General features: G+C 40.2%; 1 long non-coding RNA gene across 1 annotated transcript; it reads right to left on the bottom strand.

The window, feature by feature from the left end:
• Window positions 1–56,379: 56,379 nt before the first annotated feature.
• Window positions 56,380–63,876, bottom strand: LOC146304287 (uncharacterized). Its single transcript, XR_014769459.1, has 3 exons — window positions 63,604–63,876; window positions 59,355–59,439; window positions 56,380–56,603 (listed from the first exon to the last, which is right to left on the bottom strand). It is a non-coding gene; the product is annotated as an uncharacterized LOC146304287 (long non-coding RNA).
• Between the last annotated feature and the right edge of the window lie 8,213 nt (window positions 63,877–72,089).

The following is a 72,089-nucleotide window of genomic DNA, read 5'->3' as shown; positions in this document are numbered from 1 at the left end:
GGGACCAAATCAGAGTGGTCACTCATGCTAAAAAGTGAAAAATCTGCCAAAACAGGGCATAAACAGACACAAAACCACCTTTTCCATCAAGAAGATGATGATTGCAGCCACTTGGCTGTGAAAAGTGTGCTTTTTGAGCTTTTTACGCTCTGAAAACGCTTATTTCACCATATGCAGTCACATACCGGGACCAAATCAGAGTGGTCACTGATGCTAAAAAGTGAAAAATCTGCCAAAACAGGGCATAAAAAGACACAAAACCACCTTTTCCATCAAGAAGATGATGATTGCAGCCACTTGGCTGTGAAAAGTGTGCTTTTTGAGCTTTTTACGCTCTGAAAACGCTTATTTCACCATATGCAGTCACATACCGGGACCAAATCACAGTGGTCACTCATGCTAAAAAGTGAAAAATCTGCCAATTTAGGGCATAAAAAGACACAAAACCACCTTTTCCATCAAGAAGATGATGATTGCAGCCACTTGGCTGTGAAAAGTGTGCTTTTTGAGCTTTTTACGCTCTGAAAACGCTTATTTCACCATATGCAGTCACATACCGGGACCAAATCACAGTGGTCACTCATGCTAAAAAGTGAAAAATCTGCCAATTTAGGGCATAAAAAGACACAAAACCACCTTTTCCATCAAGAAGATGATGATTGCAGCCACTTGGCTGTGAAAAGTGTGCTTTTTGAGCTTTTTACGCTCTGAAAACGCTTATTTCACCATATGCAGTCACATACCGGGACCAAATCACAGTGGTCACTGATGCTAAAAAGAGAAAAATCTGCCCAAACAGGGCATAAAAAGACACCTTACCACCTTTTCCATCAAGAAGATGATGATTGCAGCCACTTGGCTGTGAAAAGTGTGCTTTTTGAGCTTTTTACGCTCTGAAAACGCTTATTTCACCATATGCAGTCACATACCGGGACCAAATCACAGTGGTCACTGATGCTAAAAAGAGAAAAATCTGCCCAAACAGGGCATAAAAAGACACCTTACCACCTTTTCCATTAAGAAGATGATGATTGCAGCCACTTGGCTGTGAAAAGTGTGCTTTTTGAGCTTTTTACGCTCTGAAAACGCTTATTTCACCATATGCAGTCACATACCGGGACCAAATCACAGTGGTCACTCATGCTAAAAAGTGAAAAATCTGCCAATTTAGGGCATAAAAAGACACAAAACCACCTTTTCCATCAAGAAGATGATGATTGCAGCCACTTGGCTGTGAAAAGTGTGCTTTTTGAGCTTTTTACGCTCTGAAAACGCTTATTTCACCATATGCAGTCACATACCGGGACCAAATCACAGTGGTCACTGATGCTAAAAAGTGAAAAATCTGCCAAAACAGGGCATAAAAAGACACAAAACCACCTTTTCCATCAAGAAGATGATGATTGCAGCCACTTGGCTGTGAAAAGTGTGCTTTTTGAGCTTTTTACGCTCTGAAAACGCTTATTTCACCATATGCAGTCACATACCGGGACCAAATCACAGTGGTCACTGATGCTAAAAAGAGAAAAATCTGCCCAAACAGGGCATAAAAAGACACCTTACCACCTTTTCCATTAAGAAGATGATGATTGCAGCCACTTGGCTGTGAAAAGTGTGCTTTTTGAGCTTTTTACGCTCTGAAAACGCTTATTTCACCATATGCAGTCACATACCGGGACCAAATCACAGTGGTCACTCATGCTAAAAAGTGAAAAATCTGCCAATTTAGGGCATAAAAAGACACAAAACCACCTTTTCCATCAAGAAGATGATGATTGCAGCCACTTGGCTGTGAAAAGTGTGCTTTTTGAGCTTTTTACGCTCTGAAAACGCTTATTTCACCATATGCAGTCACATACCGGGACCAAATCACAGTGGTCACTGATGCTAAAAAGAGAAAAATCTGCCCAAACAGGGCATAAAAAGACACCTTACCACCTTTTCCATCAAGAAGATGATGATTGCAGCCACTTGGCTGTGAAAAGTGTGCTTTTTGAGCTTTTTACGCTCTGAAAACGCTTATTTCACCATATGCAGTCACATACCGGGACCAAATCAGAGTGGTCACTGATGCTAAAAACTGAAAAATCTGCCAATTTAGGGCACAAAAAGACACAAAACCACCGTTTCCATCAAGAAGATGATGATTGCAGCCACTTGGCTGTGAAAAGTGTGCTTTTTGAGCTTTTTACACTCTGAAAACGCTTATTTCACCATATGCAGTCACATACCGGGACCAAATCACAGTGGTCACTCATGCTAAAAAGTGAAAAATCTGGCAAAACAGGGCATAAAAAGACACAAAACCACCTTTTCCATCAAGAAGATGATGATTGCAGCCACTTGGCTGTGAAAAGTGTGCTTTTTGAGCTTTTTACGCTCTGAAAACGCTTATTTCACCATATGCAGTCACATACCGGGACCAAATCACAGTGGTCACTGATGCTAAAAAGTGAAAAATCTGGCAAAACAGGGCATAAAAAGACACAAAACCACCTTTTCCATCAAGAAGATGATGATTGCAGCCACTTGGCTGTGAAAAGTGTGCTTTTTGAGCTTTTTACGCTGTGAAAACGCTTATTTCACCATATGCAGTCACATACCGGGACCAAATCAGAGTGGTCACTGATGCTAAAAAGTGAAAAATCTGGCAAAACAGGGCATAAAAAGACACAAAACCACCTTTTCCATCAAGAAGATGATGATTTCAGCCACTTGGCTGTGAAAAGTGTGCTTTTTGAGCTTTTTACGCTCTGAAAACGCTTATTTCACCATATGCAGTCACATACCGGGACCAAATCACAGTGGTCACTGATGCTAAAAAGTGAAAAATCTGGCAAAACAGGGCATAAAAAGACACAAAACCACCTTTTCCATCAAGAAGATGATGATTGCAGCCACTTGGCTGTGAAAAGTGTGCTTTTTGAGCTTTTTACGATCTGAAAACGCTTATTTCACCATATGCAGTCACATACCGGGACCAAATCAGAGTGGTCACTGATGCTAAAAAGTGAAAAATCTGGCAAAACAGGGCATAAAAAGACACAAAACCACCTTTTCCATCAAGAAGATGATGATTGCAGCCACTTGGCTGTGAAAAGTGTGCTTTTTGAGCTTTTTACGCTCTGAAAACGCTTATTTCACCATATGCAGTCACATACCGGGACCAAATCAGAGTGGTCACTGATGCTAAAAAGTGAAAAATCTGGCAAAACAGGGCATAAAAAGACACAAAACCACCGTTTCCATCAAGAAGATGATGATTGCAGCCACTTGGCTGTGAAAAGTGTGCTTTTTGAGCTTTTTACGCTCTGAAAACGCTTATTTCACCATATGCAGTCACATACCGGGACCAAATCAGAGTGGTCACTGATGCTAAAAAGTGAAAAATCTGGCAAAACAGGGCATAAAAAGACACAAAACCACCTTTTCCATCAAGAAGATGATGATTGCAGCCACTTGGCTGTGAAAAGTGTGCTTTTTGAGCTTTTTACGCTCTGAAAACGCTTATTTCACCATATGCAGTCACATACCGGGACCAAATCAGAGTGGTCACTCATGCTAAAAAGTGAAAAATCTGCCAATTTAGGGCATAAAAAGACACAAAACCAACTTTTCCATCAAGAAGATGATGATTGCAGCCACTTGGCTGTGAAAAGTGTGCTTTTTGAGCTTTTTACGCTCTGAAAACGCTTATTTCACCATATGCAGTCACATACCGGGACCAAATCACAGTGGTCACTGATGCTAAAAAGTGAAAAATCTGGCAAAACAGGGCATAAAAAGACACAAAACCACCTTTTCCATCAAGAAGATGATGATTGCAGCCACTTGGCTGTGAAAAGTGTGCTTTTTGAGCTTTTTACGCTCTGAAAACGCTTATTTCACCATATGCAGTCACATACCGGGACCAAATCAGAGTGGTCACTGATGCTAAAAAGTGAAAAATCTGCCAATTTAGGGCATAAAAACACACAAAACCACCTTTTCCATCAAGAAGATGATGATTGCAGCCACTTGGCTGTGAAAAGTGTGCTTTTTGAGCTTTTTACGCTCTGAAAACGCTTATTTCACCATATGCAGTCACATACCGGGACCAAATCACAGTGGTCACTGATGCTAAAAAGTGAAAAATCTGCCAATTTAGGGCATAAAAACACACAAAACCACCTTTTCCATCAAGAAGATGATGATTGCAGCCACTTGGCTGTGAAAAGTGTGCTTTTTGAGCTTTTTACGCTCTGAAAACGCTTATTTCACCATATGCAGTCACATACCGGGACCAAATCAGAGTGGTCACTGATGCTAAAAAGTGAAAAATCTGGCAAAACAGGGCATAAAAAGACACCTTACCACCTTTTCCATCAAGAAGATGATGATTGCAGCCACTTGGCTGTGAAAAGTGTGCTTTTTGAGCTTTTTACGCTCTGAAAACGCTTATTTCACCATATGCAGTCACATACCGGGACCAAATCAGAGTGGTCACTGATGCTAAAAAGTGAAAAATCTGCCAATTTAGGGCATAAAAAGACACAAAACCACCTTTTCCATCAAGAAGATGATGATTGCAGCCACTTGGCTGTGAAAAGTGTGCTTTTTGAGCTTTTTACGCTCTGAAAACGCTTATTTCACCATATGCAGTCACATACCGGGACCAAATCAGAGTGGTCACTGATGCTAAAAAGTGAAAAATCTGGCAAAACAGGGCATAAAAAGACACAAAACCACCTTTTCCATCAAGAAGATGATGATTGCAGCCACTTGGCTGTGAAAAGTGTGCTTTTTGAGCTTTTTACGCTCTGAAAACGCTTATTTCACCATATGCAGTCACATACCGGGACCAAATCAGAGTGGTCACTGATGCTAAAAAGTGAAAAATCTGGCAAAACAGGGCATAAAAAGACACAAAACCACCTTTTCCATCAAGAAGATGATGATTGCAGCCACTTGGCTGTGAAAAGTGTGCTTTTTGAGCTTTTTACGCTCTGAAAACGCTTATTTCACCATATGCAGTCACATACCGGGACCAAATCAGAGTGGTCACTCATGCTAAAAAGTGAAAAATCTGCCAATTTAGGGCATAAAAAGACACAAAACCACCTTTTCCATCAAGAAGATGATGATTGCAGCCACTTGGCTGTGAAAAGTGTGCTTTTTGAGCTTTTTACGCTCTGAAAACGCTTATTTCACCATATGCAGTCACATACCGGGACCAAATCACAGTGGTCACTGATGGTAAAAAGTGAAAAATCTGGCAAAACAGGGCATAAAAAGACACAAAACCACCTTTTCCATCAAGAAGATGATGATTGCAGCCACTTGGCTGTGAAAAGTGTGCTTTTTGAGCTTTTTACGCTCTGAAAACGCTTATTTCACCATATGCAGTCACATACCGGGACCAAATCACAGTGGTCACTCATGCTAAAAAGTGAAAAATCTGCCATTTTAGGGCATAAAAAGACACAAAACCACCTTTTCCATCAAGAAGATGATGATTGCAGCCACTTGGCTGTGAAAACTGTGCTTTTTGAGCTTTTTACGCTCTGAAAACGCTTATTTCACCATATGCAGTCACATACCGGGACCAAATCACAGTGGTCACTCATGCTAAAAAGTGAAAAATCTGCCAATTTAGGGCATAAAAAGACACAAAACCACCTTTTCCATCAAGAAGATGATGATTGCAGCCACTTGGCTGTGAAAACTGTGCTTTTTGAGCTTTTTACGCTCTGAAAACGCTTATTTCACCATATGCAGTCACATACCGGGACCAAATCACAGTGGTCACTGATGCTAAAAAGAGAAAAATCTGCCCAAACAGGGCATAAAAAGACACCTTACCACGTTTTCCATCAAGAAGATGATGATTGCAGCCACTTGGCTGTGAAAACTGTGCTTTTTGAGCTTTTTACGCTCTGAAAACGCTTATTTCACCATATGCAGTCACATACCGGGACCAAATCAGAGTGGTCACTGATGCTAAAAAGAGAAAAATCTGCCAAAACAGGGCATAAAAAGACACAAAACCACCTTTTCCATCAAGAAGATGATGATTGCAGCCACTTGGCTGTGAAAAGTGTGCTTTTTGAGCTTTTTACGCTCTGAAAACGCTTATTTCACCATATGCAGTCACATACCGGGACCAAATCACAGTGGTCACTGATGCAAAAAAGTGAAAAATCTGCCAATTTAGGGCATAAAAAGACACAAAACCACCTTTTCCATTAAGAAGATGATGATTGCAGCCACTTGGCTGTGAAAAGTGTGCTTTTTGAGCTTTTTACGCTCTGAAAACGCTTATTTCACCATATGCAGTCACATACCGGGACCAAATCACAGTGGTCACTCATGCTAAAAAGTGAAAAATCTGCCAATTTAGGGCATAAAAAGACACAAAACCACCTTTTCCATCAAGAAGATGATGATTGCAGCCACTTGGCTGTGAAAAGTGTGCTTTTTGAGCTTTTTACGCTCTGAAAACGCTTATTTCACCATATGCAGTCACATACCGGGACCAAATCAGAGTGGTCACTCATGCTAAAAAGTGAAAAATCTGGCAAAACAGGGCATAAAAAGACACAAAACCACCTTTTCCATCAAGAAGATGATGATTGCAGCCACTTGGCTGTGAAAAGTGTGCTTTTTGAGCTTTTTACGCTCTGAAAACGCTTATTTCACCATATGCAGTCACATACCGGGACCAAATCAGAGTGGTCACTGATGCTAAAAAGTGAAAAATCTGCCAATTTAGGGCATAAAAACACACAAAACCACCTTTTCCATCAAGAAGATGATGATTGCAGCCACTTGGCTGTGAAAAGTGTGCTTTTTGAGCTTTTTACGCTCTGAAAACGCTTATTTCACCATATGCAGTCACATACCGGGACCAAATCACAGTGGTCACTGATGCTAAAAAGTGAAAAATCTGCCAATTTAGGGCATAAAAAGACACAAAACCACCTTTTCCATCAAGAAGATGATGATTGCAGCCACTTGGCTGTGAAAAGTGTGCTTTTTGAGCTTTTTACGCTCTGAAAACGCTTATTTCACCATATGCAGTCACATACCGGGACCAAATCAGAGTGGTCACTGATGCTAAAAAGTGAAAAATCTGGCAAAACAGGGCATAAAAAGACACAAAACCACCTTTTCCATCAAGAAGATGATGATTGCAGCCACTTGGCTGTGAAAAGTGTGCTTTTTGAGCTTTTTACGCTCTGAAAACGCTTATTTCACCATATGCAGTCACATACCGGGACCAAATCAGAGTGGTCACTCATGCTAAAAAGTGAAAAATCTGCCAATTTAGGGCATAAAAAGACACAAAACCACCTTTTCCATCAAGAAGATGATGATTGCAGCCACTTGGCTGTGAAAAGTGTGCTTTTTGAGCTTTTTACGCTCTGAAAACGCTTATTTCACCATATGCAGTCACATACCGGGACCAAATCACAGTGGTCACTGATGGTAAAAAGTGAAAAATCTGGCAAAACAGGGCATAAAAAGACACAAAACCACCTTTTCCATCAAGAAGATGATGATTGCAGCCACTTGGCTGTGAAAAGTGTGCTTTTTGAGCTTTTTACGCTCTGAAAACGCTTATTTCACCATATGCAGTCACATACCGGGACCAAATCACAGTGGTCACTCATGCTAAAAAGTGAAAAATCTGCCAATTTAGGGCATAAAAAGACACAAAACCACCTTTTCCATCAAGAAGATGATGATTGCAGCCACTTGGCTGTGAAAAGTGTGCTTTTTGAGCTTTTTACGCTCTGAAAACGCTTATTTCACCATATGCAGTCACATACCGGGACCAAATCACAGTGGTCACTGATGGTAAAAAGTGAAAAATCTGGCAAAACAGGGCATAAAAAGACACAAAACCACCTTTTCCATCAAGAAGATGATGATTGCAGCCACTTGGCACTGAAAAGTGTGCTTTTTGAGCTTTTTACGCTCTTAAAACGCTTATTTCACCATATGCAGTCACATACCGGGACCAAATCAGAGTGGTCACTGATGCTAAAAAGTGAAAAATCTGCCAATTTAGGGCATAAAAACACACAAAACCACCTTTTCCATCAAGAAGATGATGATTGCAGCCACTTGGCTGTGAAAAATGTGCTTTTTGAGCTTTTTACGCTCTGAAAACGCTTATTTCACCATATGCAGTCACATACCGGGACCAAATCACAGTGGTCACTGATGCTAAAAAGTGAAAAATCTGCCAATTTAGGGCATAAAAAGACACAAAACCACCTTTTCCATCAAGAAGATGATGATTGCAGCCACTTGGCTGTGAAAAGTGTGCTTTTTGAGCTTTTTACAATCTGAAAACGCTTATTTCACCATATGCAGTCACATACCGGGACCAAATCACAGTGGTCACTGATGCTAAAAAGTGAAAAATCTGGCAAAACAGGGCATAAAAACACACAAAACCACCTTTTCCATCAAGAAGATGATGATTGCAGCCACTTCGCACTGAAAAGTGTGCTTTTTGAGCTTTTTACGCTCTTAAAACGCTTGTTTCACCATATGCAGTCACATACCGGGACCAAATCAGAGTGGTCACTGATGCTAAAAAGTGAAAAATCTGCCAATTTAGGGCATAAAAAGACACAAAACCACCTTTTCCATCAAGAAGATGATGATTGCAGCCACTTGGCTGTGAAAAGTGTGCTTTTTGAGCTTTTTACGATCTGAAAACGCTTATTTCACCATATGCAGTCACATACCGGGACCAAATCAGAGTGGTCACTGATGCTAAAAAGTGAAAAATCTGGCAAAACAGGGCATAAAAAGACACAAAACCACCTTTTCCATCAAGAAGATGATGATTGCAGCCACTTGGCTGTGAAAAGTGTGCTTTTTGAGCTTTTTACGCTCTGAAAACGCTTATTTCACCATATGCAGTCACATACCGGGACCAAATCAGAGTGGTCACTGATGCTAAAAAGTGAAAAATCTGGCAAAACAGGGCATAAAAAGACACAAAACCACCTTTTCCATCAAGAAGATGATGATTGCAGCCACTTGGCTGTGAAAAGTGTGCTTTTTGAGCTTTTTACGCTCTGAAAACGCTTATTTCACCATATGCAGTCACATACCGGGACCAAATCAGAGTGGTCACTGATGCTAAAAAGTGAAAAATCTGCCAATTTAGGGCATAAAAACACACAAAACCACCTTTTCCATCAAGAAGATGATGATTGCAGCCACTTGGCTGTGAAAAGTGTGCTTTTTGAGCTTTTTACGCTCTGAAAACGCTTATTTCACCATATGCAGTCACATACCGGGACCAAATCACAGTGGTCACTGATGCTAAAAAGTGAAAAATCTGCCAATTTAGGGCATAAAAACACACAAAACCACCTTTTCCATCAAGAAGATGATGATTGCAGCCACTTGGCTGTGAAAAGTGTGCTTTTTGAGCTTTTTACGCTCTGAAAACGCTTATTTCACCATATGCAGTCACATACCGGGACCAAATCAGAGTGGTCACTCATGCTAAAAAGTGAAAAATCTGCCAATTTAGGGCATAAAAAGACACAAAACCACCTTTTCCATCAAGAAGATGATGATTGCAGCCACTTGGCTGTGAAAAGTGTGCTTTTTGAGCTTTTTACGCTCTGAAAACGCTTATTTCACCATATGCAGTCACATACCGGGACAAAATCACAGTGGTCACTGATGCTAAAAAGAGAAAAATCTGGCAAAACAGGTCATAAAAAGACACAAAACCACCTTTTCCATCAAGAAGATGATGATTGCAGCCACTTGGCTGTGAAAAGTGTGCTTTTTGAGCTTTTTACGCTCTGAAAACGCTTATTTCACCATATGCAGTCACATACCGGGACCAAATCAGAGTGGTCACTAATGCTAAAAAGTGAAAAATCTGGCAAAACAGGGCATAAAAAGACACAAAACCACCTTTTCCATCAAGAAGATGATGATTGCAGCCACTTGGCTGTGAAAAGTGTGCTTTTTGAGCTTTTTACGCTCTGAAAACGCTTATTTCACCATATGCAGTCACATACCGGGACCAAATCAGAGTGGTCACTGATGCTAAAAAGTGAAAAATCTGCCAATTTAGGGCATAAAAACACACAAAACCACCTTTTCCATCAAGAAGATGATGATTGCAGCCACTTGGCTGTGAAAAGTGTGCTTTTTGAGCTTTTTACGCTCTGAAAACGCTTATTTCACCATATGCAGTCACATACCGGGACCAAATCACAGTGGTCACTCATGCTAAAAAGTGAAAAATCTGCCAATTTAGGGCATAAAAAGACACAAAACCACCTTTTCCATCAAGAAGATGATGATTGCAGCCACTTGGCTGTGAAAAGTGTGCTTTTTGAGCTTTTTACGCTCTGAAAACGCTTATTTCACCATATGCAGTCACATACCGGGACCAAATCACAGTGGTCACTGATGGTAAAAAGTGAAAAATCTGGCAAAACAGGGCATAAAAAGACACAAAACCACCTTTTCCATCAAGAAGATGATGATTGCAGCCACTTGGCACTGAAAAGTGTGCTTTTTGAGCTTTTTACGCTCTTAAAACGCTTATTTCACCATATGCAGTCACATACCGGGACCAAATCAGAGTGGTCACTGATGCTAAAAAGTGAAAAATCTGCCAATTTAGGGCATAAAAACACACAAAACCACCTTTTCCATCAAGAAGATGATGATTGCAGCCACTTGGCTGTGAAAAGTGTGCTTTTTGAGCTTTTTACGCTCTGAAAACGCTTATTTCACCATATGCAGTCACATACCGGGACCAAATCACAGTGGTCACTCATGCTAAAAAGTGAAAAATCTGCCAATTTAGGGCATAAAAAGACACAAAACCACCTTTTCCATCAAGAAGATGATGATTGCAGCCACTTGGCTGTGAAAAGTGTGCTTTTTGAGCTTTTTACGCTCTGAAAACGCTTATTTCACCATATGCAGTCACATACCGGGACCAAATCACAGTGGTCACTGATGGTAAAAAGTGAAAAATCTGGCAAAACAGGGCATAAAAAGACACAAAACCACCTTTTCCATCAAGAAGATGATGATTGCAGCCACTTGGCACTGAAAAGTGTGCTTTTTGAGCTTTTTACGCTCTTAAAACGCTTATTTCACCATATGCAGTCACATACCGGGACCAAATCAGAGTGGTCACTGATGCTAAAAAGTGAAAAATCTGCCAATTTAGGGCATAAAAACACACAAAACCACCTTTTCCATCAAGAAGATGATGATTGCAGCCACTTGGCTGTGAAAAGTGTGCTTTTTGAGCTTTTTACGCTCTGAAAACGCTTATTTCACCATATGCAGTCACATACCGGGACCAAATCACAGTGGTCACTCATGCTAAAAAGTGAAAAATCTGCCAATTTAGGGCATAAAAAGACACAAAACCACCTTTTCCATCAAGAAGATGATGATTGCAGCCACTTGGCTGTGAAAAGTGTGCTTTTTGAGCTTTTTACGCTCTGAAAACGCTTATTTCACCATATGCAGTCACATACCGGGACCAAATCAGAGTGGTCACTCATGCTAAAAAGTGAAAAATCTGCCAATTTAGGGCATAAAAAGACACAAAACCACCTTTTCCATCAAGAAGATGATGATTGCAGCCACTTGGCTGTGAAAAGTGTGCTTTTTGAGCTTTTTACGCTCTGAAAACGCTTATTTCACCATATGCAGTCACATACCGGGACCAAATCAGAGTGGTCACTGATGCTAAAAAGTGAAAAATCTGCCAATTTAGGGCATAAAAACACACAAAACCACCTTTTCCATCAAGAAGATGATGATTGCAGCCACTTGGCTGTGAAAAGTGTGCTTTTTGAGCTTTTTACGCTCTGAAAACGCTTATTTCACCATATGCAGTCACATACCGGGACCAAATCACAGTGGTCACTGATACTAAAAAGTGAAAAATCTGCCAATTTAGGGCATAAAAACACACAAAACCACCTTTTCCATCAAGAAGATGATGATTGCAGCCACTTGGCTGTGAAAAGTGTGCTTTTTGAGCTTTTTACGCTCTGAAAACGCTTATTTCACCATATGCAGTCACATACCGGGACCAAATCAGAGTGGTCACTCATGCTAAAAAGTGAAAAATCTGCCAATTTAGGGCATAAAAACACACAAAACCACCTTTTCCATCAAGAAGATGATGATTGCAGCCACTTGGCTGTGAAAAGTGTGCTTTTTGAGCTTTTTACGCTCTGAAAACGCTTATTTCACCATATGCAGTCACATACCGGGACCAAATCACAGTGGTCACTCATGCTAAAAAGTGAAAAATCTGCCAATTTAGGGCATAAAAAGACACAAAACCACCTTTTCCATCAAGAAGATGATGATTGCAGCCACTTGGCTGTGAAAAGTGTGCTTTTTGAGCTTTTTACGCTCTGAAAACGCTTATTTCACCATATGCAGTCACATACCGGGACCAAATCACAGTGGTCACTGATGGTAAAAAGTGAAAAATCTGGCAAAACAGGGCATAAAAAGACACAAAACCACCTTTTCCATCAAGAAGATGATGATTGCAGCCACTTGGCACTGAAAAGTGTGCTTTTTGAGCTTTTTACGCTCTTAAAACGCTTATTTCACCATATGCAGTCACATACCGGGACCAAATCAGAGTGGTCACTGATGCTAAAAAGTGAAAAATCTGCCAATTTAGGGCATAAAAACACACAAAACCACCTTTTCCATCAAGAAGATGATGATTGCAGCCACTTGGCTGTGAAAAGTGTGCTTTTTGAGCTTTTTACGCTCTGAAAACGCTTATTTCACCATATGCAGTCACATACCGGGACCAAATCACAGTGGTCACTGATGCTAAAAAGTGAAAAATCTGCCAATTTAGGGCATAAAAAGACACAAAACCACCTTTTCCATCAAGAAGATGATGATTGCAGCCACTTGGCTGTGAAAAGTGTGCTTTTTGAGCTTTTTACGATCTGAAAACGCTTATTTCACCATATGCAGTCACATACCGGGACCAAATCACAGTGGTCACTGATGCTAAAAAGTGAAAAATCTGGCAAAACAGGGCATAAAAACACACAAAACCACCTTTTCCATCAAGAAGATGATGATTGCAGCCACTTCGCACTGAAAAGTGTGCTTTTTGAGCTTTTTACGCTCTTAAAACGCTTATTTCACCATATGCAGTCACATACCGGGACCAAATCAGAGTGGTCACTGATGCTAAAAAGTGAAAAATCTGCCAATTTAGGGCATAAAAAGACACAAAACCACCTTTTCCATCAAGAAGATGATGATTGCAGCCACTTGGCTGTGAAAAGTGTGCTTTTTGAGCTTTTTACGCTCTGAAAACGCTTATTTCACCATATGCAGTCACATACCGGGACCAAATCAGAGTGGTCACTCATGCTAAAAAGTGAAAAATCTGCCAATTTAGGGCATAAAAAGACACAAAACCACCTTTTCCATCAAGAAGATGATGATTGCAGCCACTTGGCTGTGAAAAGTGTGCTTTTTGAGCTTTTTACGCTCTGAAAACGCTTATTTCACCATATGCAGTCACATACCGGGACCAAATCAGAGTGGTCACTGATGCTAAAAAGTGAAAAATCTGCCAATTTAGGGCATAAAAAGACACAAAACCACCTTTTCCATCAAGAAGATGATGATTGCAGCCACTTGGCTGTGAAAAGTGTGCTTTTTGAGCTTTTTACGCTCTGAAAACGCTTATTTCACCATATGCAGTCACATACCGGGACCAAATCACAGTGGTCACTGATGCTAAAAAGTGAAAAATCTGCCAATTTAGGGCATAAAAACACACAAAACCACCTTTTCCATCAAGAAGATGATGATTGCAGCCACTTGGCTGTGAAAAGTGTGCTTTTTGAGCTTTTTACGCTCTGAAAACGCTTATTTCACCATATGCAGTCACATACCGGGACCAAATCAGAGTGGTCACTCATGCTAAAAAGTGAAAAATCTGCCAATTTAGGGCATAAAAAGACACAAAACCACCTTTTCCATCAAGAAGATGATGATTGCAGCCACTTGGCTGTGAAAAGTGTGCTTTTTGAGCTTTTTACGCTCTGAAAACGCTTATTTCACCATATGCAGTCACATACCGGGACCAAATCACAGTGGTCACTGATGCTAAAAAGAGAAAAATCTGGCAAAACAGGGCATAAAAAGACACAAAACCACCTTTTCCATCAAGAAGATGATGATTGCAGCCACTTGGCTGTGAAAAGTGTGCTTTTTGAGCTTTTTACGCTCTGAAAACGCTTATTTCACCATATGCAGTCACATACCGGGACCAAATCAGAGTGGTCACTGATGCTAAAAAGTGAAAAATCTGGCAAAACAGGGCATAAAAAGACACAAAACCACCTTTTCCATCAAGAAGATGATGATTGCAGCCACTTGGCTGTGAAAAGTGTGCTTTTTGAGCTTTTTACGCTCTGAAAACGCTTATTTCACCATATGCAGTCACATACCGGGACCAAATCAGAGTGGTCACTGATGCTAAAAAGTGAAAAATCTGCCAATTTAGGGCATAAAAACACACAAAACCACCTTTTCCATCAAGAAGATGATGATTGCAGCCACTTGGCTGTGAAAAGTGTGCTTTTTGAGCTTTTTACGCTCTGAAAACGCTTATTTCACCATATGCAGTCACATACCGGGACCAAATCACAGTGGTCACTCATGCTAAAAAGTGAAAAATCTGCCAATTTAGGGCATAAAAAGACACAAAACCACCTTTTCCATCAAGAAGATGATGATTGCAGCCACTTGGCTGTGAAAAGTGTGCTTTTTGAGCTTTTTACGCTCTGAAAACGCTTATTTCACCATATGCAGTCACATACCGGGACCAAATCACAGTGGTCACTGATGGTAAAAAGTGAAAAATCTGGCAAAACAGGGCATAAAAAGACACAAAACCACCTTTTCCATCAAGAAGATGATGATTGCAGCCACTTGGCACTGAAAAGTGTGCTTTTTGAGCTTTTTACGCTCTTAAAACGCTTATTTCACCATATGCAGTCACATACCGGGACCAAATCAGAGTGGTCACTGATGCTAAAAAGTGAAAAATCTGCCAATTTAGGGCATAAAAACACACAAAACCACCTTTTCCATCAAGAAGATGATGATTGCAGCCACTTGGCTGTGAAAAGTGTGCTTTTTGAGCTTTTTACGCTCTGAAAACGCTTATTTCACCATATGCAGTCACATACCGGGACCAAATCACAGTGGTCACGGATGCTAAAAAGTGAAAAATCTGCCAATTTAGGGCATAAAAAGACACAAAACCACCTTTTCCATCAAGAAGATGATGATTGCAGCCACTTGGCTGTGAAAAGTGTGCTTTTTGAGCTTTTTACGATCTGAAAACGCTTATTTCACCATATGCAGTCACATACCGGGACCAAATCACAGTGGTCACTGATGCTAAAAAGTGAAAAATCTGGCAAAACAGGGCATAAAAACACACAAAACCACCTTTTCCATCAAGAAGATGATGATTGCAGCCACTTCGCACTGAAAAGTGTGCTTTTTGAGCTTTTTACGCTCTTAAAACGCTTATTTCACCATATGCAGTCACATACCGGGACCAAATCAGAGTGGTCACTGATGCTAAAAAGTGAAAAATCTGCCAATTTAGGGCATAAAAAGACACAAAACCACCTTTTCCATCAAGAAGATGATGATTGCAGCCACTTGGCTGTGAAAAGTGTGCTTTTTGAGCTTTTTACGCTCTGAAAACGCTTATTTCACCATATGCAGTCACATACCGGGACCAAATCAGAGTGGTCACTGATGCTAAAAAGTGAAAAATCTGGCAAAACAGGGCATAAAAAGACACAAAACCACCTTTTCCATCAAGAAGATGATGATTGCAGCCACTTGGCTGTGAAAAGTGTGCTTTTTGAGCTTTTTACGCTCTGAAAACGCTTATTTCACCATATGCAGTCACATACCGGGACCAAATCACAGTGGTCACTGATGCTAAAAAGAGAAAAATCTGGCAAAACAGGTCATAAAAAGACACAAAACCACCTTTTCCATCAAGAAGATGATGATTGCAGCCACTTGGCTGTGAAAAGTGTGCTTTTTGAGCTTTTTACGCTCTGAAAACGCTTATTTCACCATATGCAGTCACATACCGGGACCAAATCACAGTGGTCACTGATGCTAAAAAGAGAAAAATCTGGCAAAACAGGTCATAAAAAGACACAAAACCACCTTTTCCATCAAGAAGATGATGATTGCAGCCACTTGGCTGTGAAAAGTGTGCTTTTTGAGCTTTTTACGCTCTGAAAACGCTTATTTCACCATATGCAGTCACATACCGGGACCAAATCAGAGTGGTCACTGATGCTAAAAAAGTGAAAAATCTGCCAATTTAGGGCATAAAAACACACAAAACCACCTTTTCCATCAAGAAGATGATGATTGCAGCCACTTGGCTGTGAAAAGTGTGCTTTTTGAGCTTTTTACGCTCTGAAAACGCTTATTTCACCATATGCAGTCACATACCGGGACCAAATCACAGTGGTCACTGATGCTAAAAAGTGAAAAATCTGCCAATTTAGGGCATAAAAAGACACAAAACCACCTTTTCCATCAAGAAGATGATGATTGCAGCCACTTGGCTGTGAAAAGTGTGCTTTTTGAGCTTTTTACGCTCTGAAAACGCTTATTTCACCATATGCAGTCACATACCGGGACCAAATCACAGTGGTCACTGATGCTAAAAAGTGAAAAATCTGCCAATTTAGGGCATAAAAACACACAAAACCACCTTTTCCATCAAGAAGATGATGATTGCAGCCACTTGGCTGTGAAAAGTGTGCTTTTTGAGCTTTTTACGCTCTGAAAACGCTTATTTCACCATATGCAGTCACATACCGGGACCAAATCACAGTGGTCACTGATGCTAAAAAGAGAAAAATCTGGCAAAACAGGTCATAAAAAGACACAAAACCACCTTTTCCATCAAGAAGATGATGATTGCAGCCACTTGGCTGTGAAAAGTGTCCTTTTTGAGCTTTTTACGCTCTGAAAACGCTTATTTCACCATATGCAGTCACATACCGGGACCAAATCACAGTGGTCACTGATGCTAAAAAGTGAAAAATCTGCCAATTTAGGGCATAAAAAGACACAAAACCACCTTTTCCATCAAGAAGATGATGATTGCAGCCACTTGGCTGTGAAAGTGTGTTTTTTGAGCTTTTTACGCTCTGAAAACGCTTATTTCACCATATGCAGTCACATACCGGGACCAAATCAGAGTGGTCACTGATGCTAAAAAGTGAAAAATCTGCCAATTTAGGGCATAAAAAGACACAAAACCACCTTTTCCATCAAGAAGATGATGATTGCAGCCACTTGGCTGTGAAAAGTGTGCTTTTTGAGCTTTTTACGCTCTGAAAACGCTTATTTCACCATATGCAGTCACATACCGGGACCAAATCAGAGTGGTCACTGATGCTAAAAAAGTGAAAAATCTGCCAATTTAGGGCATAAAAAGACACAAAACCACCTTTTCCATCAAGAAGATGATGATTGCAGCCACTTGGCTGTGAAAAGTGTGCTTTTTGAGCTTTTTACGCTCTGAAAACGCTTATTTCACCATATGCAGTCACATACCGGGACCAAATCACAGTGGTCACTGATGCTAAAAAGTGAAAAATCTGGCAAAACAGGGCATAAAAAGACACAAAACCACCTTTTCCATCAAGAAGATGATGATTGCAGCCACTTGGCTGTGAAAAGTGTGCTTTTTGAGCTTTTTACGCTCTGAAAACGCTTATTTCACCATATGCAGTCACATACCGGGACCAAATCACAGTGGTCACTGATGCTAAAAAGTGAAAAATCTGGCAAAACAGGGCATAAAAAGACACAAAACCACCTTTTCCATCAAGAAGATGATGATTGCAGCCACTTGGCTGTGAAAAGTGTGCTTTTTGAGCTTTTTACGCTCTGAAAACGCTTATTTCACCATATGCAGTCACATACCGGGACCAAATCAGAGTGGTCACTGATGCTAAAAAGTGAAAAATCTGCCAATTTAGGGCATAAAAACACACAAAACCACCTTTTCCATCAAGAAGATGATGATTGCAGCCACTTGGCTGTGAAAAGTGTGCTTTTTGAGCTTTTTACGCTCTGAAAACGCTTATTTCACCATATGCAGTCACATACCGGGACCAAATCAGAGTGGTCACTGATGCTAAAAAGTGAAAAATCTGCCAATTTAGGGCATAAAAACACACAAAACCACCTTTTCCATCAAGAAGATGATGATTGCAGCCACTTGGCTGTGAAAAGTGTGCTTTTTGAGCTTTTTACGCTCTGAAAACGCTTATTTCACCATATGCAGTCACATACCGGGACCAAATCAGAGTGGTCACTGATGCTAAAAAGTGAAAAATCTGCCAATTTAGGGCATAAAAAGACACAAAACCACCTTTTCCATCAAGAAGATGATGATTGCAGCCACTTGGCTGTGAAAAGTGTGCTTTTTGAGCTTTTTACGCTCTGAAAACGCTTATTTCACCATATGCAGTCACATACCGGGACCAAATCAGAGTGGTCACTGATGCTAAAAAGTGAAAAATCTGCCAATTTAGGGCATAAAAAGACACAAAACCACCTTTTCCATCAAGAAGATGATGATTGCAGCCACTTGGCTGTGAAAAGTGTGCTTTTTGAGCTTTTTACGCTCTGAAAACGCTTATTTCACCATATGCAGTCACATACCGGGACCAAATCACAGTGGTCACTGATGCTAAAAAGTGAAAAATCTGGCAAAACAGGGCATAAAAAGACACAAAACCACCTTTTCCATCAAGAAGATGATGATTGCAGCCACTTGGCTGTGAAAAGTGTGCTTTTTGAGCTTTTTACGCTCTGAAAACGCTTATTTCACCATATGCAGTCACATACCGGGACCAAATCAGAGTGGTCACTGATGCTAAAAAGTGAAAAATCTGCCAATTTAGGGCATAAAAAGACACAAAACCACCTTTTCCATCAAGAAGATGATGATTGCAGCCACTTGGCTGTGAAAAGTGTGCTTTTTGAGCTTTTTACGCTCTGAAAACGCTTATTTCACCATATGCAGTCACATACCGGGACCAAATCAGAGTGGTCACTGATGCTAAAAAGTGAAAAATCTGCCAATTTAGGGCATAAAAACACACAAAACCACCTTTTCCATCAAGAAGATGATGATTGCAGCCACTTGGCTGTGAAAAGTGTGCTTTTTGAGCTTTTTACGCTCTGAAAACGCTTATTTCACCATATGCAGTCACATACCGGGACCAAATCACAGTGGTCACTGATGCTAAAAAGTGAAAAATCTGCCAATTTAGGGCATAAAAACACACAAAACCACCTTTTCCATCAAGAAGATGATGATTGCAGCCACTTGGCTGTGAAAAGTGTGCTTTTTGAGCTTTTTACGCTCTGAAAACGCTTATTTCACCATATGCAGTCACATACCGGGACCAAATCAGAGTGGTCACTGATGCTAAAAAGTGAAAAATCTGCCAATTTAGGGCATAAAAACACACAAAACCACCTTTTCCATCAAGAAGATGATGATTGCAGCCACTTGGCTGTGAAAAGTGTGCTTTTTGAGCTTTTTACGCTCTGAAAACGCTTATTTCACCATATGCAGTCACATACCGGGACCAAATCAGAGTGGTCACTGATGCTAAAAAGTGAAAAATCTGCCAATTTAGGGCATAAAAACACACAAAACCACCTTTTCCATCAAGAAGATGATGATTGCAGCCACTTGGCTGTGAAAAGTGTGCTTTTTGAGCTTTTTACGCTCTGAAAACGCTTATTTCACCATATGCAGTCACATACCGGGACCAAATCAGAGTGGTCACTGATGCTAAAAAGTGAAAAATCTGCCAATTTAGGGCATAAAAACACACAAAACCACCTTTTCCATCAAGAAGATGATGATTGCAGCCACTTGGCTGTGAAAAGTGTGCTTTTTGAGCTTTTTACGCTCTGAAAACGCTTATTTCACCATATGCAGTCACATACCGGGACCAAATCAGAGTGGTCACTGATGCTAAAAAGTGAAAAATCTGCCAATTTAGGGCATAAAAAGACACAAAACCACCTTTTCCATCAAGAAGATGATGATTGCAGCCACTTGGCTGTGAAAAGTGTGCTTTTTGAGCTTTTTACGCTCTGAAAACGCTTATTTCACCATATGCAGTCACATACCGGGACCAAATCAGAGTGGTCACTGATGCTAAAAAGTGAAAAATCTGCCAATTTAGGGCATAAAAAGACACAAAACCACCTTTTCCATCAAGAAGATGATGATTGCAGCCACTTGGCTGTGAAAAGTGTGCTTTTTGAGCTTTTTACGCTCTGAAAACGCTTATTTCACCATATGCAGTCACATACCGGGACCAAATCACAGTGGTCACTGATGCTAAAAAGTGAAAAATCTGGCAAAACAGGGCATAAAAAGACACAAAACCACCTTTTCCATCAAGAAGATGATGATTGCAGCCACTTGGCTGTGAAAAGTGTGCTTTTTGAGCTTTTTACGCTCTGAAAACGCTTATTTCACCATATGCAGTCACATACCGGGACCAAATCAGAGTGGTCACTGATGCTAAAAAGTGAAAAATCTGCCAATTTAGGGCATAAAAAGACACAAAACCACCTTTTCCATCAAGAAGATGATGATTGCAGCCACTTGGCTGTGAAAAGTGTGCTTTTTGAGCTTTTTACGCTCTGAAAACGCTTATTTCACCATATGCAGTCACATACCGGGACCAAATCAGAGTGGTCACTGATGCTAAAAAGTGAAAAATCTGCCAATTTAGGGCATAAAAACACACAAAACCACCTTTTCCATCAAGAAGATGATGATTGCAGCCACTTGGCTGTGAAAAGTGTGCTTTTTGAGCTTTTTACGCTCTGAAAACGCTTATTTCACCATATGCAGTCACATACCGGGACCAAATCACAGTGGTCACTGATGCTAAAAAGTGAAAAATCTGCCAATTTAGGGCATAAAAACACACAAAACCACCTTTTCCATCAAGAAGATGATGATTGCAGCCACTTGGCTGTGAAAAGTGTGCTTTTTGAGCTTTTTACGCTCTGAAAACGCTTATTTCACCATATGCAGTCACATACCGGGACCAAATCAGAGTGGTCACTGATGCTAAAAAGTGAAAAATCTGCCAATTTAGGGCATAAAAACACACAAAACCACCTTTTCCATCAAGAAGATGATGATTGCAGCCACTTGGCTGTGAAAAGTGTGCTTTTTGAGCTTTTTACGCTCTGAAAACGCTTATTTCACCATATGCAGTCACATACCGGGACCAAATCACAGTGGTCACTCATGCTAAAAAGTGAAAAATCTGGCAAAACAGGGCATAAAAAGACACAAAACCACCTTTTCCACCAAGAAGATGATGATTGCAGCCACTTGGCTGTGAAAAGTGTGCTTTTTGAGCTTTTTACGCTCTGAAAACGCTTATTTCACCATATGCAGTCACATACCGGGACCAAATCACAGTGGTCACTGATGGTAAAAAGTGAAAAATCTGGCAAAACAGGGCATAAAAAGACACAAAACCACCTTTTCCATCAAGAAGATGATGATTGCAGCCACTTGGCACTGAAAAGTGTGCTTTTTGAGCTTTTTACGCTCTTAAAACGCTTATTTCACCATATGCAGTCACATACCGGGACCAAATCAGAGTGGTCACTGATGCTAAAAAGTGAAAAATCTGCCAATTTAGGGCATAAAAACACACAAAACCACCTTTTCCATCAAGAAGATGATGATTGCAGCCACTTGGCTGTGAAAAGTGTGCTTTTTGAGCTTTTTACGCTCTGAAAACGCTTATTTCACCATATGCAGTCACATACCGGGACCAAATCACAGTGGTCACTGATGGTAAAAAGTGAAAAATCTGGCAAAACAGGGCATAAAAAGACACAAAACCACCTTTTCCATCAAGAAGATGATGATTGCAGCCACTTGGCACTGAAAAGTGTGCTTTTTGAGCTTTTTACGCTCTTAAAACGCTTATTTCACCATATGCAGTCACATACCGGGACCAAATCAGAGTGGTCACTGATGCTAAAAAGTGAAAAATCTGCCAATTTAGGGCATAAAAACACACAAAACCACCTTTTCCATCAAGAAGATGATGATTGCAGCCACTTGGCTGTGAAAAGTGTGCTTTTTGAGCTTTTTACGCTCTGAAAACGCTTATTTCACCATATGCAGTCACATACCGGGACCAAATCAGAGTGGTCACTGATGCTAAAAAGTGAAAAATCTGCCAATTTAGGGCATAAAAAGACACAAAACCACCTTTTCCATCAAGAAGATGATGATTGCAGCCACTTGGCTGTGAAAGTGTGCTTTTTGAGCTTTTTACGCTCTGAAAAGGCTTATTTCACCATATGCAGTCACATACAGGGCACAAGTGACAGAGTGGTCACTGATGCTTAAAAGTGAAAAATCTGCCAAAACAGGGCATAAAGAGACACAAAACCACCTTTTCCATCAAGAAGATGATGATTGCAGCCACTTGGCTGTGAAAAGTGTGCTTTTTGAGCTTTTTACGCTCTGAAAAGGCTTATTTCACCATATGCAGTCACATACAGGGCCCAAATCACAGAGTGGTCACTGATGCTTAAAAGTGAAAAATCTGGCCAAACAGGGCATAAAAAGACACAAAACCACCTTTTCCATCAAGAAGATGATGATTGCAGCCACTTGGCTGTGAAAGTGTGCTTTTTGAGCTTTTTACGCTCTGAAAACGCTTATTTCACCATATGCAGTCACATACCGGGACCAAATCAGAGTGGTCACTGATGCTAAAAAGTGAAAAATCTGCCAATTTAGGGCATAAAAAGACACAAAACCACCTTTTCCATCAAGAAGATGATGATTGCAGCCACTTGGCTGTGAAAAGTGTGCTTTTTGAGCTTTTTACGCTCTGAAAACGCTTATTTCACCATATGCAGTCACATACCGGGACCAAATCACAGTGGTCACTGATGCTAAAAAGTGAAAAATCTGGCAAAACAGGGCATAAAAAGACACAAAACCACCTTTTCCATCAAGAAGATGATGATTGCAGCCACTTGGCTGTGAAAAGTGTGCTTTTTGAGCTTTTTACGCTCTGAAAACGCTTATTTCACCATATGCAGTCACATACCGGGACCAAATCACAGTGGTCACTGATGCTAAAAAGTGAAAAATCTGGCAAAACAGGGCATAAAAAGACACAAAACCACCTTTTCCATCAAGAAGATGATGATTGCAGCCACTTGGCTGTGAAAGTGTGCTTTTTGAGCTTTTTACGCTCTGAAAACGCTTATTTCACCTTGTGCAGTCACATACAGGGCCCAAATCACAGAGTGGTCACTGATGCTTAAAAGTGAAAAATCTGGCCAAACAGGGCATAAAAAGACACAAAACCACCTTTTCCATCAAGAAGATGATGATTGCAGCCACTTGGCTGTGAAAGTGTGCTTTTTGAGCTTTTTATGCTCTGAAAACGCTTATTTCACTATATGCAGTCACATACAGGGCCTAAATCACAGAGTGGTCACTGATGCTTAAAAGTGAATAATCTGGCCAAACAGGGCATAAAAAGACACAAAACCACCTTTTCCATCAAGAAGATGATGATTGCAGCCACTTGGCTGTGAAAGTGTGCTTTTTGAGCTTTTTATGCTCTGAAAACGCTTATTTCACCATATGCAGTCACATACAGGGCCTAAATCACAGAGTGGTCACTGATGCTTAAAAGTGAATAATCTGGCCAAACAGGGCATAAAAAGACACAAAACCACCTTTTCCATCAAGAAGATGATGATTGCAGCCACTTGGCTGTGAAAGTGTGCTTTTTGAGCTTTTTACGCTCTGAAAAGGCTTATTTCACCATATGCAGTCACATACAGGGCACAAGTGACAGAGTGGTCACTGATGCTTAAAAGTGAAAAATCTGCCAAAACAGGGCATAAAGAGACACAAAACCACCTTTTCCATCAAGAAGATGATGATTGCAGCCACTTGGCTGTGAAAAGTGTGCTTTTTGAGCTTTTTACGCTCTGAAAAGGCTTATTTCACCATATGCAGTCACATACAGGGCCCAAATCACAGAGTGGTCACTGATGCTTAAAAGTGAAAAATCTGGCCAAACAGGGCATAAAAAGACACAAAACCACCTTTTCCATCAAGAAGATGATGATTGCAGCCACTTGGCTGTGAAAGTGTGCTTTTTGAGCTTTTTATGCTCTGAAAACGCTTATTTCACCATATGCAGTCACATACAGGGCCTAAATCACAGAGTGGTCACTGATGCTTAAAAGTGAATAATCTGGCCAAACAGGGCATAAAAAGACACAAAACCACCTTTTCCATCAAGAAGATGATGATTGCAGCCACTTGGCTGTGAAAGTGTGCTTTTTGAGCTTTTTACGCTCTGAAAACGCTTATTTCACCATATGCAGTCACATACAGGGACCAAATCAAAGTGGTCACTGATGCAACAAACGTGAAAAATCTGCCAAAATAGGGCATAAAAAGACACAAAACCACCTTTTCCATCAAGAAGATGATGATTGCAGCCACTTGGCTGTGAAAGTGTGCTTTTTGAGCTTTTTATGCTCTGAAAACGCTTATTTCACCATATGCAGTCACATACAGGGCCTAAATCACAGAGTGGTCACTGATGCTTAAAAGTGAATAATCTGGCCAAACAGGGCATAAAAAGACACAAAACCACCTTTTCCATCAAGAAGATGATGATTGCAGCCACTTGGCTGTGAAAGTGTGCTTTTTGAGCTTTTTACGCTCTGAAAACGCTTATTTCACCATATGCAGTTACATACAGGGCACAAGTGACAGAGTGGTCACTGATGCTTAAAAGTGAAAAATCTGGCCAAACAGGGCATAAAAAGACACAAAACCACCTTTTCCATCAAGAAGATGATGATTGCAGCCACTTGGCTGTGAAAGTGTGCTTTTTGAGCTTTTTACGCTCTGAAAACGCTTATTTCACCATATGCAGTCACATACCGGTACCAAATCACAGTGGTCACTGATGCAACAAACGTGAAAAATCTGCCAAAATAGGGCATAAAAAGACACAAAACCACCTTTTTCATCAAGAAGATGATGATTGCAGCCACTTGGCTGTGAAAGTGTGCTTTTTGAGCTTTTCACGCTCTGAAAACGCATATTTCACTATATGCAGTCACATACCGGGACCAAATCACAGTGGTCACTCATGCTAAAAAAGTGAAAAATCTGCCAAAACAGGGCATAAAAAGACACAAAACCACCTTTTCCATCAAGAAGATGATGATTGCAGCCACTTGGCTGTGAAAGTGTGCTTTTTGAGCTTTTTACGCTCTGAAAACGCTTATTTCACCATATGCAGTCACATACCGGGACCAAATCACAGAGTGGTCACTGATGCTTAAAAGTGAAAAATCTGCCAAAACAGGGCATAAATAGACACAAAACCACCTTTTCCATCAAGAAGATGATGATTGCAGCCACTTGGCTGTGAAAAGTGTGCTTTTTGAGCTTTTTACGCTCTGAAAACGCTTATTTCACCATATGCAGTCACATACCGGGACCAAATCAGAGTGGTCACTGATGCTAAAAAGTGAAAAATCTGCCAATTTAGGGCATAAAAACACACAAAACCACCTTTTCCATCAAGAAGATGATGATTGCAGCCACTTGGCTGTGAAAAGTGTGCTTTTTGAGCTTTTTACGCTCTGAAAACGCTTATTTCACCATATGCAGTCACATACCGGGACCAAATCACAGTGGTCACTCATGCTAAAAAGTGAAAAATCTGGCAAAACAGGGCATAAAAAGACACAAAACCACCTTTTCCACCAAGAAGATGATGATTGCAGCCACTTGGCTGTGAAAAGTGTGCTTTTTGAGCTTTTTACGCTCTGAAAACGCTTATTTCACCATATGCAGTCACATACCGGGACCAAATCACAGTGGTCACTGATGGTAAAAAGTGAAAAATCTGGCAAAACAGGGCATAAAAAGACACAAAACCACCTTTTCCATCAAGAAGATGATGATTGCAGCCACTTGGCACTGAAAAGTGTGCTTTTTGAGCTTTTTACGCTCTTAAAACGCTTATTTCACCATATGCAGTCACATACCGGGACCAAATCAGAGTGGTCACTGATGCTAAAAAGTGAAAAATCTGCCAATTTAGGGCATAAAAACACACAAAACCACCTTTTCCATCAAGAAGATGATGATTGCAGCCACTTGGCTGTGAAAAGTGTGCTTTTTGAGCTTTTTACGCTCTGAAAACGCTTATTTCACCATATGCAGTCACATACCGGGACCAAATCACAGTGGTCACTGATGGTAAAAAGTGAAAAATCTGGCAAAACAGGGCATAAAAAGACACAAAACCACCTTTTCCATCAAGAAGATGATGATTGCAGCCACTTGGCACTGAAAAGTGTGCTTTTTGAGCTTTTTACGCTCTTAAAACGCTTATTTCACCATATGCAGTCACATACCGGGACCAAATCAGAGTGGTCACTGATGCTAAAAAGTGAAAAATCTGCCAATTTAGGGCATAAAAACACACAAAACCACCTTTTCCATCAAGAAGATGATGATTGCAGCCACTTGGCTGTGAAAAGTGTGCTTTTTGAGCTTTTTACGCTCTGAAAACGCTTATTTCACCATATGCAGTCACATACCGGGACCAAATCAGAGTGGTCACTGATGCTAAAAAGTGAAAAATCTGCCAATTTAGGGCATAAAAAGACACAAAACCACCTTTTCCATCAAGAAGATGATGATTGCAGCCACTTGGCTGTGAAAGTGTGCTTTTTGAGCTTTTTACGCTCTGAAAAGGCTTATTTCACCATATGCAGTCACATACAGGGCACAAGTGACAGAGTGGTCACTGATGCTTAAAAGTGAAAAATCTGCCAAAACAGGGCATAAAGAGACACAAAACCACCTTTTCCATCAAGAAGATGATGATTGCAGCCACTTGGCTGTGAAAAGTGTGCTTTTTGAGCTTTTTACGCTCTGAAAAGGCTTATTTCACCATATGCAGTCACATACAGGGCCCAAATCACAGAGTGGTCACTGATGCTTAAAAGTGAAAAATCTGGCCAAACAGGGCATAAAAAGACACAAAACCACCTTTTCCATCAAGAAGATGATGATTGCAGCCACTTGGCTGTGAAAGTGTGCTTTTTGAGCTTTTTACGCTCTGAAAACGCTTATTTCACCATATGCAGTCACATACCGGGACCAAATCAGAGTGGTCACTGATGCTAAAAAGTGAAAAATCTGCCAATTTAGGGCATAAAAAGACACAAAACCACCTTTTCCATCAAGAAGATGATGATTGCAGCCACTTGGCTGTGAAAAGTGTGCTTTTTGAGCTTTTTACGCTCTGAAAACGCTTATTTCACCATATGCAGTCACATACCGGGACCAAATCACAGTGGTCACTGATGCTAAAAAGTGAAAAATCTGGCAAAACAGGGCATAAAAAGACACAAAACCACCTTTTCCATCAAGAAGATGATGATTGCAGCCACTTGGCTGTGAAAAGTGTGCTTTTTGAGCTTTTTACGCTCTGAAAACGCTTATTTCACCATATGCAGTCACATACCGGGACCAAATCACAGTGGTCACTGATGCTAAAAAGTGAAAAATCTGGCAAAACAGGGCATAAAAAGACACAAAACCACCTTTTCCATCAAGAAGATGATGATTGCAGCCACTTGGCTGTGAAAGTGTGCTTTTTGAGCTTTTTACGCTCTGAAAACGCTTATTTCACCTTGTGCAGTCACATACAGGGCCCAAATCACAGAGTGGTCACTGATGCTTAAAAGTGAAAAATCTGGCCAAACAGGGCATAAAAAGACACAAAACCACCTTTTCCATCAAGAAGATGATGATTGCAGCCACTTGGCTGTGAAAGTGTGCTTTTTGAGCTTTTTATGCTCTGAAAACGCTTATTTCACTATATGCAGTCACATACAGGGCCTAAATCACAGAGTGGTCACTGATGCTTAAAAGTGAATAATCTGGCCAAACAGGGCATAAAAAGACACAAAACCACCTTTTCCATCAAGAAGATGATGATTGCAGCCACTTGGCTGTGAAAGTGTGCTTTTTGAGCTTTTTATGCTCTGAAAACGCTTATTTCACCATATGCAGTCACATACAGGGCCTAAATCACAGAGTGGTCACTGATGCTTAAAAGTGAATAATCTGGCCAAACAGGGCATAAAAAGACACAAAACCACCTTTTCCATCAAGAAGATGATGATTGCAGCCACTTGGCTGTGAAAGTGTGCTTTTTGAGCTTTTTACGCTCTGAAAAGGCTTATTTCACCATATGCAGTCACATACAGGGCACAAGTGACAGAGTGGTCACTGATGCTTAAAAGTGAAAAATCTGCCAAAACAGGGCATAAAGAGACACAAAACCACCTTTTCCATCAAGAAGATGATGATTGCAGCCACTTGGCTGTGAAAAGTGTGCTTTTTGAGCTTTTTACGCTCTGAAAAGGCTTATTTCACCATATGCAGTCACATACAGGGCCCAAATCACAGAGTGGTCACTGATGCTTAAAAGTGAAAAATCTGGCCAAACAGGGCATAAAAAGACACAAAACCACCTTTTCCATCAAGAAGATGATGATTGCAGCCACTTGGCTGTGAAAGTGTGCTTTTTGAGCTTTTTATGCTCTGAAAACGCTTATTTCACCATATGCAGTCACATACAGGGCCTAAATCACAGAGTGGTCACTGATGCTTAAAAGTGAATAATCTGGCCAAACAGGGCATAAAAAGACACAAAACCACCTTTTCCATCAAGAAGATGATGATTGCAGCCACTTGGCTGTGAAAGTGTGCTTTTTGAGCTTTTTACGCTCTGAAAACGCTTATTTCACCATATGCAGTCACATACAGGGACCAAATCAAAGTGGTCACTGATGCAACAAACGTGAAAAATCTGCCAAAATAGGGCATAAAAAGACACAAAACCACCTTTTCCATCAAGAAGATGATGATTGCAGCCACTTGGCTGTGAAAGTGTGCTTTTTGAGCTTTTTATGCTCTGAAAACGCTTATTTCACCATATGCAGTCACATACAGGGCCTAAATCACAGAGTGGTCACTGATGCTTAAAAGTGAATAATCTGGCCAAACAGGGCATAAAAAGACACAAAACCACCTTTTCCATCAAGAAGATGATGATTGCAGCCACTTGGCTGTGAAAGTGTGCTTTTTGAGCTTTTTACGCTCTGAAAACGCTTATTTCACCATATGCAGTTACATACAGGGCACAAGTGACAGAGTGGTCACTGATGCTTAAAAGTGAAAAATCTGGCCAAACAGGGCATAAAAAGACACAAAACCACCTTTTCCATCAAGAAGATGATGATTGCAGCCACTTGGCTGTGAAAGTGTGCTTTTTGAGCTTTTTACGCTCTGAAAACGCTTATTTCACCATATGCAGTCACATACCGGTACCAAATCACAGTGGTCACTGATGCAACAAACGTGAAAAATCTGCCAAAATAGGGCATAAAAAGACACAAAACCACCTTTTTCATCAAGAAGATGATGATTGCAGCCACTTGGCTGTGAAAGTGTGCTTTTTGAGCTTTTCACGCTCTGAAAACGCATATTTCACTATATGCAGTCACATACCGGGACCAAATCACAGTGGTCACTCATGCTAAAAAAGTGAAAAATCTGCCAAAACAGGGCATAAAAAGACACAAAACCACCTTTTCCATCAAGAAGATGATGATTGCAGCCACTTGGCTGTGAAAGTGTGCTTTTTGAGCTTTTTACGCTCTGAAAACGCTTATTTCACCATATGCAGTCACATACCGGGACCAAATCACAGTGGTCACTGATGCTTAAAAGTGAAAAATCTGCCAAAACAGGGCATAAAGAGACACAAAACCACCTTTTCCATCAAGAAGATGATGATTGCAGCCACTTGGCTGTGAAAGTGTGCTTTTTGAGCTTTTTACGCTCTGAAAACGCTTATTTCACCATATGCAGTCACATACCGGGACCAAATCACAGTGGTCACTCATGCTAAAAAAGTGAAAAATCTGCCAAAACAGGGCATAAAAAGACACAAAACCACCTTTTCCATCAAGAAGATGATGATTGCAGCCACTTGGCTGTGAAAGTGTGCTTTTTGAGCTTTTTACGCTCTGAAAAAGCTTATTTCACCATATGCAGTCACATACAGGGCACAAGTGACAGAGTGGTCACTGATGCTTAAAAGTGAAAAATCTGCCAAAACAGGGCATAAAAAGACACAAAACCACCTTTTCCATCAAGAAGATGATGATTGCAGCCACTTGGCTGTGAAAAGTGTGCTTTTTCAGCTTTTTACGCTCTGAAAACGCTTATTTCACCATATGCAGTCACATACCGGGACCAAATCACAGTGGTCACTGATGCTTAAAAGTGAAAAATCTGCCAAAACAGGGCATAAAGAGACACAAAACCACCTTTTCCATCAAGAAGATGATGATTGCAGCCACTTGGCTGTGAAAGTGTGCTTTTTGAGCTTTTTATGCTCTGAAAACGCTTATTTCACTATATGCAGTCACATACAGGGCCTAAATCACAGAGTGGTCACTGATGCTTAAAAGTGAATAATCTGGCCAAACAGGGCATAAAAAGACACAAAACCACCTTTTCCATCAAGAAGATGATGATTGCAGCCACTTGGCTGTGAAAGTGTGCTTTTTGAGCTTTTTATGCTCTGAAAACGCTTATTTCACCATATGCAGTCACATACAGGGCCTAAATCACAGAGTGGTCACTGATGCTTAAAAGTGAATAATCTGGCCAAACAGGGTATAAAAAGACACAAAACCACCTTTTCCATCAAGAAGATGATGATTGCAGCCACTTGGCTGTGAAAGTGTGCTGTTTGAGCTTTTTACGCTCTGAAAAGGCTTATTTCACCATATGCAGTCACATACAGGGCACAAGTGACAGAGTGGTCACTGATGCTTAAAAGTGAAAAATCTGCCAAAACAGGGCATAAAGAGACACAAAACCACCTTTTCCATCAAGAAGATGATGATTGCAGCCACTTGGCTGTGAAAAGTGTGCTTTTTGAGCTTTTTACGCTCTGAAAACGCTTATTTCACCATATGCAGTCACATACAGGGCCCAAATCACAGAGTGGTCACTGATGCTTAAAAGTGAAAAATCTGGCCAAACAGGGCATAAAAAGACACAAAACCACCTTTTCCATCAAGAAGATGATGATTGCAGCCACTTGGCTGTGAAAGTGTGCTTTTTGAGCTTTTTATGCTCTGAAAACGCTTATTTCACCATATGCAGTCACATACAGGGCCTAAATCACAGAGTGGTCACTGATGCTTAAAAGTGAATAATCTGGCCAAACAGGGCATAAAAAGACACAAAACCACCTTTTCCATCAAGAAGATGATGATTGCAGCCACTTGGCTGTGAAAGTGTGCTTTTTGAGCTTTTTACGCTCTGAAAACGCTTATTTCACCATATGCAGTCACATACCGGTACCAAATCACAGTGGTCACTGATGCAACAAACGTGAAAAATCTGCCAAAATAGGGCATAAAAAGACACAAAACCACCTTTTTCATCAAGAAGATGATGATTGCAGCCACTTGGCTGTGAAAGTGTCCTTTTTGAGCTTTTTACGCTCTGAAAAGGCTTATTTCACCATATGCAGTCACATACCGGGACCAAATCACAGTGGTCACTGATGCTTAAAAGTGAAAAATCTGGCCAAACAGGGCATAAAAAGACACAAAACCACCTTTTCCATCAAGAAGATGATGATTGCAGCCACTTGGCTGTGAAAGTGTGCTTTTTGAGCTTTTTACGCTCTGAAAAAGCTTATTTCACCATATGCAGTCACATACAGGGCACAAGTGACAGAGTGGTCACTGATGCTTAAAAGTGAAAAATCTGCCAAAACAGGGCATAAAAAGACACAAAACCACCTTTTCCATCAAGAAGATGATGATTGCAGCCACTTGGCTGTGAAAGTGTGCTTTTTGAGCTTTTTACGCTCTGAAAAAGCTTATTTCACCATATGCAGTCACATACAGGGCACAAGTGACAGAGTGGTCACTGATGCTTAAAAGTGAAAAATCTGCCAAAACAGGGCATAAAAAGACACAAAACCACCTTTTCCATCAAGAAGATGATGATTGCAGCCACTTGGCTGTGAAAGTGTGCTTTTTGAGCTTTTTACGCTCTGAAAAAGCTTATTTCACCATATGCAGTCACATACAGGGCACAAGTGACAGAGTGGTCACTGATGCTTAAAAGTGAAAAATCTGCCAAAACAGGGCATAAAAAGACACAAAACCACCTTTTCCATCAAGAAGATGATGATTGCAGCCACTTGGCTGTGAAAAGTGTGCTTTTTGAGCTTTTTACGGTCTGAAAAGGCTTATTTCACCATATGCAGTCACATACAGGGCCCAAATCACAGAGTGGTCACTGATGCTTAAAAGTGAAAAATCTGGCCAAACAGGGCATAAAAAGACACAAAACCACCTTTTCCATCAAGAAGATGATGATTGCAGCCACTTGGCTGTGAAAGTGTGCTTTTTGAGCTTTTTACGCTCTGAAAAAGCTTATTTCACCATATGCAGTCACATACAGGGCACAAGTGACAGAGTGGTCACTGATGCTTAAAAGTGAAAAATCTGCCAAAACAGGGCATAAAAAGACACAAAACCACCTTTTCCATCAAGAAGATGATGATTGCAGCCACTTGGCTGTGAAAAGTGTGCTTTTTCAGCTTTTTACGCTCTGAAAACGCTTATTTCACCATATGCAGTCACATACCGGGACCAAATCACAGTGGTCACTGATGCTTAAAAGTGAAAAATCTGCCAAAACAGGGCATAAAGAGACACAAAACCACCTTTTCCATCAAGAAGATGATGATTGCAGCCACTTGGCTGTGAAAGTGTGCTTTTTGAGCTTTTTATGCTCTGAAAACGCTTATTTCACTATATGCAGTCACATACAGGGCCTAAATCACAGAGTGGTCACTGATGCTTAAAAGTGAATAATCTGGCCAAACAGGGCATAAAAAGACACAAAACCACCTTTTCCATCAAGAAGATGATGATTGCAGCCACTTGGCTGTGAAAGTGTGCTTTTTGAGCTTTTTATGCTCTGAAAACGCTTATTTCACCATATGCAGTCACATACAGGGCCTAAATCACAGAGTGGTCACTGATGCTTAAAAGTGAATAATCTGGCCAAACAGGGTATAAAAAGACACAAAACCACCTTTTCCATCAAGAAGATGATGATTGCAGCCACTTGGCTGTGAAAGTGTGCTGTTTGAGCTTTTTACGCTCTGAAAAGGCTTATTTCACCATATGCAGTCACATACAGGGCACAAGTGACAGAGTGGTCACTGATGCTTAAAAGTGAAAAATCTGCCAAAACAGGGCATAAAGAGACACAAAACCACCTTTTCCATCAAGAAGATGATGATTGCAGCCACTTGGCTGTGAAAAGTGTGCTTTTTGAGCTTTTTACGCTCTGAAAACGCTTATTTCACCATATGCAGTCACATACAGGGCCCAAATCACAGAGTGGTCACTGATGCTTAAAAGTGAAAAATCTGGCCAAACAGGGCATAAAAAGACACAAAACCACCTTTTCCATCAAGAAGATGATGATTGCAGCCACTTGGCTGTGAAAGTGTGCTTTTTGAGCTTTTTATGCTCTGAAAACGCTTATTTCACCATATGCAGTCACATACAGGGCCTAAATCACAGAGTGGTCACTGATGCTTAAAAGTGAATAATCTGGCCAAACAGGGCATAAAAAGACACAAAACCACCTTTTCCATCAAGAAGATGATGATTGCAGCCACTTGGCTGTGAAAGTGTGCTTTTTGAGCTTTTTACGCTCTGAAAACGCTTATTTCACCATATGCAGTCACATACCGGTACCAAATCACAGTGGTCACTGATGCAACAAACGTGAAAAATCTGCCAAAATAGGGCATAAAAAGACACAAAACCACCTTTTTCATCAAGAAGATGATGATTGCAGCCACTTGGCTGTGAAAAGTGTGCTTTTTCAGCTTTTTACGCTCTGAAAACGCTTATTTCACCATATGCAGTCACATACAGGGCCCAAATCACAGAGTGGTCACTGATGCTTAAAAGTGAAAAATCTGCCAAAACAGGGCATAAATAGACACAAAACCACCTTTTCCATCAAGAAGATGATGATTGCAGCCACTTGGCTGTGAAAAGTGTGCTTTTTGAGCTTTTCACGCTCTGAAAACGCATATTTCACCATATGCAGTCACATACCGGGACCAAATCACAGTGGTCACTCATGCTAAAAAAGTGAAAAATCTGCCAAAACAGGGCATAAAAAGACACAAAACCACCTTTTCCATCAAGAAGATGATGATTGCAGCCACTTGGCTGTGAAAAGTGTGCTTTTTGAGCTTTTTACGCTCTGAAAACGCGTATTTCACCATATGCAGTCACATACCGGGACCAAATCAAAGAGTGGTCACTGATGCTTAAAAGTGAAAAATCTGGCCAAACAGGGCATAAAAAGACACAAAACCACCTTTTCCATCAAGAAGATGATGATTGCAGCCACTTGGCTGTGAAAGTGTGCTTTTTGAGCTTTTTACGCTCTGAAAAAGCTTATTTCACCATATGCAGTCACATACAGGGCACAAGTGACAGAGTGGTCACTGATGCTTAAAAGTGAAAAATCTGCCAAAACAGGGCATAAAAAGACACAAAACCACCTTTTCCATCAAGAAGATGATGATTGCAGCCACTTGGCTGTGAAAGTGTGCTTTTTGAGCTTTTTATGCTCTGAAAACGCTTATTTCACCATATGCAGTCACATACAGGGCCTAAATCACAGAGTGGTCACTGATGCTTAAAAGTGAATAATCTGGCCAAACAGGGTATAAAAAGACACAAAACCACCTTTTCCATCAAGAAGATGATGATTGCAGCCACTTGGCTGTGAAAGTGTGCTGTTTGAGCTTTTTACGCTCTGAAAAGGCTTATTTCACCATATGCAGTCACATACAGGGCACAAGTGACAGAGTGGTCACTGATGCTTAAAAGTGAAAAATCTGCCAAAACAGGGCATAAAGAGACACAAAACCACCTTTTCCATCAAGAAGATGATGATTGCAGCCACTTGGCTGTGAAAAGTGTGCTTTTTGAGCTTTTTACGCTCTGAAAACGCTTATTTCACCATATGCAGTCACATACAGGGCCCAAATCACAGAGTGGTCACTGATGCTTAAAAGTGAAAAATCTGGCCAAACAGGGCATAAAAAGACACAAAACCACCTTTTCCATCAAGAAGATGATGATTGCAGCCACTTGGCTGTGAAAGTGTGCTTTTTGAGCTTTTTATGCTCTGAAAACGCTTATTCCACCATATGCAGTCACATACAGGGCCTAAATCACAGAGTGGTCACTGATGCTTAAAAGTGAATAATCTGGCCAAACAGGGCATAAAAAGACACAAAACCACCTTTTCCATCAAGAAGATGATGATTGCAGCCACTTGGCTGTGAAAGTGTGCTTTTTGAGCTTTTTACGCTCTGAAAACGCTTATTTCACCATATGCAGTCACATACCGGGACCAAATCACAGTGGTCACTCATGCTAAAAAGTGAAAAATCTGCCAATTTAGGGCATAAAAAGACACAAAACCACCTTTTCCATCAAGAAGATGATGATTGCAGCCACTTGGCTGTGAAAAGTGTGCTTTTTGAGCTTTTTACGCTCTGAAAACGCTTATTTCACCATATGCAGTCACATACCGGGACCAAATCAGAGTGGTCACTGATGCTAAAAAGTGAAAAATCTGGCAAAACAGGGCATAAAAAGACACAAAACCACCTTTTCCATCAAGAAGATGATGATTGCAGCCACTTGGCTGTGAAAAGTGTGCTTTTTGAGCTTTTTACGCTCTGAAAACGCTTATTTCACCATATGCAGTCACATACCGGGACCAAATCACAGTGGTCACTGATGCTAAAAAGTGAAAAATCTGCCAATTTAGGGCATAAAAAGACACAAAACCACCTTTTCCATCAAGAAGATGATGATTGCAGCCACTTGGCTGTGAAAAGTGTGCTTTTTGAGCTTTTTACGCTCTGAAAACGCTTATTTCACCATATGCAGTCACATACCGGGACCAAATCAGAGTGGTCACTGATGCTAAAAAGTGAAAAATCTGGCAAAACAGGGCATAAAAAGACACAAAACCACCTTTTCCATCAAGAAGATGATGATTGCAGCCACTTGGCTGTGAAAAGTGTGCTTTTTGAGCTTTTTACGCTCTGAAAACGCTTATTTCACCATATGCAGTCACATACCGGGACCAAATCAGAGTGGTCACTCATGCTAAAAAGTGAAAAATCTGCCAATTTAGGGCATAAAAAGACACAAAACCACCTTTTCCATCAAGAAGATGATGATTGCAGCCACTTGGCTGTGAAAAGTGTGCTTTTTGAGCTTTTTACGCTCTGAAAACGCTTATTTCACCATATGCAGTCACATACCGGGACCAAATCAGAGTGGTCACTGATGCTAAAAAGTGAAAAATCTGCCAATTTAGGGCATAAAAAGACACAAAACCACCTTTTCCATCAAGAAGATGATGATTGCAGCCACTTGGCTGTGAAAAGTGTGCTTTTTGAGCTTTTTACGCTCTGAAAACGCTTATTTCACCATATGCAGTCACATACCGGGACCAAATCACAGTGGTCACTGATGCTAAAAAGTGAAAAATCTGCCAATTTAGGGCATAAAAACACACAAAACCACCTTTTCCATCAAGAAGATGATGATTGCAGCCACTTGGCTGTGAAAAGTGTGCTTTTTGAGCTTTTTACGCTCTGAAAACGCTTATTTCACCATATGCAGTCACATACCGGGACCAAATCAGAGTGGTCACTCATGCTAAAAAGTGAAAAATCTGCCAATTTAGGGCATAAAAACACACAAAACCACCTTTTCCATCAAGAAGATGATGATTGCAGCCACTTGGCTGTGAAAAGTGTGCTTTTTGAGCTTTTTACGCTCTTAAAACGCTTATTTCACCATATGCAGTCACATACCGGGACCAAATCACAGTGGTCACTGATGCTAAAAAGAGAAAAATCTGGCAAAACAGGTCATAAAAAGACACAAAACCACCTTTTCCATCAAGAAGATGATGATTGCAGCCACTTGGCTGTGAAAAGTGTCCTTTTTGAGCTTTTTACGCTCTGAAAAGGCTTATTTCACCATATGCAGTCACATACAGGGCCCAAATCACAGAGTGGTCACTGATGCTTAAAAGTGAAAAATCTGGCCAAACAGGGCATAAAAAGACACAAAACCACCTTTTCCATCAAGAAGATGATGATTGCAGCCACTTGGCTGTGAAAGTGTGCTTTTTGAGCTTTTTACGCTCTGAAAAAGCTTATTTCACCATATGCAGTCACATACAGGGCACAAGTGACAGAGTGGTCACTGATGCTTAAAAGTGAAAAATCTGCCAAAACAGGGCATAAAGAGACACAAAACCACCTTTTCCATCAAGAAGATGATGATTGCAGCCACTTGGCTGTGAAAAGTGTGCTTTTTGAGCTTTTTACGCTCTGAAAACGCTTATTTCACCATATGCAGTCACATACCGGGACCAAATCACAGTGGTCACTGATGCTAAAAAGTGAAAAATCTGCCAATTTAGGGCATAAAAACACACAAAACCACCTTTTCCATCAAGAAGATGATGATTGCAGCCACTTGGCTGTGAAAAGTGTGCTTTTTGAGCTTTTTACGCTCTGAAAACGCTTATTTCACCATATGCAGTCACATACCGGGACCAAATCAGAGTGGTCACTCATGCTAAAAAGTGAAAAATCTGCCAATTTAGGGCATAAAAAGACACAAAACCACCTTTTCCATCAAGAAGATGATGATTGCAGCCACTTGGCTGTGAAAAGTGTGCTTTTTGAGCTTTTTACGCTCTGAAAACGCTTATTTCACCATATGCAGTCACATACCGGGACCAAATCAGAGTGGTCACTCATGCTAAAAAGTGAAAAATCTGCCAATTTAGGGCATAAAAAGACACCAAACCACCTTTTCCATCAAGAAGATGATGATTGCAGCCACTTGGCTGTGAAAAGTGTGCTTTTTGAGCTTTTTACGCTCTGAAAACGCTTATTTCACCATATGCAGTCACATACCGGGACCAAATCACAGTGGTCACTGATGCTAAAAAGTGAAAAATCTGGCAAAACAGGGCATAAAAAGACACAAAACCACCTTTTCCATCAAGAAGATGATGATTGCAGCCACTTGGCTGTGAAAAGTGTGCTTTTTGAGCTTTTTACGCTCTGAAAACGCTTATTTCACCATATGCAGTCACATACCGGGACCAAATCACAGTGGTCACTGATGCTAAAAAGTGAAAAATCTGGCAAAACAGGGCATAAAAAGACACAAAACCACCTTTTCCATCAAGAAGATGATGATTGCAGCCACTTGGCTGTGAAAAGTGTGCTTTTTGAGCTTTTTACGCTCTGAAAACGCTTATTTCACCATATGCAGTCACATACCGGGACCAAATCAGAGTGGTCACTGATGCTAAAAAGTGAAAAATCTGCCAATTTAGGGCATAAAAAGACACAAAACCACCTTTTCCATCAAGAAGATGATGATTGCAGCCACTTGGCTGTGAAAAGTGTGCTTTTGAGCTTTTTACGATCTGAAAACGCTTATTTCACCATATGCAGTCATATACCGGGACCAAATCAGAGTGGTCACTGATGCTAAAAAGTGAAAAATCTGGCAAAACAGGGCATAAAAAGACACAAAACCACCTTTTCCATCAAGAAGATGATGATTGCAGCCACTTGGCTGTGAAAAGTGTGCTTTTTGAGCTTTTTACGCTCTGAAAACGCTTATTTCACCATATGCAGTCACATACCGGGACCAAATCAGAGTGGTCACTGATGCTAAAAAGTGAAAAATCTGCCAATTTAGGGCATAAAAAGACACAAAACCACCTTTTCCATCAAGAAGATGATGATTGCAGCCACTTGGCTGTGAAAAGTGTGCTTTTTGAGCTTTTTACGCTCTGAAAACGCTTATTTCACCATATGCAGTCACATACCGGGACCAAATCACAGTGGTCACTGATGGTAAAAAGTGAAAAATCTGGCAAAACAGGGCATAAAAAGACACAAATCCACCTTTTCCATCAAGAAGATGATGATTGCAGCCACTTGGCTGTGAAAAGTGTGCTTTTTGAGCTTTTTACGCTCTGAAAACGCTTATTTCACCATATGCAGTCACATACCGGGACCAAATCAGAGTGGTCACTGATGCTAAAAAGTGAAAAATCTGCCAATTTAGGGCATAAAAAGACACAAAACCACCTTTTCCATCAAGAAGATGATGATTGCAGCCACTTGGCTGTGAAAAGTGTGCTTTTTGAGCTTTTTACGCTCTGAAAACGCTTATTTCACCATATGCAGTCACATACCGGGACCAAATCAGAGTGGTCACTGATGCTAAAAAGTGAAAAATCTGGCAAAACAGGGCATAAAAAGACACAAAACCACCTTTTCCATCAAGAAGATGATGATTGCAGCCACTTGGCTGTGAAAAGTGTGCTTTTTGAGCTTTTTACGCTCTGAAAACGCTTATTTCACCATATGCAGTCACATACCGGGACCAAATCACAGTGGTCACTGATGCTAAAAAGTGAAAAATCTGGCAAAACAGGGCATAAAAAGACACAAAACCACCTTTTCCATCAAGAAGATGATGATTGCAGCCACTTGGCTGTGAAAAGTGTGCTTTTTGAGCTTTTTACGCTCTGAAAACGCTTATTTCACCATATGCAGTCACATACCGGGACCAAATCAGAGTGGTCACTGATGCTAAAAAGTGAAAAATCTGCCAATTTAGGGCATAAAAAGACACAAAACCACCTTTTCCATCAAGAAGATGATGATTGCAGCCACTTGGCTGTGAAAAGTGTGCTTTTTGAGCTTTTTACGCTCTGAAAACGCTTATTTCACCATATGCAGTCACATACCGGGACCAAATCACAGTGGTCACTGATGCTAAAAAGTGAAAAATCTGGCAAAACAGGGCATAAAAAGACACAAAACCACCTTTTCCATCAAGAAGATGATGATTGCAGCCACTTGGCTGTGAAAAGTGTGCTTTTTGAGCTTTTTACGCTCTGAAAACGCTTATTTCACCATATGCAGTCACATACCGGGACCAAATCACAGTGGTCACTGATGATAAAAAGTGAAAAATCTGGCAAAACAGGGCATAAAAAGACACAAAACCACCTTTTCCATCAAGAAGATGATGATTGCAGCCACTTGGCTGTGAAAAGTGTGCTTTTTGAGCTTTTTACGCTCTGAAAACGCTTATTTCACCATATGCAGTCACATACCGGGACCAAATCAGAGTGGTCACTGATGCTAAAAAGTGAAAAATCTGCCAATTTAGGGCATAAAAAGACACAAAACCACCTTTTCCATCAAGAAGATGATGATTGCAGCCACTTGGCTGTGAAAGTGTGCTTTTTGAGCTTTTTACGCTCTGAAAAGGCTTATTTCACCATATGCAGTCACATACAGGGCACAAGTGACAGAGTGGTCACTGATGCTTAAAAGTGAAAAATCTGCCAAAACAGGGCATAAAGAGACACAAAACCACCTTTTCCATCAAGAAGATGATGATTGCAGCCACTTGGCTGTGAAAAGTGTGCTTTTTGAGCTTTTTACGCTCTGAAAAGGCTTATTTCACCATATGCAGTCACATACAGGGCCCAAATCACAGAGTGGTCACTGATGCTTAAAAGTGAAAAATCTGGCCAAACAGGGCATAAAAAGACACAAAACCACCTTTTCCATCAAGAAGATGATGATTGCAGCCACTTGGCTGTGAAAGTGTGCTTTTTGAGCTTTTTACGCTCTGAAAACGCTTATTTCACCATATGCAGTCACATACCGGGACCAAATCAGAGTGGTCACTGATGCTAAAAAGTGAAAAATCTGCCAATTTAGGGCATAAAAAGACACAAAACCACCTTTTCCATCAAGAAGATGATGATTGCAGCCACTTGGCTGTGAAAGTGTGCTTTTTGAGCTTTTTACGCTCTGAAAAGGCTTATTTCACCATATGCAGTCACATACCGGGACCAAATCAAAGTGGTCACTGATGCAACAAACGTGAAAAATCTGCCAAAATAGGGCATAAAAAGACACAAAACCACCTTTTTCATCAAGAAGATGATGATTGCAGCCACTTGGCTGTGAAAGTGTCCTTTTTGAGCTTTTTACGCTCTGAAAAGGCTTATTTCACCATATGCAGTCACATACCGGGACCAAATCACAGTGGTCACTGATGCTTAAAAGTGAAAAATCTGGCCAAACAGGGCATAAAAAGACACAAAACCACCTTTTCCATCAAGAAGATGATGATTGCAGCCACTTGGCTGTGAAAGTGTGCTTTTTGAGCTTTTTACGCTCTGAAAACGCTTATTTCACCATATGCAGTCACATACCGGGACCAAATCACAGTGGTCACTCATGCTAAAAAAGTGAAAAATCTGCCAAAACAGGGCATAAAAAGACACAAAACCACCTTTTCCATCAAGAAGATGATGATTGCAGCCACTTGGCTGTGAAAAGTGTGCTTTTTCAGCTTTTTACGCTCTGAAAACGCTTATTTCACCATATGCAGTCACATACAGGGCCCAAATCACAGAGTGGTCACTGATGCTTAAAAGTGAAAAATCTGCCAAAACAGGGCATAAAAAGACACAAAACCACCTTTTCCATCAAGAAGATGATGATTGCAGCCACTTGGCTGTGAAAGTGTGCTTTTTGAGCTTTTTACGCTCTGAAAACGCTTATTTCACCATATGCAGTCACATACAGGGCACAAGTGACAGAGTGGTCACTGATGCTTAAAAGTGAAAAATCTGGTCAAACAGGGTATAAAAAGACACAAAAACCACCTTTTCCATCAAGAAGATGATGATTGCAGCCACTTGGCTGTGAAAGTGTGCTTTTTGAGCTTTTTACGCTCTGAAAAGGCTTATTTCACCATATGCAGTCACATACAGGGCACAAGTGACAGAGTGGTCACTGATGCTTAAAAGTGAAAAATCTGCCAAAACAGGGCATAAAGAGACACAAAACCACCTTTTCCATCAAGAAGATGATGATTGCAGCCACTTGGCTGTGAAAAGTGTGCTTTTTGAGCTTTTTACGCTCTGAAAAGGCTTATTTCACCATATGCAGTCACATACAGGGCCCAAATCACAGAGTGGTCACTGATGCTTAAAAGTGAAAAATCTGGCCAAACAGGGCATAAAAAGACACAAAACCACCTTTTCCATCAAGAAGATGATGATTGCAGCCACTTGGCTGTGAAAGTGTGCTTTTTGAGCTTTTTACGCTCTGAAAAAGCTTATTTCACCATATGCAGTCACATACAGGGCACAAGTGACAGAGTGGTCACTGATGCTTAAAAGTGAAAAATCTGCCAAAACAGGGCATAAAAAGACACAAAACCACCTTTTCCATCAAGAAGATGATGATTGCAGCCACTTGGCTGTGAAAGTGTGCTTTTTGAGCTTTTTACGCTCTGAAAACGCTTATTTCACCATATGCAGTTACATACAGGGCACAAGTGACAGAGTGGTCACTGATGCTTAAAAGTGAAAAATCTGGCCAAACAGGGCATAAAAAGACACAAAACCACCTTTTCCATCAAGAAGATGATGATTGCAGCCACTTGGCTGTGAAAGTGTGCTTTTTGAGCTTTTTACGCTCTGAAAACGCTTATTTCACCATATGCAGTCACATACCGGTACCAAATCACAGTGGTCACTGATGCAACAAACGTGAAAAATCTGCCAAAATAGGGCATAAAAAGACACAAAACCACCTTTTTCATCAAGAAGATGATGATTGCAGCCACTTGGCTGTGAAAGTGTCCTTTTTGAGCTTTTTACGCTCTGAAAAGGCTTATTTCACCATATGCAGTCACATACCGGGACCAAATCACAGTGGTCACTGATGCTTAAAAGTGAAAAATCTGGCCAAACAGGGCATAAAAAGACACAAAACCACCTTTTCCATCAAGAAGATGATGATTGCAGCCACTTGGCTGTGAAAAGTGTGCTTTTTCAGCTTTTTACGCTCTGAAAACGCTTATTTCACCATATGCAGTCACATACAGGGCCCAAATCACAGAGTGGTCACTGATGCTTAAAAGTGAAAAATCTGCCAAAACAGGGCATAAATAGACACAAAACCACCTTTTCCATCAAGAAGATGATGATTGCAGCCACTTGGCTGTGAAAAGTGTGCTTTTTGAGCTTTTCACGCTCTGAAAACGCATATTTCACTATATGCAGTCACATACCGGGACCAAATCACAGTGGTCACTCATGCTAAAAAAGTGAAAAATCTGCCAAAACAGGGCATAAAAAGACACAAAACCACCTTTTCCATCAAGAAGATGATGATTGCAGCCACTTGGCTGTGAAAGTGTGCTTTTTGAGCTTTTTACGCTCTGAAAACGCTTATTTCACCATATGCAGTCACATACCGGGACCAAATCACAGTGGTCACTGATGCTTAAAAGTGAAAAATCTGCCAAAACAGGGCATAAAGAGACACAAAACCACCTTTTCCATCAAGAAGATGATGATTGCAGCCACTTGGCTGTGAAAGTGTGCTTTTTGAGCTTTTTACGCTCTGAAAACGCTTATTTCACCATATGCAGTCACATACCGGGACCAAATCACAGTGGTCACTCATGCTAAAAAAGTGAAAAATCTGCCAAACAGGGCATAAAAAGACACAAAACCACCTTTTCCATCAAGAAGATGATGATTGCAGCCACTTGGCTGTGAAAAGTGTGCTTTTTGAGCTTTTTACGCTCTGAAAACGCGTATTTCACCATATGCAGTCACATACCGGGACCAAATCAAAGAGTGGTCACTGATGCTTAAAAGTGAAAAATCTGGCCAAACAGGGCATAAAAAGACACAAAACCACCTTTTCCATCAAGAAGATGATGATTGCAGCCACTTGGCTGTGAAAGTGTGCTTTTTGAGCTTTTTACGCTCTGAAAAAGCTTATTTCACCATATGCAGTCACATACAGGGCACAAGTGACAGAGTGGTCACTGATGCTTAAAAGTGAAAAATCTGCCAAAACAGGGCATAAAAAGACACAAAACCACCTTTTCCATCAAGAAGATGATGATTGCAGCCACTTGGCTGTGAAAGTGTGCTTTTTGAGCTTTTTACGCTCTGAAAAAGCTTATTTCACCATATGCAGTCACATACAGGGCACAAGTGACAGAGTGGTCACTGATGCTTAAAAGTGAAAAATCTGCCAAAACAGGGCATAAAAAGACACAAAACCACCTTTTCCATCAAGAAGATGATGATTGCAGCCACTTGGCTGTGAAAAGTGTGCTTTTTCAGCTTTTTACGCTCTGAAAAAGCTTATTTCACCATATGCAGTCACATACCGGGACCAAATCACAGTGGTCACTGATGCTTAAAAGTGAAAAATCTGCCAAAACAGGGCATAAAGAGACACAAAACCACCTTTTCCATCAAGAAGATGATGATTGCAGCCACTTGGCTGTGAAAAGTGTGCTTTTTGAGCTTTTTACGCTCTGAAAAGGCTTATTTCACCATATGCAGTCACATACAGGGCCCAAATCACAGAGTGGTCACTGATGCTTAAAAGTGAAAAATCTGGCCAAACAGGGCATAAAAAGACACAAAACCACCTTTTCCATCAAGAAGATGATGATTGCAGCCACTTGGCTGTGAAAGTGTGCTTTTTGAGCTTTTTACGCTCTGAAAAAGCTTATTTCACCATATGCAGTCACATACAGGGCACAAGTGACAGAGTGGTCACTGATGCTTAAAAGTGAAAAATCTGCCAAAACAGGGCATAAAGAGACACAAAACCACCTTTTCCATCAAGAAGATGATGATTGCAGCCACTTGGCTGTGAAAGTGTGCTTTTTGAGCTTTTTATGCTCTGAAAACGCTTATTTCACTATATGCAGTCACATACAGGGCCTAAATCACAGAGTGGTCACTGATGCTTAAAAGTGAATAATCTGGCCAAACAGGGCATAAAAAGACACAAAACCACCTTTTCCATCAAGAAGATGATGATTGCAGCCACTTGGCTGTGAAAGTGTGCTTTTTGAGCTTTTTATGCTCTGAAAACGCTTATTTCACCATATGCAGTCACATACAGGGCCTAAATCACAGAGTGGTCACTGATGCTTAAAAGTGAATAATCTGGCCAAACAGGGTATAAAAAGACACAAAACCACCTTTTCCATCAAGAAGATGATGATTGCAGCCACTTGGCTGTGAAAGTGTGCTGTTTGAGCTTTTTACGCTCTGAAAAGGCTTATTTCACCATATGCAGTCACATACAGGGCACAAGTGACAGAGTGGTCACTGATGCTTAAAAGTGAAAAATCTGCCAAAACAGGGCATAAAGAGACACAAAACCACCTTTTCCATCAAGAAGATGATGATTGCAGCCACTTGGCTGTGAAAAGTGTGCTTTTTGAGCTTTTTACGCTCTGAAAACGCTTATTTCACCATATGCAGTCACATACAGGGCCCAAATCACAGAGTGGTCACTGATGCTTAAAAGTGAAAAATCTGGCCAAACAGGGCATAAAAAGACACAAAACCACCTTTTCCATCAAGAAGATGATGATTGCAGCCACTTGGCTGTGAAAGTGTGCTTTTTGAGCTTTTTATGCTCTGAAAACGCTTATTTCACCATATGCAGTCACATACAGGGCCTAAATCACAGAGTGGTCACTGATGCTTAAAAGTGAATAATCTGGCCAAACAGGGCATAAAAAGACACAAAACCACCTTTTCCATCAAGAAGATGATGATTGCAGCCACTTGGCTGTGAAAGTGTGCTTTTTGAGCTTTTTACGCTCTGAAAAGGCTTATTTCACCATATGCAGTTACATACAGGGCACAAGTGACAGAGTGGTCACTGATGCTTAAAAGTGAAAAATCTGGCCAAACAGGGCATAAAAAGACACAAAACCACCTTTTCCATCAAGAAGATGATGATTGCAGCCACTTGGCTGTGAAAGTGTGCTTTTTGAGCTTTTTACGCTCTGAAAACGCTTATTTCACCATATGCAGTCACATACCGGGACCAAATCACAGTGGTCACTGATGCAACAAACGTGAAAAATCTGCCAAAATAGGGCATAAAAAGACACAAAACCACCTTTTTCATCAAGAAGATGATGATTGCAGCCACTTGGCTGTGAAAGTGTCCCTTTTGAGCTTTTTACGCTCTGAAAAGGCTTATTTCACCATATGCAGTCACATACCGGGACCAAATCACAGTGGTCACTGATGCTTAAAAGTGAAAAATCTGGCCAAACAGGGCATAAAAAGACACAAAACCACCTTTTCCATCAAGAAGATGATGATTGCAGCCACTTGGCTGTGAAAAGTGTGCTTTTTCAGCTTTTTACGCTCTGAAAACGCTTATTTCACCATATGCAGTCACATACAGGGCCCAAATCACAGAGTGGTCACTGATGCTTAAAAGTGAAAAATCTGCCAAAACAGGGCATAAATAGACACAAAACCACCTTTTCCATCAAGAAGATGATGATTGCAGCCACTTGGCTGTGAAAAGTGTGCTTTTTGAGCTTTTCACGCTCTGAAAACGCGTATTTCACTATATGCAGTCACATACCGGGACCAAATCACAGTGGTCACTCATGCTAAAAAAGTGAAAAATCTGCCAAAACAGGGCATAAAAAGACACAAAACCACCTTTTCCATCAAGAAGATGATGATTGCAGCCACTTGGCTGTGAAAAGTGTGCTTTTTGAGCTTTTTACGCTCTGAAAACGCGTATTTCACCATATGCAGTCACATACCGGGACCAAATCACAGTGGTCACTCATGCTAAAAAAGTGAAAAATCTGCCAAAACAGGGCATAAAAAGACACAAAACCACCTTTTCCATCAAGAAGATGATGATTGCAGCCACTTGGCTGTGAAAAGTGTGCTTTTTGAGCTTTTTACGCTCTGAAAACGCTTATTTCACCATATGCAGTCACATACCGGGACCAAATCACAGTGGTCACTCATGCTAAAAAGTGAAAAATCTGCCAAAAAAGGGCATAAAAAGACACAAAACCACCTTTTCCATCAAGAAGATGATGATTGCAGCCACTTGGCTGTGAAAAGTGTGCTTTTTGAGCTTTTTACGCTCTGAAAACGCTTATTTCACCATATGCAGTCACCGTATGCAGTTTAGTCCTGTATACTTGTGTTACAGGACTATGCCGCTGGGTGTAAAAGATTCCAATTCCGATTCCGATTCCCGATTTTTTTTTTTTTGAGGGGTCTGACTTACCGATTCCGATTTTTATGTAGATTTCAGACCTGTTTTGAGCATGAGCATGAGCATGTTGAGCATGAGTGATCACACACTGCTGTTGGATGCCTGTGACTGTATATGATGAATTAAGGCGCAGTTTCATAGCAGAAGTGGCCGCAATCCTGATCTTCTTGATGGAAAACGTGGTTTTGTGTGGTCTTATGCCTTGTTTTGTTAGCTTTTTCACTTCTGAGTGTAAGTGGCCACATGTTGCTGGGGGCTGCCTATGTGAAAGCATATGATGAATTAGACGCCCAGAAAGCACAGTTTCGTAGCTGCAATCCTCACCTTCTTGATGGAAAACATGGGTGTATGCCCTGTTTTGTCAGATTTTTCACTTCTGAGCGTAAGTGGCCACACTGTGATGTGAGCTGCCTATGTGACTGCATGTGGTGAAATAAGGTTCTTCTGAGCATCAGATGCCCAGAAAGCACAATTTAGGGAAGTTCATAATTTAGACATAAAAATTATTTAATCATTTATCTTTAACCAGGGCTTGCGCCTCCTAAAAAAGCCTAAATTGTAAAGGAATAATCCGCAAAATGTGAATCTTGTGAAAAAACAACAGCCACAATAAAAGTCTTTACTCGTTTCATTTGGATCTTAAATGAAAACTGAAAGTCTTTAAACCCTTTGATTTAAGCAGTCTGGTGAAACTGTGGCAAGTTTATTAATGAGTTGGATCTCATGTCTCACCCTTTGGTTTTTGGACCAAAGAGTTGTTCCAAGCCAATATACTTGAAATTGTGGATACCATGAATGGTAAAATGAGCATGTGACTTTTCTTAACATGATTAACATGCTCCAGTATTCTCGTTTTCAGAGTTCAGCCTGTTTCCCCAATGTACAGTAATTTACAGTGTTGACATTGGACAGCATTGTGGTGGAAAATCTGAAAATGAAGACAGACACCATGACCAAGATTTCCTTTAATAGAGCTTTGCAAAGGATCAGTACACAGTCACAAAGACAGTGTAAAAGGAACTGATAATGAGCCAAGAATGTAAATCTGTCTTAGAGATGAAGGAGGTTGGGTCAGGATGGACCTGAAGTGCTTATTGTCAGGATGTGATTGTGTTATCAGAAGTTGTTGTTCCAAAGGGAGAACAAGGACAAGTAACCAGTTAGTGCCTGACAATACACGAGAAGTAACTATGAGGAACAACAGTGACCAGTTCAGCATATAATTTTCTCACTATAATCCCCCCTTTTGATCATATGTGATCACATAAAAAGGAAAATTATAAAAGACCATAAAAGATCACACCTTCTCTACAAATAATACAACAAATAATAGTCCTTACATATGATAACATAATAGTAAAGTATAAGAGAGTGAAGAAAAATTTTAAAACATTACTTCATAAAATATTACCCCTGGAAAAAGCAAGAAGCTGTTGTTACAGATGGGAGAATTTAGTATAACAAATGCAAGCAACTTAGGCATGAAAGTTCCATATATGTATTAACATAACAATTGCAAAATCTGGGTTGTCAATAGGATCAGGATCTCTTCAGCATTGCATGGTGGGAGCCAATCAGGAGTAGTTAACTGTGTCAACTGATGGAAAACATTTTTTTTAACTTTAGGGAATGAACTCACAAGAAAACACATTGAGCCTCACAGGCCACACCATACAGCGTGTCTGAATGCATGCCATGGCTGTTATTGGAGTTCCATCTCTGATCCCATGATGGTGACACTGAGGTTCATTCAGCACGCCACTTAGTTGGAGCCATGCAAGTTCTCGTTGGACAGTATGCCAATACTGTTGCCTCTTCTTCTCATCCTCGCGATGTGATGACCTATTTTGCTATAGGTGTCTCTGGTGGAGGTGGAACCCTTTTGCAGTGGCTGGCATGGATCCGGGTGACTCTTTTGGCAAACTTTACTGCCGTCTGTGCAGTCAGCAGCATGTGGAATGGACCCGTCCACTGCTTCGAGTGCCAGGTCTTTTGTCTCAGGTCTCTCACCACTACGCAGTCACCAGGCTGGAGGTCAGGTGAAGAGGTCCTGTGGCTGGAGCTGGTAGCGCTTCCTTCACCTGCTTATGAATGTTAGATAAAACAGCTATAGTAGTGGAGGGTATGTTAGGGTAGGGCTGGGCGATATATCGATATAAAAATTATATCGATATATTTTTAAATGTGATATGGAATTAGACTATATCGTATATATCGATATAGTTCAAATTTGCGCTGTGATCCTTGCTCTGCTGCGCTGATAACCCGGAGCTCTCTGCACTGCTCCGCGTGCCCCTCCTCTTTCGTGCACAGAGGGGAGAGGGGCAGGGAGAGACACTCCGGCACTCTTCAACAAGCATGGAGGAAGCAACAACGGCTGCAGAGCGCGCGAAGGAGGAATTGGTTAGTAAACGAATAAGCAGTGGCTCAGTAATTTGGAGATGGTTTGGTTTTAAAGTATCAGATGAGCAACAAAATCACGTTATATGTAGGGAATGCGCTAAACAAGTTACAGCCAGGGGTGGAAGCACTACAAATCTTTTTCACCACCTAAAACAGTGGCAAAACTGCAGTACGAAGAGTGTGTGAAGCTGCGCGCTGCAGAAGCCCCAGCTGCAAGCCATCCACAACCCGAAAAAGCTCCAGCCCCGAAACAAAGCCCACTGCGAGCCTCATTTCCCGCAGTGTGCCTTATGAAAAGAAAAGTGACAAGTGGTGTACTATAACGAAAGCGGTGTCCTATCACATTGCAAAAGATATGGTCCCTGTTGCAACTGTGGAACAAGTCGGATTCAATTTCAATAAGCCATTTATTGTTGTCAAACTAAAAAAAATGTTTATTGTACTTTTCTCATGAATAGATTTATTTCAGAAAAAGATTGGCCTATTTTATTTTATAGGCTATTTTTATTTAAGATATATTTTTATTTAAATGTGCACGGAGCTTTAATTTCAAAAAAGGTACAGTATTTATGTTTAAATTTTATTATTTGAACAACTGAGCATTTTTTTTCATGAACCAGGTGAAGAAACCTGTTTATTATTTATTCATTTGATTTTGCCACTGTTCACTGAAATAGCCAGTTTCAATAAAACTACTTGTGACATGTCATATTTAGCTTTGACCTTGACTGAACATTTGCTCTCACTTTGCGGAAAAAATATCGGGATATATATCGTATATCGATATTCAGCCTAAATATATCGGGATATGACTTTTGGTCCATATCGCCCAGCCCTATGTTAGGGTCATCATATGGAAAGAATTCAGACATAGTTAATTCTGGGCATGCTGCGGCCTTGGCAGCTGCTTCTCCTCTGGTGTTCTCCTGTGAAAGTTGGTCATTGTTAGTGTGAGCATGACATTTACACACAGCAACCTTTTTTGGGAGCAGAACAGCATCCAGCAGTTGTAAAACAAGAGTGTGATGTGCTATAGGTTTGCCAGATGGTGTTTGAAAATTTCTCTTTTTCCAAATTGTACCAAAATCATGCATAAAGCCAAAAACATATCTACTGTCTGTGCAGATATTCACTGTTTTGTCTGTTGCTAGATTACATGCTTCTATGAGAGTGATTTGGTATCATGTGCAGTTACCACCAATGGTGAAAAGAGTACAAGAAATCTGTTATATTGCTAAAACATTACTCAATTACAAGTAAAAGTACTGGCGTTAGAAATATATTTCAGTAAAAGTACAAAGTATTTGCCTGAAAAACTACTAGAGTATTAGTTACTTTCAACCATTGATGTCACTGTCACCTCTCCAAACTAGGGTTATAAATTTTGTGCATTTTCCAGAACCAATAGTTGAAAGCTTTGACTGATTAATCATTGATAATTTATGAGATACATAACACCATTTATTTTCTAATTTTGTTTTTTTTTTTCTTTTTGAGTCAAAGTTTAAGTTTCCTTATTCAACAAACAGACCCCTAACCCCTGGTTACCACAGCGAAACTAATTACATTTTTTTTTCCTGTGTCAGGGTTGCATGATGCTGATCCATCCACAAACAGTTCAAAATCTGGATTTTGCAAAGTTGTTTCTTGCAAATCTGGTCTGGGGGAACAAACTTCAGTTATTGTAAGAACATAGTTGTATTCTCCGCACATCTCCTAACATGGACCGATGCAAAGAGCTGTATCTTCATGATACCCAAAAATGGAAATACATGGCTCTCAGGCCTCAACGCTGAATTATTAGAGAAGGTTAGAGACTGTATGATCTGTAGGCCTATACTACACATGAACCCATGGTTATCTTACCAGAAATATACCTCAGTTACATTGTATCTTTTCACAGTGATATCAGGGATTTCAAATAGAACAGTGTTATAAAAGAGCAATCTTGCTGCTGAAAGATAAGATGTTTTCTGCTAAAGCAAAACCAATGAAACAACATGTGGAACAAGCAGAGTTTGTTTAGAGTAACCTTAAAAAGTAGGAATTCCTGTAGCTAAAGCATCAAGTTTAGCTGAAAAGTAGGCTACAGGTCTCTGTCTGCCTCTGCCATCCTAGAGTACTGAACACTCTTTGTCTACAGTCTGAGTAAAAGGTCGGTTTGGATCTGGTGACCCAAGAGTTGGAGTCATCAGAGTCTTCCGAAGGACATGTTTTAAGTCAACAAATGTTTATCCTGTATCAGCAGTCCATGTCACTTTACTATGTGCTTCTAGGCCTCACTCATGTGCGATTGCGCTCAGGGGTGCCTCGAGGACAGGAATGAAGGGCCTGCAATAGGAACACAAAAGACATAACTTGTTTCTTTATGATTGGATTTGAAAATGTTTTGAAATGTTTTTACTCTTTTTTGGGAGAGGAATTTGGCCTCAGATATGATCACATGACCCAAAAATGTCACGTGTAGGACAAACTGCAGTTTTGATGAGCTAGCTTTGTGACCTTCTTCAGCCAAATGTTTCAAATATGTCTTTTTCACACTGAACTTGAGTTAAAGCACGAATCATTTAATCATCAACATATTGTAATCGTGCACTTCCTGGTGACAGATTTAATGAGCTCAAACTTTCTTTTGAATTTTTAGCTGATTTTTGTTTTGTTTTAACTGAGAAAATTGGTGTGCATACAGGAGAATTTTCACAGGGAATGATTACACCTGCCCTTAATCACGTGTTAAAGACTGGTGTAATTTTTTTTTTTTTTTGGTTGAGTTGATATTATGGTTGACAGGGCCTTTAATTAGATTTTGGTGTGATCACAATTGGTTGCATGCCTCTGATTAGACCAATATCAGTTTTAGGGATCTTCTGAAAGGCTGGGGTGTTTATGATGTCACATGCTTTATGTAAATAGGCAAATGTGTGTTGTGTGTCTGGTACCAGTTGAACACATCTGAGTATGTAGACAAAAAAGGTAATTTTTGTCAATAAACCTTCAAAACAGGATTATATTGAACATTATGGTCAGATATTGAGTCTCATGATTCCGCTGCGAGTCAATCATCTTTTGAGTTGGATCAGTCTTTGGGTAGTGTTTGGCTCAATGTCCCTTTTTGCCACAATGGAAACAAACATCTGGATCAGCTGTACTTAGACCTCCATAGAACGTCCTTGGAACATAGTCAATGCTGCCATATTTAGATCTTTCTCTCTGTTTTTTTCTCTCCTGCTTTGAGGAGCTTTCAGCATGCACAGCATGTCCTTTTGTCCCATGTTATACATGTTTGTTTTACCATTTGTGAAATGTCAAAACACAGTCAGTTCAGTGGCAAACTTTACACCTCCATCTGATGGTGATGGGAGGTGAGCCAGCCCCTGCTGTCTCCATCACAGGGAAATTCAGGACTTTGAGTACATTTCCCCCATGTTGGATCTCACTGGTGACAGGGAGATAAATGGATTTGAAGATTTTCTGAACTTCAAGTCAATTAAATAAATTTTCAGATTTTCACCAATTAGAATTGTTGAATCGCAGCGCTGAGTGAGTCTGGTCTTGGTCTCAGGCCATCCTTCTCACTCGTTGTAGGAGCCAAATATGTTGGTGAAATATTTCAAAGGCTGACTTGTAGTTCACTGTTTTGAACATAGGGTGTCACTGTACCTTTGTAATGCTCAGGTGTAAAGGTAGCTGGGTTACTGTTGTTGTCAGGACTGCTAAGGCGCAAAATGTTTGTCACGCCGTAGCTGAATGTTTGGTCTTTTCTTTTTTGAAACAACAATGGACATCATTCATGATTGCATGAGGGAAATAAATTATTTTTGCTGCAATGAAGAATGACCTGTGGATTAATTCAAGGAACGGCACAGCGTATGGTTATAAAACAAAGAGTCAAGCGCGTCAGCCAGGTCACTCCAGGTTAAACGTCTCAGGGGCTAAGTAATAGGCTAGCTTCTACACTCGTCTTTGTGGGGAGGTTGAGGCTGAAGGCCTCAGGGTGTGCACTACCACCGTCGACCCCCGAGTCCAGAAACCCTCAGACAAACAATCCCACTTCTGACACCAAATTGTGGTGGAAAATCTGAAAATGAAGACAGACACCATGACCAAAATTGTCTGGTGTTTGATGTGGTGTTTCAATAGAGCTTTGCAAAGGACCAGTACACAGTCACACGGAAAGTGTAAAAGGAACTGATAATGAGTCAAGAATGTAAATCTGTCTTATAGGGTTAGGAGATGAAGGAGGTTGGGTCAGGATGGACCTGAAGTGCTTAGTGGGAGAGTCAGGATGTGATTGTGTTATCAGAAGTTGTTGTTCCAAAGGGAGAACAGCTGTGTGTTCAAGGACAAGTAACCAATTAGTGCCTGACAATACATGAGAAGTAACTCTGAGGAACAACAGTGACCAGTTCAGCATATAATTTTCCCACTATAGCATACATCACATTTGTGACCTGTGGTGAGATTAAATCTCTGGCCCTTTCCTGAGGCTTTCACACACACAATAAAACACAAGGTTATGGAAGAAAAAAACTTTATCCTCTTAAAAAAACAAATAAATCCCCAAAATATAAATGCAAAGAAAAGAAATTATTACTAAAAAAATTAGAATAAATGTGTAAAAAAAACAACAAAAAATTAACTAATGGAGACTAATTCCTAATAGAAAAAACCTTCAGTATTAATTAAAATTTATAAAAGAAGGGAAAAAAGAAGGAAAAGGGGATAGAAAAGCACGTCCTACTGTGTCAGGGTAGCTGTTTGATGAGAAAGAGCAAAAGTCAAATAACTGGTTACTGATAGCTTGGCTTAGGGCTGCGCGGTATACACGGTATGACGGTAGAAACGGTATAAATTGGCCACGGTAGAGATTTGTGCTATGCCATCATACCGTCGATGACGTCATCGCCCCTGCCTCTGTGTGAAAATGGCCGCAAGCACAGTAACGGCGGAGAAGGAGGGGCTGGTAAAAAAAAAAAAACGGTGCTACATCCGTGATTTGGACGTGGTTCGGGTTTAAAAAGTCGGATGTTGAGCAGAAAAATGTCATCTGCAAGATGTGTGTACAAGTCCGGACCCACACGCCGTCCTATACGGACCTGGACCTATAACCAATAAATTATTAATAGATTTTATTTTTTTACGGGACGCTTCTATTTTAACTGGCATACCTTTTCTAGTCTTTCCGCCACTGGTTTAGCTGATCAGGAGACGCACAGACCAGCTGCAGAGAAGCTGCGTGTGGAGGAGACTGTTGTTAATGACGGAGTTTATTACAACAGTCAAAACTAACGTGATGACATTGACACCAACCCTGACACCTGCACCTATAAAATTAAACAACTGTATAAGGAGGCCTATGTAAAACAGGAGAGTCTGTGTTTCTCTGTGAGAAACTTTCAGACCTTCTCACAGCAGAGTGAACAGGTGAGGAAGGGGAGGAGGGCAGACTGATCACTAATCAATCACTGATACCGTCGTCATCTTGGACTGATTAAAAAATAAAAATGACAAAATTGGTGACAAACCAAACCTGGGTGTCCACACAAATAAAGTCTTTGTGTGAAACACTGCAGAGTGTAACATTGTGCTGTTTACAGACAGTCTGCTGTCTGTACTTTGACAGAGACAGAGAGGGTCGTGTCTAGAAGGGAACCCTAGACCCGCAAAAGATCGCGCGAGTTTGATTATTTTAGTAGAAATAACGGAAACAAGAGTTGTGCAAATAAAGACTTACCTTCTAGACACGACTGTAAAAGATGCGCAGCTCCAAAAATAGAAAATCATGTTGTGGTGTCGATGTTTTTAATGTGGCGGGCCGCCATAAATAAAACACTATTCACTGAACCACAGAGAGTCACTGAAACACTGATCACTGACCTGCTGTGATGACAAAAATACTCACATTCTTTACTTTGGTATTTTTTTTACAGATTTTTACAGGATTACAGAACCTTTTCACTGTTTTTGCCATTTGTCTTATAGAAAACCTCTCTTACTTGAAGTACTGTTTACAATATCCACTTTTTTTTTAAGAATTTTTGTATTTCTGAGGCACTATCCTTACTTCTGTTGTTCTTCTGCACAATAAATGCTCAAAAATTACATTATATCTTTGCTGTTGTTGTTTTACAAAACCCATTCAGAAACACTTCCATAAGTTTTACACCGCAACATTTATACCGAGATATATACCATTACCGTGAAGGGATTCAATTTATACGGTGATATGAATTTTGGGTCATACCGCCCAGCCCTAGCTTGGCTCCATCTGCTGGACAAAAAGAGTCACTGCACGGCCTATCAAGTGAACGGTCAAACAATTCAGCAGCACGTGGAGAGTCAGTTTACAGCCTCTACAAAGCCTCTAAAGCAATAGTAAAATAAAATATCATAATTATTTTCTAAAAGAGAGTCACAAAAGATGAAAATAGTCCAGAGAAGTTGAATTTTGGAGCCATATGGCTCACAGAATAAAGAAAAAATGTCTTTATAACTTCGGCTATTGTGCTGTTTCACCTCCTTTGTGGCAGTCCTTTCACCTTGCTGGGGGACGCAGCTTGCACCGGCTCAGGTCTTCACTTACACCAGACCATTCTGAAATACAGAGAAAAGGCCTGGTGTCAATGTAATAAACCCAAATAATATCGAAAGGAAGGCATTCAGAACCAAAAATTAGAGCAAAACTGTCCTCAAAATCACTATTAACAATAATAAAAATAATAACAATATTGACGGTGAAATACACCTCAAGTAATGAAACAAACCTTAACTACCAACTCTCAGGAACGGTCAGAAGGTCACATTGCTTCAAAAACTGCTCATTCTTACAAAAGAGGATGGACCCCTGAAGGAATTTAGGGTCGAGTTAAATAGGATACTAGAGATACTAGAAAAGCAATTTCTAAAGAAATTACCGCTGTGAATGCAACAAGCTGAAGCCAAGCTGCAATGCTGCATTGGCTTGCTGCAACAATATGCCTGACGCCACACTGAACAGCTGCGTGAATGATATAAGAAGGTTTGAATTATGTATAATATTTGAATATTAGTTAGAAAGGCTGACACCACACTGAATAGCTGCCTTTTTAAGGTAATATTTGAATTAGGTAGAATATTTGGATTTTTGTTAAAAAGCTGATGCCACACTGATAGCTGCCTCGAAAATATAATTTTTGAATTATGTAGAATATTTGAATATTACTTAAAAACCTGACGCAACACTGAATACCTGCCATGTAAATATAATATTTGAATTATGTAGAATATTTGAATGTTTGTTAGAAAGCTGACCCCACATTCAATAGCTGCCTTTATAATATCACAATGTTTGAATTCTGCTTCTGCTACAAACTGCTTATTTGGTCGAGCCATTCTGAAACAACAGAAACACACACACTAATGTTTTTATAAAGCAGTATAACATTAATTTAGTGCAATAATGAACACTCAATAGCTACCTTTATGATATAATAATGTTTGAATTATGTACAACATTTGACTGTCTGTTGCTTAAGAATTTAAAAAACAATGACTGTTATGATACAATACAGGATGATACAGGAAACAATAACATGCAAAATTTTTAAATTGTATTCACACTAATACCACAATGTAAAAATACCTAAGTAAAGAATCTGAGTATTTTTTTCCATCACAGCAGGTCAGTGATCAGTGTTTCAGTGAATAGTGTTTTATTTATGGCAGCCCGCCACATTAAAAACATCAACACCACGATATGATATTCTATTTTTGGAGCTGCGCACCTTTTTCGGTCGTGTCTAGAAGCTCTACCTCTTTATTTGCACAATTCTCGCAAGATTTGTGTTCGTTATTTCTACTAAAATAATCAAACTTGCACGATCTTTCGCAGGTCTAGGGTTCCCTTCTAGACACGACCCTCTCTGTCTCTCTGTCAAACTAATGACAGCAGACTGTCTGTAAACAGCATAATGTTACACTCTGCAGTGTTTCACACAAAGACTTTATTTGTGTGGACACCCAGGTTTGGTTTGTCACCAATTTTGTCATTTTTATTTTTTAATCAGTCCAAGATGACGACGGTATCAGTGATTGATTAGTGATCAATGTGCCCTCCTCCCTCCCTCACCTGTTCACTCTGCTGTGAGAAGATCTCAAAGTTTCTCACAGAGAAACACAGACTCTCCCGTTTTATGTATAGGCCTCCTTATACGGTTGTTTAATATTATAAGTGCATCTGGTTGGTGTCGATGTCATTAACCATCACGTTAGTTTTGACTGTTGTAATAAACTTTGTCATTAACAACAGTCTCCTCCACACGCGGCTTCTCTGCAATTGGTCTGTGCGTTTCCTGATCAGCTAAACCAGCGTCGGAAAGACTAGAATAGTTGCGCCAGTTAAAATAGAAGCGTCCTGTCAAAATTTAAAATCTATTAAGAATTTATTGGTTATAGGTCCATGTCCATATAGGACGGCGTGTGGGTCAGGACTCGGACCTCGGTCCGCCTGTTAGGGACCCCTGCTATATAGGATACTTACAGATGGTCTGGGTCCATCTGAAGATTAGCAATGAATGTTGAGTAAAAAGCACATAGCTGCACTGCCTTTTCCTGTCCCTGAGAGGAGAGGAGAGGAGAGGAGAGGAGAGGAGAGGAGAGGAGAGGAGAGGAGAGGAGAGGAGAGGAGAGGAGAGGAGAGGAGAGGAGAGGAGAGGAGACTTTAGCGCCATGTCTGGAAATCAGCAGTTTTCAGAGTCATGGTGTAACACTATAGTGTTCATGACTGACAGAAAAACACAGTCACATACCAGGTACAGGTCAGGTATATTTGTCGTAGCCTCTCAGTGTGGCTTAGCTGTGCAAAGCACACTCAAGTGTTGCTGTCAGTACCGCACTGCTTCGTTGACATGTGTCCTACTTCACATTTGGTCAAGACATATAGCTGCACTACCTGTTCCTGTCCCTCGGTCCATGTGGCTCTGGTTATGTGACGAGAGGAGAGGACACTATAAGACTGATGATGTAGACGGCCAACACAAACAACCCACAGTTATTTGTTGTCTGGAAATCAACAGTTTGCAGAGTCATGCTGTAACACTACAGTGTTTATGACTGAAAGAAAAACACAGTCGCATACGAGGTACAGGTCAGGCAGTTGTCAGGTGTATTCGTCGTAGCCTCTCAGTGTGGCTTAGCTGTGCAAAGCACGGTCAAATGTTGCTGGAGCCCTCCTTGATTTATGTTTGTTGTTCATGAGTGTCAGAGCAAAACAGAAGGAGCAGTGACTGAACCTTTAAATGTTTTCACATTATAACTATTGCTCATACTAATGGTATGCACAATCTATGAACTGTAAAGTTGACTTACAGCATGTTTGACTCCAGCTCAAGATGACTGCTGATGTTGCTTGTTGCTTCATTGACATGTGTCCAACTTCACATCTTGTCAGAGCCTTGTGAGAGGAAGAGAAAAATGTTACACCATTGATGCATATAAAAAATCACAATACAGACAGTGTACATTACATGCTTATATACCACTAATACACAATAAAAAAGAGACACATATCATGCATGGGAGGAGGCTGTTCTTATTTACCTGGCACAGGTCGATTTATAGAGCAGATAGTAGTGGTGTGATCCTGTGAGTTTTGTCTCTCCATCTCTGGAACATGTTTGTTTCCTGTTAAGAACAAGCGCACAAACACAGATCAACACTCATTTACATGTTTACCTCTGCAAATGAAAATAATAAAAAAAAAATTTCAAGATGTTGTAAGTTATGTATGTTAATTATTTCATGTTTATAGATCAGTGGAAGAGAGAGAGATGACATTAACCAATGATGTACGTGGTCAGAATTTACTGTGTCCATAAGTATTACTATAAGTTATTGGCAGCATTCAAAGAATCAAAGAAAACAAACATAGTTACCCACCAGGTCCAGGTCATGCTCCAGGTCAAAAAATGGTGAAGCAGTGGCCTCTTGGTGTGCCGACTCCCACTCCCAGGTACATGGATGCTTTAGGTTAGCGGTGAGGACAGCAGTGGCGGGTTGCTGGATTCCATCTCCTCATGCACTGTGCTAAGACCAGGGGTGTATTCTAGGTTTAGTGAAAAATCTCAGTTAGTTAATCTTGACATAAGTAAAACTCTGGATTACGAGTGGGTCATTTACAATGGAAACTATTTATTTTCTAGGTGGACCTTGTTCAGGTGGCTAAAATATGTTTTGTTACTGACCTTGTCCACAGTAGTACACTGCTATCTTCCCTAATGGTGCTCCTCTCTGCTTGTCCCAATTGGGGGTGTGCTGTCTCAAATTCACTGTACTTAATACACTGACTATAGATAAGGTCCTCACATAACCCCACTTCAAATAAACTGAATGATCCCTTTAAAAGCTATTAAAATTGTTTTAAAGGCACTTGGCTTTTTTGTTTACCAACAAATAGTATATCAACATGTTTTGTGAGAAAATGCAGTTTAAGCCTCCCGACCTAAACAGTGGGCCCTGAGAACCAGGGTTGGGGAACACTGGCATACACCACATTTGTGACCTGCGGTGAGATTAAATCTCTAATTGGATGGCCCTTTCCTGAGGCTCCGTTAAAAATAAAAAGTAAATGGTTGAGCAGCCATGGATCGTCACCTGACCTCTTCTTATCCAGTGCTGTATGCACCAATAATTATTCAGCACACCTATATCTCAGGTGAGGTGATAATATCTAGAAGATATCAAATTGAGAAGAGGTCAGGATAACGATCCAAAATCACACACACAATAAAACCTTTATGGGGGGTTATGGAAGAAAAAAACTGTATCCTCTTAAAAAAAACAAATAAATCCCTAAAATATAAATGCAAAGAAAAGAAATTATTATTTAAAAAAAAATAGAATAAATGTAAAATAAATAAATAAATAAATAATGGAGACTAAGTCCTAATTGAAAAAAACCTTCAGTATTAAATAAAATTTATAAAAGAAGGAAAAAAAAAAAAAGAAAAAAAAAGCACGTCCTACTGTGTCAGGGTAGCTGTTTGATGAGAAAGAGCAAAAGTCAAATAACTGGTTACTGATAACTTGGCTCCATCTGCTGGACAAAAAGAGTCTCTGCACGGCCTATCAAGTCAACGGTCAAACAATTCAGCAGCACATGGAGAGTCAGTTTACAGCCTCTACAAAGCCTCTAAAGCAATAGTAAAATAAAATATCATAATTATTTTCTAAAAGAGAGTCACAAAAGATGAAAATAGTCCAGAGAAGTTGAATTCTGGAGCCATATGGCTCACAGAATAAAGAAAAAATGTCTTTATAACTTCGGCTATTGTGCTGTTTCACCTCCTTTGTGGCAGTCCTTTCACCTTGCTGGGGGACGCAGCTTGCACCGGCTCAGGTCTTCACTTACACCAGACCATTCTGAAATACAGAGAAAAGGCCTGGTGTCAATGTAATAAACCCAAATAATATCGAAAGGAAGGCATTCAGAACCAAAAATTAGAGCAAAACTGTCTTCAAAATCACTATTAACAATAATAAAAATAATAACAATATTGACGGTGAAATACACCTCAAGTAATGAAACAAACCTTAACTACCAACTCTCAGGAAAGGTCAGAAGGTCACATTGCTTCAAAAACTGCTCATTCTTACAAAAGAGAATGGACCCCTGAAGGAATTTAGGGTCGAGTTAAATAGGATACTAGAGATACTAGAAAAGCAATTTCTAAAGAAATTACCGCTGTGAATGCAACAAGCTGAAGCCAAGCTGCAATGCTGCATTGGCTTGCTGCAACAATATGCCTGACGCCACACTGAACAGCTGCGTGAATGATATAAGAAGGTTTGAATTATGTATAATATTTGAATATTAGTTAGAAAGGCTGACACCACACTGAATAGCTACCTTTAAAATATAATAAAGTTTGAATTATGTGGAATTTTTGAATGTTTGTAGAATGACTGATACCACACTGAATAGCTGCCTTTTTAAGGTAATATTTGAATTAGGTAGAATATTTGGATTTTTGTTAAAAAGCTGATGCCACACTGATAGCTGCCTCGAAAATATAATTTTTGAATTATGTAGAATATTTGAATATTACTTAAAAACCTGACGCAACACTGAATACCTGCCATGTAAATATAATATTTGAATTATGTAGAATATTTGAATGTTTGTTAGAAAGCTGACCCCACACTCAATAGCTGCCTTTATAATATCACAATGTTTGAATTCTGCTTCTGCTACAAACTGCTTATTTGGTCGAGCCATTCTGAAACAACAGAAACACACACACTAATGTTTTTATAAAGCAGTATAACATTAATTTAGTGCAATAATGAACACTCAATAGCTACCTTTATGATATAATAATGTTTGAATTATGTACAACATTTGACTGTCTGTTGCTTAAGAATTTAAAAAACAATGACTGTTATGATACAATACAGGATGATACAGGAAACAATAACATGCAAAATTTTTAAATTGTATTCACACTAATACCACAATGTAAAAATACCTAAGTAAAGAATCTGAGTATTTTTTTCCATCACAGCAGGTCAGTGATCAGTGTTTCAGTGAATAGTGTTTTATTTATGGCAGCCCGCCACATTAAAAACATCAACACCACGATATGATTTTCTATTTTTGGAGCTGCGCACCTTTTTCGGTCGTGTCTAGAAGCTCTAACTCTTTATTTGCACAATTCTCGCAAGATTTGTGTTCGTTATTTCTACTAAAATAATCAAACTTGCACGATCTTTCGTAGGTCTAGGGTTCCCTTCTAGACACGACCCTCTCTGTCTCTCTGTCAAACTAATGACAGCAGACTGTCTGTAAACAGCATGATGTTACACTCTGCAGTGTTTCACACAAAGACCTGTTCACTCTGCTGTGAGAAGATCTCAAAGTTTCTCACAGAGAAACACAGACTCTCCCATTTTACGTATAGGCCTCCTTATACGGTTGTTTAATTTTATAAGTGCATCTGGTTGGTGTCGATGAGGAGAGGAGAGGAGAGGAGAGGAGAGGAGAGGAGAGGAGAGGAGAGGAGAGGAGAGGAGAGGAGAGGAGAGGAGAGGAGAGGAAACTTTAGCGCCATGTCTGGAAATCAGCAGTTTTCAGAGTCAAGACATATAGCTGCACTACCTGTTCCTGTCCCTCGGATATAAAAAAGCACAATACAGACAGTGTACATTACATGCTTATATACCACTAATACACAATAAAAAAGAGACACATATCATGCATGGGAGAAGGCTGTTCTTATTTACCTGGCACAGGTGGATTTATAGAGCAGATAGTAGTGGTGTGTTCCTGTGAGTTTTGTCTCTCCATCTCTGGAACATGTTTGTTTCCTGTTAAGAACAAGTGCACAAACACAGATCAACACTCATTTACATGTTTACCTCTGCAAATGAAAATAATAAAAAAAAAAAATCAAGATGCTGTAAGTTATGTATGTTAATTATTTCATGTTTATAGATCAGTGGAAGAGAGAGATGACATTAACCAATGATGTACGTGGTCAAAATTTACTGTGTCCATAAGTATAACTATAAGTTATTGGCAGCATTCAAAGAATCAAAGAAAACAAACATAGTTACCCACCAGGTCCAGGTCGTGCTCCAGGTCAAATAATGGTGAAGCAGTGGCCTCTTGGTGTGCCGACTCCCACTCCCAGGTACATGGATGCTTTAGGTTAGCGGTGAGGACAGCAGTGGCGGATTGCTGGACTCCATCTCCTCATGCACTGTGCTAAGACCAGGGGTGTATTCTAGGTTTAGTGAAAAATCTCAGTTAGTTAATCTTGACATAAGTAAAACTCTGGATTACCAGTGGGCCATTTACAATGGAAAATAATTATTTTCTAGGTGGACCTTGTTCAGGTGGCTTAAATATGTTTTGTTACTGACCTTGTCCACAGTAATACACTGCTAGCTTCCCTAATGGTGCTCCTCTCTGCTTGTCCCAATTGGGGGTGTGCTGTCTCAAATTCACTGTACTTAATACACTGACTATAGATAAGGTCCTCACATAACCCCACTTCAAATAAGCTGAATGATCCCTTTAAAAGCTATTAAAATTGTTTTAAAGGCACTTGGCTTTTTTGTTTACCAACAAATAGTATATCATCATTTTGTGAGAAAATGCAGTTTAAGCCTCCCGACCTTAACATGGCATTAGACTAACTTATGCAACTTCAACAAAGCATGACATTAGGACTAACTTCTGCAACTTCAAGAAAGCAGACTGACATAAAAGAAACATTTACACTTTTTAGGTCTGCCTTTATTTACTTCAACTGCAGTGGGATGAATTTATTACAGTAAAACAATTAAATTTCTTAAAGGGATGCTTCAGCATCATGTTCACTGTAAATGCTGTAGTGTAAGTGTCATTCAGTGTGCCTGATGTACAATTCACATAGGCATCACTAACTATAGCCAGAAATTTTGCACAAAACTTTGAGTGTGCCTTATGCTCACTGCCAACTAGTATTTCCACCATACTGCCAGCAGTAATAATAGCACTAAATGTATCATTGAAGTTGTGCATGTGTGCGTGTGTCTGTGTGTCCGTGCACGTGTGTGTGCGTGCATGCACTATTGTGCATGTTTGTATGTGTATGGGTGAGTGTGTGCGTGTCTGTGTGTCTTGCTTACACATTGGATGCATGTTCACTCATAGCTGCTGGCCATAGCAGCCATTGAATATCTAGCTCTAAGGCTAATATCCATCACTGCCTACTGTCATTTTTATTGTCAGCCATTTTGTTCTTCTCTCACTTACACCCCTTCTCAGATTCAGACTTCAGTGTTCTCTCAACATACACAAATTGCACATCAGATTGTAGGAAAAGCTGTGCCGGTAGCAACATGTGACCACAGAAACAAAAGGACTTATAGTTTTGGCTCAGCAAGGTCAAAAAGGACAAGTTTTCCAACCAACTGCCCCATTCACTCCCATATTAACTCAGATTAAGACCTTCAGGAGAAAAGCAGATGACCCCAGTTCTTTAAATCGTTGGTGTGACCACATATTTGGCACCACAAGAATAAAATTTACACGGCTGTGTTCGCAGTCTTCTCTTCTCGCTCAACATGTGTTTGGTTTGGCTGTGGGACTTAGGGTCTGTCACTCAGAGGCAGTAGTTTGAGAGGCAGATTTTCATCAAATGCATGTCTTGCCTACACAGTGGATACATGTCCACCCACAGTTGCTGGGCAGAAATTGTCAAAGCTGATTGTGATTGGTTTAACTGAATGTCTGGCTCTAAGTCTAATATACATGGCTGCCTACTACCATTGTTCTTCTGTCCCATTTAAGGCAGCTAAACACAGTCCACAGTCAAATAATGTACTCTGTTGTTACTTTGAGTTCAGATTTTACTTCACTCACCACTCAAGCGCAGCCTCCAAACGTATTTCTCTTTGCCTAGAAACAATATTAGTCTCATCTTATGTATCTCAGTTTATCTGTGTGTATGTCTGCTCAAACTATGCAGCACCAGTTATGACTGCTTTTATCCGTAGGTTTGCAAGAAAGTACATTCATAATAAATATTCAAATTCTACTTCTACACACACTACATTAAGCAAAAGTTCACACATAACCAACAATCTTTACGTAATAAAGCTATCAGCTAATAATTGTCAAATAAAAACACAATCACATGAGACATAATTAAACATAAACACAACAATTAGCCTATATATACCTTAGCTGACTTAATGCTTAAGTATACTGAATATAAGATTCCGTCTTTCCCTCAAGATGCCCTTTGCTTTATTTATTTATTTTATTTAATATTTACTGTCACACTGTCTCTCCTCCCCTCTCTCTCACCTGTGGTTTGTGCTTTACTGAAGCTAGGGCTACATTCATACACACAGAGGAACGGGGGGAGACAGGCGCTTGTTACTGCAGATATGTTACTGCAGCTAACAGGCAGCACCAAGTTAGCTAGCTCAACTGTCATGACAAGAAATTTGCTCTTCGCTCACCGCCAGGTAGGGCGCAGAGGCGCTGAGCGGATGCGGAGGAGCTCAGGTATACGTCATCGAGAAGTGCGATGACGTATACCTGTTGGTGTTGCTAGGCAACACCAAACGCTACTTGTCACTCCGGAAAGAAAAGGACCTGGAGGAAAAAGCAGACTCCCCTTTTGCAAAAACTAACCACAGCTCTATGTAACAACATGATAGGATTTACTGTTGCTGAGCTAAAGGACAGTTTATATAGCTATGAAGCACTGATCCTGTCATTGTGTCTGCCTGGAATAGCGAACGTACACAAACAGCTAAACTAACGTTAGCATTGTATTTAGCTTAACGGTAGCTCGTAAACTCTGCCTAATCACAAGCCTGGTAGCCCGATCTGACTACTGACATTTCGCCAAGCAATACTCTTCCTGCCGAGATCGTGGTATCATGTGTTATACAGTTCGGGGAACTCGGAAACACAGAGAATGAGTTTTTCTTCCATTTTCTCTCCCTCCTCTATTTGTATGTGTCGCTTTTGGCTACGTCACATTCAGCTGTTATCTCATTGGTTGCGCTTTGAAAGGTCAGCACGAGGTCAAAGTTGAACTTTGGGCGCAGCGCTGAGCGGCACATCCCAGCGGTGCGCCATGCCAAGGGTAGCGGTGCCTCTAGGTCGGGCGCCACCGCTCTCTCCATAGGAAAATATGGGACAGCCAGCGCAAAGCGTTTTTACCGTTGATCATGTGTAGGGGTTTTTAAACCGCCGGATTTCGACGCACCGCCCTCTCCCGCCCCTCCCCCTGACCGCCTATCGACCGAGGCTTCATTTCCTGTTCGTATTTATCGATTATCATGCCAATTTACTGTCAGTTTACATATTTCTGACTATTTAACTGCTGTTTTTTGACATTAAAGAGACAGGAACGGAGACCCACAGCCACTCACCTCAACAGACGCGGGAGAAGTTAATGGTCCGACGACGTCACACAGCCAAGTCAAGTCGAGGTGCCTTCACGGACACTCGGAAATTCCACCGTTAGACACTGAAAACTTACAAAATGCCACTAAAATGTGTGTGTGTTTTTTGTTTTTTGTTTTCGAATGTATTGCATTATGCACATTGTACAGCTACATTATTAGTACCATTTGTATGATGTAGTTTATATGGCAAAGTTCAAATTTAAGCTTGCAAATGTTTTGATATAACTGGTTTGAGAAATTGTCTGCCAATTCCCTTTCATACATCCTAATTTTAGTTTCCAATTCCTTTATCTTACTCATGTCCTCTCTTTTCTTTTTAGATGCATATGCTATAATTTTCCCTTGAATATAAGCTTTAGATGATTTCCACTCTGTTGATCTCCTGCCTGAGCTGCCTGTATTTAATTCAAAAAAAGACTGTAATTCTTCTTTTAATAATAAGTTAAAAGCCTCATTAGATAATAGTGACGCATTCAATCTCCATCTACCTCTTCTCTCTGTGTCATTATTTAATATCAATTCCCAGCTCTACAGCTGCATGGTCAGATAGAGCCATTGGATTAATTTTACAATATGCAACTTGCTTGGTTATATTGTTTGATATTAAAAACATATCAATTCTCGAGTATGATTTGTAACTGAGAGAAAAAAGTATATTCTCTTTTTCGTGGGTTTGTCAACTGCCAAATATCCACTAGAGTATTATCCTCACTCAACATGTGTATAGCTGCTCTATCTTTAGGTATCCAAGATGGGCCCCTAAAAGTACTTCGATCTATAAATGGATCCCAGACTTGATTAAAATCTCCTGCTAGAATTACATCACCCTCCATTTCTCCCAAAATTTTATTTACTTGATGAAAAAAGTTTGGGTTACTGTAGTGGTATAATTTCATGCACCAGACTCATTCCATCAGCTGTAGTTCATGCCTCAGACTTGTTCCATCCAGGACAACCAGGCTTGCAGTGGTATACTTTATGCATCAGACTCAGTCTATCAGCTATAGTTCGTGTCTCAGGCTTGTTCCATCCAGGACAACATTCCCTTTTAAGGAAGATCATGATGCCATCCGGAAATGTTAGTGAGGCTGGGGACCTTGGAAGTGCGCCTGGTGCTTACCACGCAGATAAGATATCAGACCAGCTGTTATGATGTCATTTAAACAGTTCAGTGTTCTTTTCATGTAATGCATTAACCTGTATTATCATTTAACTATTTTTAAAAAATATAAGATTAATGCGTGCAAACCTAAGGGAGGCAGCAATTTGTGAGAAAATGAATGACATTATGATCCCATAAGGTAAAATTTAATACACAATTATGTTTGATTGTGAGCCAAAATGTTCAAAGTGGGAGGAGGCTCCTAGAGCCTCCTAAACAGTATATAACAAGGTGTTTTGCACCTCTTTCTTCAGTCTAAACCTGGGTTTGACTCAAGCTTGTTGGTTTTTCTACCTAGAGAGATCAATAAACTTTGTGTGGCAGAACTTTGTTGCTCCTCCAGTGATTTTTCCTGACTTTGCCTGATTCTTCTTTTTGATGGTTTTGAACTTTGAAAATATACAAATGATAACAGTGAATTTTTATCAAGGTTTCTAGGGTGTTGTGGCTTTAAGCCCAGACCTTACTGGCCTATTTTTCTGAGTTTTTTGTCACGACATTACACTGGTGGTTGGTGCATAAATATTGCACAAAATAATATTTTTGCCATCTATATTAGCCTGTAAACAAATCATTCTACCCTTTAAAGCCATATTTTTATGTATAAGTATAACCACCCCATTGCATTTACTGGAAAATGAACTATCAAAAACATGTCCTACCCATCCAAATTTTGGTTTCAGAGTTTCCTCTGACTTAAAATGTGACTCTTGAATAAATGCAACATCGGCCTTATTGTGTTTAAGATAAGATATTTTCCCTCTTTTTGCAGGACTTCTACAACCTTTTATATTCCAGCTGATAATTGTAACATAATTTCTAGTCATTTAATATGACAATAAACAAAAACACAATGCCCTGAGAGAAAAAAAACAAACAAACAAGGTCCGTGGGGTCCTCCCAACTGCTCGTTGCTAATGACAGCCTGTGTAAGCCGACCCACCCGCATCACATTCTCTCATGATCTACCTGTCCCTTGATCCTCAGTCCAGTTGAAAATAAATATGTATCCCGTACATGTTTCAAGCGTTGTTGCAATTCTGGTTGATAAAGTGTTCAGCCTCCTCCACGCTTGTAAAATGATGGCTCTTGCCCTTCCATGTGAATCTCAGCGTGGCGGGGAAGGCCAGTGTGTATCTCACATTGCGTTGCTGTAGTGCCTTCTTCGTGGTCAGGAACTCCTTCCTCTTCTCCGCTAACTCCTTGGTTAGATCAAGAAATATCAACAGCCTTTGTCCATCCCATTTCACTCCTCATGTCTTGGCTGCAGCTCTCAATACCTTCTCGCAGGCGGAAGCCAGAAAGCGGATCAGTATGGGTCTGGGCAGCTGGTCCTCATTCGGCATCGGGGCTAGCATTTGGTGCATTTGTTCAATTTTAAACTCCGCCTCAGGGTTTATCCCTAGCCCTTTGCTCAGAACTTTTTTGACACATTCCTCCAAAGTGCCATTTGTCCCGTATGTCTCCACCAGTCTCACCAATCTTATGTTGTTTCTTTTGCAGTGATTCTCCAGGATTTGCACACGGTCCCATAGCATATCCACCTTTTTCCCCATGGTACTAGTGTTTGTCACAAGGCCCTCAGTCGTGTCCTCCAGCTGGGAGATTCGCTCCTCCGCCTCCTCCACTCGTACCTGTAGCCCGCTGACAGAGTTTTTCAGCTCAGTGGTGGTTTCTTTAATGGTCACTACATCAGCAGCTACTTCTGTCAGTTTAGTACTCAGTTTTACGGTGGCCGACAAGTGCAAACGCGCTGCATATACAGACAGGCGCTGCAAATACAGAAACGCGCTGCATATAAGAAAACAGATGCAAAAGGAAAACGCTGCAAATACAGAAACGCGCTGCATATACAGAAATGTGCTGCAAATACAGAAACACACTGCATATAGGAAAACAGATGCAAAACGAAATCGCTGCAAATACAGAAACGCGCTGCATAAACAGAAATGTCCTGCAAATACAGAAACGCGCTGCATAAACAGAAACGTGCTGCAAATACAGAAACGCGCTGCATATAGGAAAACAGATGCAAAACGAAAACGCTGCAAATACAGAAACGCGCTGCAAATGAGAAAACAAATGCAAAAAGAAAACGCCGCATATACAGAAACGCGCTGCAAATGAGAAAACAAATGCAAAACGAAAACGCTGCATATACAGTCACACAACGGAAGTGCTCCAGGCCTCTAGGGGCAGTGCTGAGCTTTCCCCCGAGAGACAGACAACGGACGAATCAACCTGCGGAGGAGAGGAATAGGCCTACGTGAGAAGTAGAAAGATATTGGTGAGAGGAAAATTGGAGGTGGGAGAGGCAAAAAATCAGAAAATGTAAAACAAAACAAAAATGTAAAAATGTAAATCAGCTGCACTTTCATAATACAGTAAAAGATGAGGGCCACATGTGGAAAAAAGAAAGAAAGAAAGAAAAAGAAAAAAGAATACGTACTTTTTCATGTAGCCTCTCCCGCCTCCAATTTTCCTCTCACCAATAACTTTCTACTTCTCACATAGGCCTATTCCTTTTTATTTTTTTATTTTTTTTTTTTTTTTAGTTTAAAAAACAGTTACGGGATGTTTATTCTTCATAATTACGTTTCCCCTTTCAGGATTTTTTTTTATTTTTTTTTTATTTTTTTTAAAACAAACTTTATTGTCATGTTGAAGACAAGGAAAGGAAACATGACATTATATAAGCAACATGACAACACTCAGTGCATAATACATAACAGACAGTAAGGATTTTATCTAGTAATATGTGCCATAATATTTTCACGTAGGCCTGCAGCACCTGTCTGTATATGCAGCGCGTTTGCACTTGTCGGCCACCGTACAGTTTGGTTATTTCAGCAAAAAATTTTTCAATGCTTATTTTCTGTTCTGCAGCTTCGTCGGGAGACTTGTCCTCATTAGCAGCTAGCTTGTTCCGAGTAGCTATGTGGCCCATATCCTTAAAATATTTCGACGTTGTCGCCATTTCTCACCGCCAAAAATGTAGTCAAAGTACTAAGAACTTTTTTGGGATAAAGTCTATCAATATTTAGCTCAAGGTAGGCAGATAAATATGGATTAAACAATTAAATTAGTTGCGAGTGGTCTGAGCCCTCCTACAGTGCTGCCATCCTGCTCAGCGTACCCACGTGACTCCTCATTTTCATTTAGTTCTAGGGATAACCTAATCAGCATTTCTGTAAATGTGCCAGTGTTAGACAGTTAGACAGTTAGCTGGCTAAATTTCAACTGCAGGTGAGAAGTTTTGAAACCTATGAAGTGTATTTTTTGGCCACTTGGGCTGTGTTGATTATATATATGTCAGCCACCTCAAACTAGAGCTGTAACATGTAATTGGTTAATAGATAATTAATCAACTATCAAATTAATCACCAATAATTCTGATAATTGATTAATCACTTTGAGTCATTTTTTAAAGAAAAAAAGTCTCAATACTCTGTTTTTAGATCCTCAAATGTGAATATTTTCTGTTTGTTTTAGTCCTCTGTGACAGTAAACTGAATATATCTAGTTTGTGGACAAAAGAAGACATTTGAGGACGTCATCTTGGGCTTCAAGAAACGCTGATCAAGTGATTTTCACACTTTTTTTTGACATTTTATAGTCCAACCAACTGATTGATTAATCAATACATTAATTCTGAAATAATAAATTATGAAATATTAAAAATAATTGTTAGTAGCAGCACCACCCCAAACAAATCACATAAATGTCATTAGTCCAGGAGTGGCACAATTACTTTCTCTGCAATCAAGAGCACTAAACAGTAGAATGAAAACAGATGTATCGGACTTGTGTATACAGCATTTTTATGACAATCAACCATGAACAAAATTCTTTGCTCACCTTAGTTTCCATTGTTTTCACTGGATGCGATTAGTGCATTGTCTTTCTGAGCCACAGCCAGATCTTGGGGTGCATCACTGGGACTCTGGTTCACTACCAGCCTATAAGGA

This window comes from Lutjanus erythropterus, unplaced genomic scaffold, assembly GCF_056507025.1.
Source record: "Lutjanus erythropterus isolate fLutEry1 unplaced genomic scaffold, fLutEry1.hap2 Scaffold_158, whole genome shotgun sequence".
NCBI lineage: Eukaryota > Metazoa > Chordata > Actinopteri > Lutjaniformes > Lutjanidae > Lutjanus > Lutjanus erythropterus.
This window is presented reverse-complemented; position numbering and strand designations above follow the sequence as displayed.